The sequence below is a fragment of the Pleurodeles waltl genome, chromosome 3_1, assembly GCF_031143425.1.
Source record: "Pleurodeles waltl isolate 20211129_DDA chromosome 3_1, aPleWal1.hap1.20221129, whole genome shotgun sequence".
NCBI lineage: Eukaryota > Metazoa > Chordata > Amphibia > Caudata > Salamandridae > Pleurodeles > Pleurodeles waltl.
The window spans coordinates 86014834-86086922 of NC_090440.1; the positions used below are offsets into that span (position 1 = coordinate 86014834).

Genomic DNA, 72089 nt, shown 5'->3' on the forward strand with positions numbered 1-72089 from the left:
GAGCGTTGTTTTCTAGGACCTAATAGGAAATCTTGTAGGTCTATACTGTCAGAAAGAGTATTCAGGTGTTGTTTCACCGCTGTTAAGGTGTTCGTTTGTACCCATTGTTGGCACAGCTTGCCCACACTGTATGTTGTAATTATACCAGCATGCTGACCTGACAAAAAGCGAGGGTCTGGTCTATGAATGGAAAAAACCCCTGAAGAGTTCAAAAAACGTCTTTGACACTCATCAGTATCGGTGGGCCATACCAACCATCCCCTGGGACTGGAAAGTGAAGAATTATAGTCACCAGCCTTAACCAATGCATCTAGCCTTTCCTCAGAAACATTTAGAAAGTGTTGCCAATCTGTAAATTTTGTCGGTGTAGGGATACTGGGCGTGTTTAGATCCTTTATTTTAGCTAATCCCAGACATGATGTCTGCTCAACAGTGTCATTTAAAAAAATCAATTGCACAGGAATTAAGCAAGCTCGAAACAAAGCCTCCCTACCCTGTATCTGCCAATCTTGCGTCCCCCATACACTCTTCAAATCGATAGTGTTCTTCCAATATTCATAACCCTCAATCGAAAGTCGGGAAACAAAGGGATCTGAATAAATCCGTTTTGTATCTGTTAGCAACAGTTTTCTAATGTGTGTCTTAGGTAATTTAAAATAATAAGATTCAGCTTTCGTTGTATCATGCCCAGAAAAGTATGTGAATTTGTCACTGTAATACTTTGGACTCCCCACCCGTGGTGTTGAACAATGTTCCTTTTGTGTGTAGTTAAAAAGAGGCCTATATCTAGTTGCACGGTGCAGGTAGTGATGTCCCCAATTATTATAGCAGAACATTTCACCATAATTCATTGTAAAATCATATACATCATCACTTCCAAAAGCGGAGTAGTCCTTCATTTCAGTTAGCATGGAATCCACTGTTTGGACATCCCAATCATCAGAGACAACATTAGGTGTAATAACATCAGACATAGAAATTTTTAACACGTATGGTATTTGAATTATCTCTGTAGGCCCGTATATATCGAACGGAACTTTGTCCCAAACAATCCCATCAGAAATTGGAATAGCTGTAATATTGACAGGGGACAAATCACGTCGGACCTTATGTGATGAAAGATGCGGTGTTAAAATTACATCAACAGGCTCCACTGAGGAGCGATCAGCAATATAGTGACCATTAATTAGTAAAAAGAAAACAGTCACAAAACCAATCCATAAAAATAATGCAATAATTGTCAAACAGAACCAGAGATAGTTCCATGGATATATCAAATAGTTCTTTTTAAGCCATTGATAGAACTTGCTACCTCTGGAAAGTTTGTCAGTCTCAGTTGAGGATGAATCTGAAGAAAAATCATCAATGTCCACAAAATAGCCAGAGGAAGTCTCCGCAAACACAGGACTCATCGAATTCCCATCCACTGTTCGTGGAGGTTCATGATAGATGACGTTACCAGTCGTGGAAGTGTTCGTGTAAAATACAGCCAATCCTGTAGCGGTGTGGTCTCCGAAGTTGTTACAGGAACCAACAAAAGTTAATTTTCTGCCCTCCCCATGGTCGAGGAAGTGTCTGGAACAGCAGCTGACATAGTTGCATAGTCAGTAGTAGCGATGGTCATCCTACTATGTAGAGGGATGTCCTGTTGGGTAGTGAGAGGGGATCGGGAACCACCCAAGGGACCTCCAGGTCTACTGTGAAGAATCGGCCACATGGTGTAATTTGATGTCATCAATGGAGATGAATCTGTTTGATTTGGAACCAGACAATGGCGGAAGGATGACAGTCCTGGTGCCTTTTATCCCCAAGACCGGTACAGGTGCTCTGTATGCTGGACCAAACTCTTTTTTCACAGCGATCTTCTCACGAACCAGATCCCCAACGTTAGGAATCCAGCCAGTCGAAGTTTTCGCCAAATCCCTTATTCCCAAGGTGGCAGCGCTTGCAGATGATTTATCATCACGGAATTGTTGAAGCTCCTGTAAAACAGCGAGACGTTCTTTTATGTCAAATGGTGTTTCTGCTGCCACCATACCAGGGGCATCAAGATCGGGAACATACATAGTTGTCCCAAAGAGAACCTCATATGGAGACTTCCCCCTCAAGGACCGTCTTGGCAGATTATTCAGTGCTCTCTGGACCCCATATAGGTGATGTAACCAACTGCGGCCTGAACCTAATACTCGAGCTGTTAAGGACTGCTTTAGATCACGATTCCGCCTCTCCACGACCGAATTTCCCTCGGGATGGTATGGTGAGGAGTAATGGAGTTCAACACCCATCGTCCTCATGGTGTCCCTGAAAGCCTTAGAGGCAAATGCAGGGCCCTGGTCCGAATGGAATGCTGCAACCGCATATGTACCGATAAAGATCAGCAAATCTTTTATAACAGTCCGGGCGTCAGCCGACCGCTGTGGCCATACCCACAGGAATCTAGAACAGGAATCTACAGCCACTAAAATGTATTTGTATGCACCATCAGGTTGCAAAGGACCACAATGGTCCAGGTACACACAATGAAGTGGTTTGTCTGATACTAAGAGAGATGTCTGCGGAGGGCGTCTGATATTCGAGCCCTTAATCTGCTGACAAATGTCACAGCAAAGGACATACTGTTTAGTCCGTCTGCATAGACCAGGCCACCAGTACCGTTGTTGTAGAATGGTGATAGTGGCCTGAATACCAGCATGTGCAGAAGCGACACCCTCATGTGCAGCTGTAATCAGTTCCAATCTTTGATCTTCATTTGGGATCACTCGATCACCAACATCTGGAATTGTTGCAAAAGCAACATTCTGTGCACTGATATGATATGTATAGTTCGTAGGGTATCCTTTCGGAAGGGGCTTGCCTGCAGCCGAGGCTTTAACGGCAATCAGTATTTCATTATCCAACCTCGTTCGAGAACGAGTCACTGCAGCCACAGAAGCCGTAGCTACTGAAGCTTTGGCTGCTTCGTCAGCCAATGTATTACCGGCAACATGTATTCCTACACGTTGGTGCCCCAATGTATGAACTACATGGACACATGGCAGCTTATCCTTAAGATCAGCCACCCTTCCCCACAATATTTTGTGTTTAATGGTGTTCCCTTTAGAATCTCTAAACACGTTCAGTATCCAATGATTGAGATATTCATTGTATGACTGGACGCAATAATACGAATCACAGACAATCAAAGTCTGTGTTCCTGGCTCTGAATGTTCGAGCGCTAGAAGAAGAGCCTTAAGCTCGGCCAACTGGGCTGTGCAGTCCCCTAAGGTCTAAGGCCCATATTTATACTTTTTGACGCTAAACTGCGCTAACGCAGTTTAGCGTCAAAAAGTTTTGCGCCGTCTAACGCCATTCTGAAGCGCCATGCGGGCGCCGTATTTATGGAATGGCGTTAGACGGCGCAATCAGACCGGCGCTGCCTGGTTTGCGTGGGAAAAAACCACGTAGACCAGACAGCGCCGGCGTAGGGGGAAAATGGCGCATGGGCGTCTTAAAATGGGGCAAGTCAGGTTACGTCGAAAAAATCGTCTTAACCCGACTTGCGCCATTTTTTAACGACGCCCATCCCCCATCAACATGACTCCTATCATTGTAAAGATAGGAGTCATGCCCCCTTGCCCAATGGCCATGCCCAGGGGACTTCTGTCCCCTGGGCATGGTCATTGGGCATAGTGGCATGTAGGGGGGCACAAATCAGGCCCCCCTATGCCACAAAATATTATTAAAAAAAAATAAAAAAATACTTACCTGAACTTACCTGAATGTCCCTGGGGTGGGTCCCTCCAGCCTTGGGTGTCCTCCTGGGGTGGGCAAGGGTGGCAGGGGGGGTCCCTGGGGGCAGGGGAGGGCACTCTGGGCTCATTTTGAGCCCACTTGTCCCTTAACGCCATGCCTGACCCAGGCGTTAAAAAGCGGCGCAAATGTGCCGTTTTTAGCCACGCCAACTCCCGGGCGTCTCTTTTGCCCGGGAGTATAAATACCACGTAAAGGCCTGGGAGTCATTTTTTAGACGGGAACGCCTCCCTTGCATATCATTAACGCAAGGAAGGGGTTCACGCTAAAAAATGACGCACATTCCGGGAACTTTGGCGCTATTCGCCTCTAACGCCATAGTATAAATATGGCGTTAGTTGGCGTTAGTTTTGCGTCGAAATTGCGTCAAAAAAAACGACGCAATTTCGGCGCAAACGGAGTATAAATATGGCCCTAAGTGTACGTGTTATGAGGATGAAAAACGCCGTCTTCCATTACCCCGCACACGGCTGCGCAAGCTGCCGAGTATTGATGTTTAGTACCCACAGACGGTTGTGCCGATCCGTCAGTGTAAATGATGGTATCATAACTGTCTATTGGCAATATGTGTAAGGGAGCGGGGTACTCCTGTTCATACTGGAGAAATTCTTGTGTCTGTAGTCTTGGGTCAAACACATAATCAACATCAGTGGCGGTCAGAGATGTTGCCCATTGAATCCAGCGTGGATGCAATGCCTTAGCGTTAGGAACGCTCGCTTTAGTGACAGCCTCTAAGGCCGGAACCGGGGAGACAACAACAATGCGTTTCCCCTGGGCAAGCGGTCTCTCCTTTATGACGGCAATCTGAACTGCCGTCAGAATTTTTTCAGTAGGAGCAAAACGTTTTTCTGCATTGGAGTACAAATGTGATTTGTATGCTATTGGCACCGTGTCACCCTCATTAAAGGTGACATAGGTAAATCCTAGGGCACCAGCTATTATTCTGATGACCAAATTCGTTTTATTGTCCCGTGTGTACAAGTGTCTAGCTTCTAGCATGTCTCGTTGTATGTCCCTTAGGATATGTGTGTGTGTTCAATTGTCCATTGCCTGCCAGAATAATTGGGCTGAATTAAGTCATATAATGGTTTTACGCGTTCAGCATAATCTGGAATATATGTTCTGCCAAAATTATAGAAACCCAGTAATGACTGTAATTTCTTAAGCGTGTTCGGAGGCTGTAGCTGAGCACACTTCTCTAGGAAGTGCGGGGCCAGGCTCTTCCCCTCGTTTGATAGTTCATATCCTAGGAACAATACACTAAGAAAGGCTATCTTGCTTTTCTTAAAATTAAATTTATAACCGAAGGCGGCAAATCCCAAAATTATCCGATCGACCATGGCAAGATGAATGTCGAGGGTGTCATCAGTGAGATAGATATCATCCACATATGATAATGCCTCGGAATCAAGCTCCTGTAAGATTGATGTAACACGGGCTGAAAACAGTCCTGGGCTGTTTTTATAGCCTTGTGGTAAACGACAAAAGCGTTTCTGAGAACCATAGGAAAATGCACTTAGGCCTCTACTTTCATGTGCTAAATTCTGGCAGAAAAAACCATTAGATATATCCAATGTAGTTTTGTATTTTTTACGCACTATATTATTAATTAGCGCTGTGCTGTGTGAATTTTGTATAGCATAAGTGCGTGCATGACTATTCAAGTGCCTATAATCAACCACTATTCTATATGAATGATCAGGTTTCGCAACGGGAAATAGCGGATTATTCATTGCCGATGTACAGGGCTCAATTACTCCCTGGTATTCAAGTTGTGACAGTATCTCCGTCACTGGAGCTTTTGCTTCATGTTTAACAGGGTATTGTGGCTGCGCGTGTGGTGTAGACCGAACGGGAATAACATGACAAGGAGAGTCCTTGTCCCATCCTACATGATTACGGTATAATGCAGGTGCCTGTGCTAAAGCCCATTCAGCAGCATATGCTTGTTTGTCTGCCTCCAGAACAAGATCGGAGAAAGAAGGCAAAATGACATCTTCCCCATGTGGGAGCATGCGGACATGTTCAGGTGGCCAGTCTCTCTCGGCCAACAGGATATCACTAGTAAGTTCATCCCAAAATATTACACTAATAATGCGTTCCACGTCTCCCTCTATCTGAATTGTAAAATCAAAAACCCGATCGGGTGGGAGTACGCGGCCATCCGCCGTTTCAACTGCGATGTAATCGCTAGTTGCTGTCGCATCCAGATGATCTTTCAGATCCTGGCGACATATCGTGACCTCTGCCGCGCTGTCCAACAGAGTCACCGCCCACCTCTTGTTCCTCAACAGCGTTCTCAATACTACCGGCATTTTTAACTGTCAGTGCTGCCACTTTTTTCTTTTTAAATTGTGGCTTTTGTTGAGGAGTCTTTTCTTCTTTTTTAACAGTAGACTGTGGCGAGACTTTCTTTTCTTTCACGTATTCCGGACGTCGATCTTGACGGCCCCCTCTCTCGCTACGTCTATCCGGTGCGTCCTGAAAGGAACGAGAAGGACGTGAATCAGTATATCTGTCTGGAGTTCTAATGTTATCCCTATTTCTGAGATTATATCTCCTTTCGGAGTACTCCGGATGAGGAGAATCAGCTCTTTTGTTTCTCCTATCCTTGAAATCCTTTTGTTTGTCTCAGCGCTTTTTAGACCCCTCTAGTGCTTGCCTCGCACCTTCCTTATGGGTGGTACTCGGTATGTCCAATTTTTTAGGTTTGGCTCCCAGCCCATCCCGTCCTATACTAGTATAGGTATCAGAAATTATTTTCGGTAGCTGTCTCTCTTGTTCCTGGTGTGGAGTTTCCCGGAGACGCTGGCGTATCGCCAGTGCTACTGCTTCCCCTTTAATATTACTTAATATTATCGAGGAGACGGCGTCAAAGTTACGCATCAATTTCATCCCCAGATCTAGGGCCGGTGCAGCCCCATGCTCATTTTGTATTTGTTTCAACACTTCCGGCAAATTGGCCAGTGTAGGGGTACCATGCGTGGTAGTATAACCGGCAGCGAAGACTGTACCCCAAGTGGCACATTCATCAACCGAGGGAACCATCCCGAATGGCAAGCACATAGTGAGCAGTCTATGTTTCTCCTGTGGCCCCGTATGGGGGAACACAGCTTCCAGCTGATTTGTTTTCTGAGCAATCCAGAACGGTATTTTTTCTCGATCCGAGGGCACTTTACCCATAATGGTATGCACCGTTTGTGGATTAATCCCAGTAGCCAATTGATATCCACCAGCTACTGGCGGTGCTGGACGCGCTGGTGTAGTGTTCAATGTTCGCATTACGAACTGGACCAATCGTCTATATAATGCCACTAATTCATTATATAATATCCTTAAATCCACAAGCGGCATAGTCTGTATGCCTGGGTGAGGTGTATATGTGGCAAACATGGGCCACGTAGGCCCCTCATTACTTAAAGGACGTAGCCTCACCCGCCGCAGTATATGTGGTAGGGCGCCTTCAAACCAGTTTTGATGCTCCTGATATGTGAGCGATATTTCATGATACTGGTATGCTTCGTACCTTACGGGTACGTCCGCAATGTCATAAGTGTGAAACGTGTGCGTTCGTTGGTCAGCCTCAGGAAAGGCAACCCAAAAGTAAAATGTTTCCGTTTGGTATGCTTCAGTTGCTTCTATAATCAAAGTAACTTCCCCGCCCTCTTCTGTAAGGCCATGTGCTAACAAATGTTGTGTAAGTGCATGTCTAGCATTCGCAGGAATGTCTATGGTATTAGCCATAGTTGTTTAGAGAAACGGAACACCAAAATAGGGGAAGTTTCTTCCTTTTGTGAGTTCGAGCTCGAACAACCTACAGTCTATTTAGGAGTTACCTGTTGGGCTGAGGAGGATTCTCCCAAAGACCACGGACGTCTCCGTATGATGGTACTGAGGGTACCTGTTGTCTGTGAGACAGCAATAATCAGGGTAACCATAAATTAGTGCCTAAACACCATCGTAGGGGGCGCCATGTCGTAGTTTGGACTCTTGCTCTGAGCAAGACTGCTGGTCTCAGGATGACAGTACTTTCGTTTGTAGGTGACTAAGGGGGTGATTCTAACATTGGCGGGCGGTGGAGGCCGCCTGCCAATGTTCCCCCGACAAAATACCGCTCCGCGGTCACAAGACCGCTGAGGGTATTTTGAGATTTGCCCTGGGCTGGCGGGCGGCCGTCAAAAGGCCGCCCGCCAGCCCAGGGCAAATCTACCTTCCCACGAGGACGCCGGCTCCGAATGGAGCCGGCGTAGTTGGAAGGTGCGACGGGTGCAGTTGCACCCGTCGCGTATTTCAGTGTCTGCTTTGCAGACACTGAAATACTTTGCGGGGCCCTCTTACGGGGGCCCCTGCAGTGCCCATGCCATTGGCATGGGCACTGCAGGGGCCCCCAGGGGCCCCGTGGCACCCCCTACCGCCATCCTGTTCCTGGCGGGAGACCCGCCAGGAACAGGATGGCGGTAGGGGGTGTCAGAATCCCCATGGCGGCGGAGCGCGCTCCGCCGCCATGGAGGATTCCCCCGAGCAGCGGAAAGTCGGCGGGAGACCGCCGACTTTCCGTTTCTGACCGCGGCTGAACCGCCGCGGTCAGAATGCTCGAGGGAGCACCGCCAGCCTGTTGGCGGTGCTCCCGTGGTCGGTGACCCTGGCGGTCACCGGCCGCCAGGGTCAGAATGACCCCCTAAGTCTCTTCCTACAACTATTTGTAACTGTTGTCCAAACCTTACCGGCTTACTAGCAGTACCTCACCAAAAACACAATAGTAAAAGGTGATTTGTAGCAGTCGCTTACGCATGGACTCAAAATACAATATCTCAGGGTTGTCGTGGTTAAACGGAAATTACCCTTTTCTCACAGATTTATTATGTCTCATACAAACAAAGGCAATAACACAGATGCAGTAAAGTTATAATAGTTTTTATTCAACATAACTGCAATTTGTGATAAGTTGCATGAACTGCAATGATTAGGATAATGAATATACCAAGCAACAGTATTGTAAAGAGGAGAGTCATTGTTATAAAGACCCCCACCATTATGCAATATATGAAAGAAATATATGTATATGTAAAAGATGGAATAAGCCCTAATACCCTAAGGAGAGTAGGTCTAACCTCCTACCTAAAAAGGAAGAGCTGGGTTCGTTAAACCTAATCTGCCAAAACCGTATCCATGAGAGGAGCCCCCAACCCTCGTTACCTTGGTATGAGGTCTCTATCTCAGACTCCGCAGGGACAAGAAGACGGGATCAGTGTCAAGATGACTGCAGCATCGGTATCAGCGATGGTGGCGATGCCCTCTGGTCGGACTCCCTCTGATTATCTGTCTAAAAGTGTGTTGTATTTATACAGATCTACAAGGTCCCCTGACATAAGTGTTATTCATAACAATAGATAACAGGCATGCCTGGGACGGCAATTAATATCAACAATCCCTCGAAAGTATAGAGAGGGAAAATCCCTAAGTGTGAATGCCTACTGTATGTTTGTCTTTCGTGCTTGATCTTGACGCCTTGGCGCAATGACACTGATAATAGAACCCATAACAAGTGGCCTAACTATAAACAAGGCCGCCATTTTAAAGGAAATAAATAATTAAATGGACTATGACAGAGCAAGCTAAGTAGGTTAAAAGTCACTGGGTGACGGGATCACGAGTTTACAAGCCTACGGCTAAGCTAACTCCTGTTATCCCGCTAAAACAAACTAGGATTCACTACACCTTGATGATTGTCAAGAACGTTGACTAGTACCAACATCTAAACCCCAAGCCATCGCTGTCGCTGATGAACATGAAGATTTACGCAAATAGGGGCCAAAAGTCTCTCCCGCTGGCATGTGTATTCAGCATAATCAAATGCCATGGTGACATTGATGTACAAGCTAAGTTGTATGTATACATTGAAGAGAGGGGACACTGCTGGGGCGGCGTAAAACAGAAGATCTAGGACTGGTGTTCTTCACGTGAAAAGTACACAACCTACAAGTAGACATCGTCCTTGGCCAGTTTCTTCACTCATTCCAAGGGCAGAGGTGTCTCAAAAGAGCTCCCGGCAAGTTGAAATTGACAAGACATTGACAACGATGCTCCGGCAATAGATGGTGCTGTTTCACCTACACATAGTAATCGCGCAGGAGCTGAAAAAGCTGAAATAAATGGATGTCATTGAGAGCCCATCTGGCTCCAAACCATGATTGTCATTCATGGTCACCCTGGCAAAGCCCAAACAGCCTGACGCCACCAGGTTATGTGCCCTCTCAACAAGGCATTCTGACGAGAGAGCCATATAAAGTCCCAGATGGATGATATCATTGCAGACTCAAATGGAGCTCAGTGGTTTATCAAGCTAGATATCAATGTGGGATACTGCCAAATAATGCTTGACCTGCCAAGCCGCTACATTACAACATTTTCAACACACATTGGGCTGAGGAGGTACAAGAGACTGAACTTCAGAATTTCATCCACAGCTAAGGTGTTTCAAAACACATTCCAAGATAGCCTTCATATCATTGACAATATTTGCATCTATTTGACCACTGTGGCCAATCACCATGGGTGCAAGCTACTGTGCAGTGGATCATGGATCATGGGCTCACCTTACACAAGGAAAAATACTCATTCTTTGAGTATCAAATAGAATTCCTTGGGTTTGTATTCTCAAAAAGTGGTCTGAAAGTGGAACTCAACTAGTCTGAGGAATTCAGGAATGCCCCAGGCAATGCAACAGAAGAACTGACCTTCTTGGACATGGCCATGTACTGTGGTTAATTTTTGCCAAACCTGGCAAATCTATCCAAGCCATCGAGAGCCCTCACAAAGATGACCACTAAGTGGGAATGAGACACCCAGGAAGAGGCAGCTTTAGAAGGAATTTAACAGGCCCTGCTACACAACACCACAGTAGATTAACTGGACCCACGGAAAGCCATGGAATTGATTGTGGATGCCAGCCCTGTGGCGCTGGGAGCTGTCCTCACCCAAGATCAAGAACCGGGGGGGTAGGCCCCAATTAATTAATCAATCAATCAATCAGTAGATTTGTAGAGTGCTTCTTGTCACCAGTGAGGTATTCTGGTGCTGGCAGGGTCCAGTTAATTAGCTGAATAGCCAGGTCTTCAGGGACTTTTGGAAGTCAGGAAGAGATGGGGAAGACCGATGAAAAAAGGGTAGCTCACTCCATGCTAGGTAGGAGAAGGAGCAACCTCTGCATCTGCTACGTCGGAAGCGGGGGTGAGGGTTAGAGGGCTAGAGTGGAGCAGAGGTGTCTAGTGGGCTGAAGGAATTTCAGGGGGTGGTTCAAGTAAGTGGGTCCGCAGTTGTATTGGACCTTATGTACATGGAACAGAAGCTTGAGCTGGCATCTTTTCTGTACAAGGAGCCAGTGGAGTCGGGGGTGATATGGATGCATCTAGGAAGATCCAAGACAAGTCTGACTGCAGCATTCTGTATGGTCTATAGCCATCGGAGGAGGTGAGCTGTGATCCCTATGTGGAGAGCGTTGCCGTAGTCCAGTTGGCTGGACATGAGAGCTAGGGTTTTGGTGTGTCTTGAGCTTTAGAGTAGCCATTAGAATATCTTAGGATGCATGTGGAGGGTAAAGAAGCAGGAGGAGGAGACAGAGTTGACCTGAGGCATCATGGTTAGCTTCTTGTCCAGAATGATGCCTATGTTCCTAGTATGGTCAGTGAGTTTAGTAGAAGGTCCGATTTTTTAGGGCCAACCAGGATGTATTCCACTGGGAGATTTTGTTTCCAAAGATCAGTGCCTCTGTCTTATCTATGTTGAGCTTCAGGCAGTTACCCTTCATCCAGTTGTGCTTCAGACAGCCGTCCTTCATCCACTCATCCTTACTGCCACAGAAACCCCGTATGCCTAGATTGAGAGGTAGGCTTTCACAATATGTGGGGGTGCCACCACTTCCACCTATACCTCCACAGCTGCAAGGTCAATATCATCGTCGGACCACAAGCCACTAGCCAGCTTATTTGGGGGCATGGCCAGCCACTTGCTGCCGCAGTTCGAAAGATGGACAGTCAATCAATCAATCAGGATTTATAAAGCACTGCAGATCACCTATGAGGGTCTCAAGGTGCTGGAGTTGCTAGCTGCTTCAGTGAAGCTGCAACAGTCCTCATTCATTGTTACCTACAGGCTGGGAGCAAGAACTCCAGCTGGTTTCCTGTTGTGACACCCCCACGGGTATGGGGAAAGAACAAACAGATGTTGAGCAGGGCACCAAAGAGTACATATGTACGGTGGTCCAGAGTGCCTCAAGGCGATTACTCTTGAGGAGATCAGGGCGGCCACCCATGGCGACGCTGACTTTTAGAAGGTCCTTGCAGCATTGTATCAAAAACCGTGGAAGATATTCTCCAAACCATTGGATGCCTGCTGACAATGTCATGCTGTTCTGGCTATTGAACGTGACTCCTGACAGCATCCTCCTGAGAGGCAACAAGATAGTGGTGCCGCATGCACTGCAGACAACAGTTAAGCTGGCCCACAAAGGACACCAAGGAGGGGTAAAGAGCAAGAAGTGGTTTGTGAGAAGGTGTAATTACTTGGACTTGATGAGGCCAACGAAGAACCACAAAATGTTGCCCCGTGTGTCAGCTCATGGGAGGAGCAATCACACCTATCCCTATGGCCACAGAAAACCTGGGCAACACAGCATGTACCAAGGTCAGTCTGATCTTTGGAAGCTTCCTGATGATTGGCTTACCATGGTGCTGATCAACGGAAAGTGGCTTGAAATATGTTGTGGTGGAGGTAACAGCCCCCACAGAGTTTCAGAAAGTACCCTCCTTTCTGGAAAATGTCTGTGTCATTTTGGGGTTCATCTGGGAGGCTAAACATGGCAAAGGGTCCATGTTCCAAGGGACAGAATTTAGTGAGAACCTAGAATGCCTCTGAATCAGCCTGCAGTGGTAACAGGCAAATGAGGACATTGAGCATTTCATGTGCACCTTAAACAGAGCCCTTTGCATTATATTAAATCAGAGTTTTGATCTTCAATGGAACCTGCACTATTTCCTCAGCACCTATGGAAAACACCCCACTGCATGACGCAATGCTCCCCCATGATCATGATGTTGGGTTGGCCTGTACGCAACAGCATCCCAACCAGCCCGGGGTGGCAACCAAAGACATTCAACCTGATGGGTACCTGGCCTGGAGGCAAAGAACAAATGAACGGTCCAGCCGTTGGCAACGAACCAAAAACATAGATATCATTCCAGTTGACCAGGTATTGATCTGGGATCACCACCCAGGGTTGAAATTGTGAAATTCATATGAAAACAGGCCTTAGATAGTGACCGATGTCAAAAGCACATTCATATCTTCCCGTTACAGAGGTGAGTCCATGACTTGCAACATCTCATTGTTCAAGAGAATCGAAGCCCAGTATCAGGAGCACGGAGGGGAAGAACTTGAAGTGGTCCCATTGAGGGATGGGGTCCAGTCAAGCTTCCTGTAAAAACAAGGCGACATAACCACCACCGTCACCCCTACGCATCGGCCCAATCCATCATCAGCAGGAGAGCCAGGACCTGCACCATCCCAGGGACAAGGAGAATTTAAAAGCTCATCATGGAGTCACCCTTGAGGCCCGAATCTGCCCTGAGGCAAAGATTCAGAGACTTTGGCCCATATTTATACTTTTTGACGCAAAACTGCACCGGCGCAGTTTTGCATCAAAAATATTACCGCTGGCTAACGCAATTTTGGTGCGCCGTGCGGGCGTCATATTTATGACGCACTGCAGCGCAAACCACAGGTGGGAGTAATTATTTTTGATGCACACCGCAGCACCAAGTCGTAAAGCAAAACGACGTTAACGCGCCGGAAATGACTGTGGGTCGATTTACGACCCTGCAAACCGGATATGTGCAGTTTTTTTACGCAATAGCGTAAAAAAAAAACGCAAACACTGCCATTTCACCAGAGGAGAGCCAAAATGGATCCCAGATACCACTACAGACCCCAGGAAGATGACAGCAGACCAGGAACCCGCCAGGAGGACCTACACAAGAACCAGGACACTTGTAAGAAGAAAAGAAAGTGTTGCTTTAGTGCAGAGGAACAGGAAATTCTGGTTAAAGAGGTGACGGAACACCAGCACCAACTGTTTGTCACCTCAAAGTTGCCAATCAGTAGGAGAGAAGCTATATGGCAACAAATTGTCGACAAGATTAACAGTGTGGCTGAAGTACGCTGAACTGTCATCGAGTGCAAGAAAGCTGGCATGACTGCAAGTGCAGGACCAAGGAAAAGATGGCCAGGAACAGGAAGGCAGCACTGCAGACTGGAGGGGGAGTCCAGCACACCAGGAGGCCCTGGACCACATGGAGGAGATGGTCGCAGCCGTCATCCCTGAGGAGATCGTCACAGGGATTCAAGGACAGGACAGCGCAGACTACCAGGAGACAACACACATGCAGGGTAAGTCGCATGGGGAATTAAAATGCAATAATGTAATCTACAACCAGGGGGGATACCGACCACAAAATGCATGGAAGTCATCCTATACATGGAGTGGCATGGGTAAAGGGGCACAGCAGGGGGGCAAGGCCCGTTCTGAGAAAACCTGGGGCACACCATTACACAACACCAACAACAGTCCCATAGGGGCATGCTGTCATGCCAACGATGGAGCAAAGGGAAAGCCACGCCAGGAGGGAAGGCCACAACGTCAAACTGACATTCCGGCACATGTCAGCCACCATACCCCTACATTAACTAGGGCCCTCTTAACAACCTCTAGCCATACCGACAACTGGAATGTAACTGCGACAACAGTTGCCACTACCACCTCCGCTCTGTGTGCAGCTCAAGTAGCCAATGGCAGTAACCTCCCCATGGATCATACACACCTAAATTAGGGGGTGAGGATGACAACTTCAACAATCCCCAGAAACAAGACAAATGCCCCAGTACTCTCAAATGTCAATGCCCATAGTTGTCGCAAACATCAGCCAATGTAAACAACAATAGGAGCTACACAACACTAAGGACACACCCATGCTGCATATGTCAGGGTCCATCCTGTGCCTGGGTAACAATGCAACATCCCAAATGTCATACTGCTCAGACAACAGCATTGAGGGGGACACACATGTAACTGGTCACTGAAATACACCCAGGAGGTGTGGTCAGAGGAGGAAATAGGACACTGATACGATTATCAGGGCAATCCAATGTAACACACATTCCCCAACATCAGCAGTACACATTACCAATTTCAACATCCATATCAGATCATAACATTGCCATGCATAGGATATGCCACATGTCAAATACATTTAAGTGGATGTGAAAGATCAGAGATTGGGGCAGGTCCAGATTGTTAAGTGTTCTGCCAGGGCCATCAGAACACCCACAGCCAGTGAAAGGTCTCACCATGAGAATGGATGTAGACGGAGGCTTGAGTAGGACAAGACGGTGGCAATTCTCTATTTGGCCGAAACCAACACCTAGAGGCGATGATGCTGACAAGTCTAATAACTCAATAACATACATGTGACATGCAGGTGGGCCATAGGCTTGGAAGAATGCCCATCTGAAGGACTGGAGCAATTAACACGAAACAAGATCACAAAGTGAATTCATCTAAAGGCAGGCACGTCACATCAAAATTGCCACAACACAGACACACTAATTGTACCCTGTTTCATTGCAGAGGACGATGGATCTCCTGCCGATATGCCTGTCCCAGATTTACCTGATGACATGGATGACGAGCCGATAAACATTCCCCTGGAGACTATCCAAAAGGTCCTTGAAACCCTCCAGACCCCACCTTCAGTCACAAGGAGGAGCACAAAACAAGCAGCCATCGCAGAACATCCACCCACCACCCCAATTGTAAGACCTGCCAGCTCCAATACAGCTGAGGACTCAGACGACACTGGCACCAGCTTTGAGAGAACTGTAGTTGGAGTACACGCGGGAGCTGGCCAAGGAGGTGCGGGTGGGGATGCAAAATATGGCAGCCAGCCTTGAGGGGATATGTTCGTGCATGATGTCATCTGCAGATCAGGCAGCAGCTATGCAAGCCCTAACATCTAACTTGCAGGAATTGCAGAAAACCCAGAAGGAAATCAGCGCAGCTGTAATACAGTTGACCCAACACCTACAACAGCAATCCTGTCAACGCGTGCATGAATGCAACATTGAACCCCTCAGGGCCGACCTGGCTGCCTACCATCACGATGTGGCTGCTATTCTCAAGAACAAGCAGATCCTCCTTGCTGCAGTACTGCCCTTAAGACCTTCACAGGGATCAGCAACCGGGATGTCTGACTCCACGTCTTCTAACACTGAGGTGTGTGTTGCCCTTTCACAACCAACAACAAGTACAGAGGAGGCAACACACACCTCAGAAGAAGAAGACATGGAACAGATCACATTCACAAGGAAAATGACCCGGAAGCACTAGTCCCTGCCACATGGCCAACATTTACCAAGGTCCTGCGCTTTGTAACTTGCCAGTCTTGCAACAACTGTACTCAAGCACTGTTCTGCAAACCACTGTATATCTTGTCACCCAGCCCAGTGATTGTCTCTCTCCTACTCATTGGCAAATTCTGTCCCTCTGCACTGTCTGAAACAGCAACCCCAGCATGTCAAAAGCATTTTGGTAACCCCTTGTGTTGGATCACAATGTAAGATGTCACTATAATGGACTCACAATCATGGACAATGTACAGATAGCACTACAGCACTTTTCAATAAATAGCACTTACACAACAAATCTGTCTTTGGGTAATGTGACATATCAACTGTGCAGTAGATAACTGAAATGTGCCTACTGTCAAATTACGTAGCTTGTCAATACAAATGTCCTGATAATATGTAGTCAGAGAAATCTGCAGAGTGCCCATGATTGCATCATACTCTGCCCATCCTGAGGGGCAAATCGGATGAAGTAAGAAACCATACACCATCATGCTGTGTTGGACAGAAGAATGCTTCCTCAGGGGATAACTAAGGGGGTCATTCCGACCCCGGCGGTCATGGACCGCCGGGGCCGGGGTCGGCAGGAGCATTCTGACCGCGGCGGTATGGCCGCGGTCAGAACAGGAAAACCGGCGGTGTCCCGCCGGTTTTCCGCTGCTCTGAGGAATCCCCCATGGCGGCGCAGCTTGCTGCGCCGCCATGGGGGATTCCGACCCCCTCACCGCCATCCTGTTCCTGGCGGTTCCGACCGCCAGGAACAGGATGGCGGTGAGGGGTGTCGTGGGGCCCCCGTAAGAGGAACCCACTTTGAATTTCAGTGTCTGCTTAGCAGACACTGAAATTCGCGACGGGTGCTACTGCACCCGTCGTACCCTTCCCACTCCGCCGGCTCCATTCGGAGCCGGCTTCCTCATGGGAAGGGGTTTCCCGCTGGGCTGGCGGGCGGCCTTCTGGCGGTCGCCCGCCAGCCCAGCGGGAAAGCCAGAATGGCCTCCGCGGTCTTTCGACCGCGGGTGGCCATATGGCGGTTCCCGCCAAGCGGGCGGCAACCGCCGCCCGCCGGCCTCAGAATGAGGCCCTAAGTCATCAAATAGTGGCCGCAAAATGTTGTCAACATGCAAATATAACACAAATAACATAGCACACTAATCTAAGCAAACACTACAAAAACTGCATAAATGAAGGTGTCTGAGTTTACATACAAATAGGTAATCATGCTGAACTGTGTCACAATTGATGTATGAGAGTCATGAAGACAAGAATACAAGAGTGCCAATGAGAACTCATCTTATAAGGTGTCCTTGATCATCACACTGCAGTCAGACCTAAAACTGTTTCCCCAATACCAAGTCTGGAAGCACTGTTTGTGACTTTCAAAACACACTTATCAACAGAAACACATTGTCATCCATATTAACTGTGATTGGTGGTTGCAACGAAGGGTCGACACTTTGCAAGGTAGCTCTGGGCTAGCTGCCAATCGTACAGCTCAGTTGGAATTTGTTTGTAGCATAGGACACAAATGTAATAGTACAAAATGTATGTACACCTACAAGTCCTACCGACAGGACAGAACCTGTGAGAGGTCCCTAGTGAAGAAGAGAAACAGTCTTATGAACAGGATACGACCAGGGCGGTCCCTATGAAGAGAACATATCACATGGGGCCTGGTCAGAGAGTGAATGAGCGTGGCATGACACCAAATCGCAGAGGAGTCGAGAATAGAGTGGCTTGACACCACATTGCAAGAAAACATTTGGTGAGAGGAAGAGTGTAGCACTATGCCACATCGCAAAGAAGAAGAAGAAAGAAGAGGAGAGAAAGGTGTGTGACAGACCTGTCACACATGAGATCCCAACAACCACAGGAGAAAGAAAGAAGAGCAACAAGACCAAGGACTTGTGCCACTATTGGAGAGTGTATTAATCAACACACGCCAGCCACCGGGTAGCAGCGACGTCATTGGAGACAGCATAGAGGGACTACAAAAGTAAGCCGCCGGAGTGCGTGAACTACATAACTACATAGCTGCCCCATGCTTCACAGTGTGACCATCCAGACACCATCACTGGCTGCATGAGATAGATTGCATTCCCTGCTAGCGACCTCACATGCCGTAAAAGAAGTAGAAGAACAACAAGTGGCCGCAAAGTCTCTCCAGTCATCCTCACTCCAAGCAGGACATTGCCACCTGTAGACCAAAACTGTCATCTTTACCATGTGCATCACCAGAACCACATATGGTGCATTGCACCACCAGAGTCCAACAAGGCATTCCTGGCACCATGAGAGACTCATACCCCAGAGACTATCTGTTAGACCCCACGTGCACCTGAGTCCTGCTGGAGAGAGCACACCCGACCACTGTATCACCTACCCTTGTGGTTGTATGAGTAATTTTGACATGGACCAGTTGGGAGTTCCGCAGAAATCCCTTTGAGTGGCCTACCAGAGGCCGCAAACAGTCCACGCAGTCCCATGACAACTGAGCGCAAAGGGCCTCAAGGGAATTCTGGTGTGAGAGATTCCTGGCACAAGAGATGAGTCTGAAGCTGCTCCAATGCACAGGTACCGGGAGGTACCAAGGCTTCAGGGGGAGATGTCCTACCACCTCACCATTGTACCCATCTTTGAAGGATTGCCTTTTCGGGGAGCCAGGGTGCCTCCAACGAAATCTCTTCTGTGGACTCCACCACTGCTCCTGATGCATCCCCAAATTGAACTAATTAATAGACTCCAACACCATGAGACCAAGCGGGACCAAACAACATCGCCCATGTGGACTGAAACTTCCACAGATGTGATTGAAAGATTTGGACTCCTTCCACACTGCATTTCATGCCCAGAGTCACCTGGTTAAACTGCGAATGCAAGTCACGATACGGGATGCTCCCAGCAGCACCTGCCCACTCATCATGTCCTGCGGACTGCTTGAAGAGACACAGTGGTGTTTTACTTTATTGTTCATTGTTTCCTACAGGTTGGAATCTTTTGTTTTCATTCAAAAAAGTTTGAGAGGGATGTAGCGTCCTGCTACATGGGGCATGTTCTAGGGTTTGGCCCTATACCAGTTTGCCAGTCACTCCCCAAGGGATGGCCTGTCATACTCACCCCACACCCATCCATCACAGCATCACTGGTCAGGTGACACTACCAATAAAAGGGGCTGGGGGGACATTCCCTGTTCCAGACCCACAGTTGTCGTTGCTAGTACTGGCTTCGGACACGTGCGCCCAGACCCTTTTATTAGCAGGGTCACCTGACCTGATGGATGGGTGTGGGGTGAGTGTGGAAACCAGCCCCAAGGAGTGGCTGGTGGAAGCACGTCATCTCAGAACACTAGTCTGAGTTCAGCCGGACTCTACACCATATACTATAATCATGTGTACATGTCATCTTTGTGCCTGCACACAGGCCTGGGGCCCAAGTCACCACACATTGTGCCCTGACTCCTACTGTTCTGCGCAATTCCCATAGCTGCCAAGGTTTCAGATTGCTATGTGTGACATTTTCAGAATTTCAGTGTAATTATGAGTGAAATTTCAACAAGTATGAATGACACTTACTTGCAAGCAAAATTAAGCGATGAAGACGAGGGAACCATATAAATATTGTAATATATTGAGAATCCTATAGCTCCCCTTGTACACCAGTACCACCTTGTGGCCTTTGATAAACACTAATCGGAGCTTACTTAGCAAAGTGAGAAACAAGGACAAGAAGGTTTTACCACACTTCAGGACTTGGTGACAATATCAAGCATTGCGGTAATGAGGGGCGAAATGGGCGGAAATGCGTTAGTCTAACGCGAGATGCGGGACACTTGGCAGGGATGAATTCCGGCCACACCGCCCTCTAGTCTAGACCCTCACGCCTCCCATCTGCTTTTCTTGCCAAATATTGATTTTCTCAAAGGAGAAATGAGAGGATGTATAACTGATTGCTTCAAGAGTGCAAACTGAGAGGGCCAGTGAAACTAAATGCACCGGTTCTCTATTTTTGTGAGGACAACGGCATAGCCTTACCTCTGTACCAATAAATCTACATTAAAAAACGTACAAAGGACTCCTGGTGACTCACCTGCTAACCTTATCAATATTGCTAATATTTTGCGCTTGATCTGGAGTCCCGTTTCAAGTCAAAATTGGAGATTGTAGGCGAAACAGTTCATGGCATGGATCATCTTTTTGGCCCGATAGTGGGGAAAAAATCGCGAAACTGCGACGCGCCAAAAGTTATGATGTGCTGCCATCTGCTGTCTGCACAAGAGAACAGTAACTTGGGAAGGGTATAAAAAATAACTTCGCTGACGTCTCTACTTCCTGGTATAGCGCCTTCCGTAGTTGGATATAGAACAGTCACTTACGGCAATATGCATCTCTGTTGTGTCCCCTTCACGGGGTAACCCTGTGCCTAATCGCCCCGCTTTTCAGTGAGTTCTTTCAAGAAGCTGTTTTACTTAAGCTATATACTTTGGATGTTTGCCAGCATTGTGAAAGTGAAACTAAGTCAGAACTTCAGGGGGCTGCATAGCAAGCGTGTTTATATATTTCTTCGCCGTTTGGGTCGTTGTTGAGAAACACACGCAAGAAAGGGGGAGTTCTGCCTGGATTCTGGTGTTTGCTGAGCCGTTCAGAAGATACTTTAGGAAACACGTTTTGTAGATTTCAGATTGAACTTTCTCTTACATCATGGATAAGCTGTTATCTTTACTGCATAAGTTCTCAGTAAATTTATCTCAGAAAGAGCTTGACGAACTGAAATTCCTGTGCCGGGAAAAGATCGGCAAAAGGAAGTTGGAAAGCGTGAAGAGTGGGGTGGATCTCTTCACGATTCTGCTGGAGATGAAGGAGATCTCGCTCGATCAACTGGACTGGCTTCGACGATTGCTGAGTGACATCAAAAGGGAAGACTTGGTGGAACAACTGGACTCGTTTGCAGAGAACGGGATAGACGATACCGGCGACCAGCCTGAACCACGGGAGAGAGGTAGGCTGCCTTTTATGTTTACATATTTATTCCCATATTTATGAAAAAGTGACGCATCAGAGCTGAGGCACCATTTCTTCTGCGCCTCCTACCCACATCATTGTTGCGCCGTATTTATAATACAGCGCACTATGGCGGTCGGTAGCACAATAGTGTCAACATTTTTGATGCTATTGTGGCGCTTTGCTTCACTAGCGTAAAAAATTTTGACGCTAGTGTAGCAAGTGCAAGGAGGCCCATAGGTTTCTATGGGTGCGTCATTTTTAACGCCAGCTCCGAGCAGGCATTAAATATTATGCCAAAAAATGACGCAGTTAAATCTGTTAAATTTCACTGCACCATTTTGTGGGCCTCCTGGTACCAGAACGCCCCCCTTGCATACATTATGCATGGCACAGGCATAGTGTCGCTCAAGGGGTTACAAAGTGACGCAATTAATACATAAATATGTCGCGAAGGTGGTGCAACGGGCTCCTAAATATGCCCTTTAGTGTCTTTTGCTTTTTCTGTTTAGACAGAATATCGAAAACAAAAATATCTTGAGGCACAGTATCATGTCAGGAATATTCAATCAATCAAACAATTTATAAAGTGCGCTACTCACTCGTTAGGGTCTCAAGGCGCGGGGGGAGCTATTGGTCGAATAGCCATGTCTTGAGGCTTTTTCTGAAGGCCAGGAGATCTTGGGTCTGGCGCAGTTGGAGCAGTAGGGAGTTCCAGGTCTTGGCTGCGAGGTAAGAGAAGGATCTTCCTGTGAATGCGGGGGACGGAGGCTAGGGCGAGGCTGGCGGATCGAAGCTGGCGGGCGGGGGTGTGGAATGTGAGTCTGTCATTGAGGAAGGCTGGACCTGTGTTGTGGAGGGCTTTGTGTGCGTAGGTGAGTAGTTTGAAGGTGATCCTCTTCGATACGGGTAGCCAGTGCAGCTCTCTGAGATGGGCTGAGATGTGGTTGCGGTGTGGGACGTCAAGGATGAGTCGGGCGGAGGCGTTCTGGATGCGTTGCATTTTCTTTTGTAGTTTGGCTGTGGTTCCTGCATGGAGTGCGTTGCCGAAGTCCAGTCGGCTGCTGACTAGGGCGTGGGTGACTGTTTTTCTGGTTTCAATGGGAATCCACTTGAATATCTTGCTGAGCTTGCGGAGGGTGTTATAGCAGGAAGAGGAGACTGTGTTGACCTGTTGAGACATGCTGAGTGCTGAGTCAAGGATGATTCCCAGGTTCCGTACTTGGGTGGTGGGGGTGGGGGCGGCCCAATGGAGGTAGGCCACCAGGAGTCGTTCCAGGCAGAGAGGTTGCTGCCGAGGATGAGGACCTCTGTTTTGTCTGTGTTTAGCTTGAGGTGGCTTGATTCCATCCAGTCGGCGATAGTGTGAAGTCCCTTGTGGAGGTTGTTTCTTGCTGTTGTGGGGTCTTTTGTGAGGGAGATTACCAGCTGGATGTCGTCTGCGTAGGATACTATGTTGATGTTGTGGGATCGGGCGATGTTTGCGAGGGGAGCCATGTAAACGTTGAAAAGTGTTGGCTGAGGGAGGATCCTTGAGGGACGCCACATGCGATTTTGGATTCGGACAGGTAGGGTGGAAGGCGGACTCTCTGGGTTCTGTCGGAGAGGAAAGAGGAGATCCAGTTGAGGGCCTTGTCATGGATCCCGGTGTTGTGGAGGCGTGTTCGAAGGGTGTGGTGACAGATGGTGTCGAAAGCGGCGGAAAGGTCCAGGAGGATGAGCGCTGCGGTTTCGCCTTTGTCAAGCATGGTTCTGATGTCATCTGTGGCAGCAATGAGTGCGGTCTCCGTGCTGTGGTTCTTGTGAAATCCGGATTGGGTGGTATCGAGCACTTTGCTGTCTTCCAGGTAGCGGGACAGTTGGCTGTTCACGATTTTTTCGATGACCTTCGCTGGGAAGGGGAGAAGGGAGATAGGTCGGTAGTTAATGGGGTTCTCTGGATCTGCTTTGGCTTTCTTCAACAGGGCGTTGACGTCGGCGTGTTTCCATCTCTCTGGGAAAGTGGCTGTCTCGAAGGAGCTGTTGATGATTGCACAGAGGTGGGGTGCAATGAGGTCGCTGGCTTTGTTGAAGATCTGGTGCGGGCAGGAGTCTGAGGGGGAGCTGGAGTGGAAGGAGGCCATGGTGTTGATGGTGTCTTCAATGTTGACGTGGGTCCAGGAGTATAGAGGGTTGGTGTTGTAGGATGCGTTGGGTTCTTGATTGTTAGTGGTTGGCTGGGGTTCGAAGCTGTTGTGCATATCTCCGATCTTTCGCCGGAAGTGAGTGGCAAGGGAGTTGCAGAGTTCCTTTTCGTGGGAGCAGGTCCTGGGGTTGGAGAGTTCTTTGATGATGCTGAAGAGCTCTTTGTTGTTGTGGGCGTTGGTGTCTATTCGGCTTTTGTAGTGGGTTCTTTTGGTAGTGCGGATCAGCTGGTGATGATTGTGGATGGCAGTCTTGAGGGCGGAGTGGTTGGATTCGGTGGGTGCAAGGCGCCAAGTCTTCTCTATTTTTCGACATTCCCGTTTGGAGGCCTGCAGGTCGGGGTGAACCAGCTGGCGTTGGGTCTGTGGTGGGAGTCTGAGGGTTGTTTGAGTGGTGCGAGGGTGTTGGTGCAGTCTTCTAGCCATTTGTGCAGGAAGGTGGCGGCTGTGCTGGGGTCCTGGGAGGGGGTGCCAGGGTGAGGGTGGAGATCAGCTGTTCTGTTGAGATTCTGTTCCAGTAGTGGCGGGGGGTTTCGTGGTGAGGTGGTGAGTGAACGGCTTCTGAAAGGAGAAATGGATGCAGTGATCGTCGGTCCATAGGAGTTCGGTGGTGTGGCTGAAGGAGACGTGGTCGCTGGCTGAGAAGATGGGGTCGAGTGTGTGCCCTGCGGTGTGGGTGGGTGACGTGACGAGTTGCTTGAGGCCGAGGTTGTCGATTAGGTTGGTGGTGTTGATATCGTTGTTGTTTTCTAGATGGAAATTCAGGTCGCCGAGGAGGATGTAGTCCGTTGAGGCGAGGGCTTGGGAGCTGATGGTGTCGGCGATGTCGTCTCAGAACTGCGGTCTGGGTCCAGGGGGTCTGTAGACCAGTGTTCCTCTGAGTGTGTTGTTGGCGTTGATGTGAATTTTGAAGTGGAGGTGCTCGGCGGAGTTGATGGTGTCGTGGGAGTTGGTGGAGACTCTTATGGTGTTTTTGTGGACTAAGGCGATTCCTCCTCCTGGTCTGTTGATTCGGTCTCTTTTGGTGATCTTGTAGTTTTCTGGTATGGCTATGGCTATGTCTGGTTCTGAGGCCGAATTCATCCAGGTTTCGGTGAGGAATGCAACGTCGGGCTAGTATGTGGTCAGTAGGTCCCAGAGTTCAATTGCATGTTTGTGGACGGAGCGGGTGTTAAGTAGGATGCATCTTAGGCAGCTGTCTGTTTTGATTTGGAGTTTGGAGGTTAGGTTGCAGGTGAATTTGCAGGCTTTTAGGAGAAGGGTCCTTTGGTGCGCGTCGGGGTGGACTGGAAGCAGATGGCGGAGCGTCCTGGATTGAGGGTGTGGAGGTCATATGTGGTGTAGTGGCGATTGGTGGTGCAGGGGCGTGTTGGCCGGGGGTCTAGCGCTGGGTGCGGTCTTGGTGCGGACAGGTGCAGACGGGCTTGCCTTTGGTGTTCCAGTGGCGCGTCTGCACTGCGGCTGGAATAAGAGGGGAGGTGGGAGGGAGTGGCAGCTGGGAGGAGGGGGGGCTCGACCAATGGAAGGGCAGGGGGCGGGGCAGCAGGGCTCAGAGTGACCGAGACTCGTAGTGGAGGGAGCAGGGCGGGGCCGCGGGGACGCAACGGCAATGTAGAAACAAAATACACGGGGAAAATGGAAAAATAGAGTTTCCAAATCAAGAAGGCAGCTGGGTGTAGCGGAGGTGATGAGGAAGCGACCTACCTGCCAGAAGCAGGGTCAGAGGTTGCTGCCTTCACCGTGCTGCGGCTGGCATAAGAGGGGAGGTGGAAGGGAGTGGCAGCTGGGAGGAGGAGGGGCTCGATCAATGGAAGGGCAGTGGGGTGGGGCAGCAGGGCTCAGAGGCGGGAAACAACAGGGAGAGTGAGAAAAACAGAACAAGACTCGGTGTGGAGGGAGGGGGTTGGGGCCGCGGGGACGCAGTGGCGATGTAGAAACAGAATACACGGGGGAAAATGGAAAAATAGAGTTTCCAAATCAAGAAGGCAGCTGGATGTAGCGGAGGTGATGAGGAAGCGACCTATCTGCCAGAAGCAGGGTCAGAGGTCGCTGCCTTCACCGCGCTGTGGCCGACATAAGAGGGGAGGTGGGAGGGAGTGGCAGCTGGGAGGAGGGGGGGCTCGACCAATGGAAGGGCAGGGGGGCGGGGCGGCAGTGCTCTGAGGCGGGAAACAACAGGGAGAGTGAGAAAAATGGAACAAGACTCAGGGTGGAGGGAGGGGGGTGGGGCCGCGGGGACGCAGCGGCGATGTAGAAACAAAATACACGGGGGAAAATGGAAAAATAGAGTTTCCAAATCAAGAAGGCAGCTGGGTGTAGCGGAGGTGATGAGGAAGCGACCTACCTGCCAGAAGCCGGGTCAGTGGTCCCTCAAAGTTTTACTATACATAACTCCACATATATCTACCTTCACTATATATCTTCAAGGTACGCAGATGTGGATTTATGAATAGTAAATCTGTACTTACCCATTTGCACTTACGCTCCCAATATTTTGGTATTGTTTCCGTGTGATATTTCTGTTTCCGATATTCTGTCAGTGATTTTTACTGTAGCACAGACATTATCCCAGAAAGGGTTAATCCCATTACTCTGACTTTGTAACCCTTATCCTATGACTTACATTAGAGGTGACCCGGCCTCCTTTAGCAACACTTAAAGAGATACACAAAAGTATATCACCCCTTCCTCTGTTGCCCTGTATGAGGGCCCTAATGCCATCAAACCTCCTGGTGCAACTGCTCCACTCTAAACCCAAAACAGCTATCAGTAGTGAAGAAATGAGTACGACGAGGGAGGGTCGAGGAAGAAAAAATTTAAGTAATATGATTACCACAGGGGCAGAGGGTAACATTTGAATGTTGTGGGGAAAGCAAAGCACCCTACCAACACTGACAAGCACTGTGAGAAACCAGCAATAAGCTAGCTATACTGAAAAAAAAAAGAATCAAACATACTGGAAATAGATAGCTCTCTTAGGGATAGCAATATTACATAAAACATGCATGCATTATATAAACATTTCTGAAAGGAGGACCAGTTCTGGAATCATGACCCACGACTTCAGGTAATCCCATATTATGTAAGCCTATCATTCAGCTTCTACAGAGATGAGCAAATTCTCAGGGGAGACAACGGCGATGGGGGAGATCGACGAGGGAATGGGCACACCAGCAGTATCCACTCTGCACAGCTGGTGAAGGTTTGGGAGCAAGACTTCCTAGGCCAGAATTGTGCACGGATAATCCTGTGGCACCTCAAGAGACAGGAAGGAAGATTCAGCTCTACCAGGATGGCCGAAAAGGCAAAGAGATGACCCCTTGACCACAGACAAATCAGGGCATTCATGTCCTGCCACTATTCTCCCCAAACCCTGAACAGTACGCAGGGAGAAGAGTATTGACCTAGGGAGTGAAGATATTCGACATAGGATTGTCAAACCATGTGCACATCAGAAGTAACATAATACACTTGCCCTAAACCCCATTGATGTAAGCTCCTTCAAGTTGGAGAAATTGCCCAGCTCCTCCTTCTTCCACATGTCCTGAGCTGAAAGAGACTCCATTATTTCTCCCCAGCCACATTCCGTGGGGATCAGAATTACTGGGTGAAGAGATGCAGAGAGAAATCCCTTTTCTAAGGTAGCTGGGAATATACACGAGTGAGGTACCTGGGCAATTTCCTGTGTCACAGAAATCCTGTTCTGGTAAAGGCAAAAGGCTGTATTCCACCAATTTAGAATGTGTCTCAACACCCAACCCTAGTGGAGATATGCACACCGCGTGACAAGGACAGTGGAGGCCTAGAAGGGATGCACAGAGCAAGAAAGGGAAGAACGATACAGAATATTCAGAAGGAAAGAACAATTATATAGCTTCTGAAGATGTTTGGCTTCCCTTGGCTCCATATCCATCTCTAAGCAGGAGCTAATTGGACAGACAGCACGGACATCAAGTGTGAATAGACTCAACAGTCACAGTCTGAGGGCAAGGATACCATTCCAGTATCTGGGACTGAGCCCCGATAAATTGGTGATCTTTGGTAGGTTCCAGCCTGGATTTTTTGATGCTATCAGGACGTCTTGGGAGGCCAGAAGCTTGCAAACGTGTGCCCTATTCACTAAAGTCTGGTCTTTTTAATAATCGTGAATAGTCATCTAAATATAGCTGAACAGCTAGTCTTTGTGAAGGACAGTGACCATTGGAGGCAGAAGCATGGAAGGCACTTTTCAGCCAATTTGAGAATGAAAGGAAGGACCTCGAACTGAAAGTGAAGAGACCTGGCCAGCAACACGTAGTAACCTGTGCTGAGGTTTATGGCAACATGAAGATGGGTATCATCCAAGTCATGAACTTCTAGAAATTCTCCTGGCTAAAATAGAGATTTGATTGATTGCCTGGAGGGTGCCCATATTGAAGTGAATGGTCTTCACAAACAAATTTATCCATTTATGGAAGATGTTAAGACAGACACTCCCAGACACATTTGGGACATGCAAATAAACTCTCTTTTGCTGGTCAACCTTGAGAACAGGAGGGATGGCCCACTTTTTCAAGAGAGCTTGAATTCTTAACATTAGGCCTTCTGCTTCACTGGTGATGTGAGCCAAGGACTGACTAAGAGACCAGAATCTGGAGGCAGCTTGAAGAATGTGATTTTGTACTCATCTTGAACAATAGCCACGTCCCAAACATTTAAATTATTTGTTTCCAATTGTCTAAAACATAACTGCGCCTTGCGAAAAGGATTGTGGTAGTCAAGATCAATTATGTTTAGTTGAAGAATCAGAAGAACCTTTAGATGAAGATCCCCACTTTTTTCCTCTAAAGGATAGATACTCAAAGTAAGTCCTGCAGGCCTCATGCCTGAACTTTACATGCGGCCCCTTGGGCAACAGGAGCACGAGGCAGCTGTTTGCTCAACTCCGCACTAACAATAAAAATATTAAATACACACACAATAATTTATTTCAAACTTAATTGGTGTTAAAGAAAGGAAGTAACTAGGGACTCCTGCACTTAACCTTAGAAACGCCTTAATTTTTAAAGAGATTTTGCAGCACAAGTGTAAATCTAAGACAGTCTCTTCAAAATTAAAAAAGTGTATTTAGTTAACATGCAGAACCCTTTCGCCTTAGTACAATTTATTTTATCAGTGCATTGAGATGTATTCATTTAAAAGTGATAGTTTTCAAACATAAATTTGGAAACATTAATTATTTACCTTACCCTGAGAACACCATCAATAGTAAATTAAAGAGACAAGTCACTTGGTATGTGCACTGTATTGGTGGCCTGGATTCCTATCATACATGAACAACATTATAGTTTAATAAATCAAACATAGAAGCAGGTTTTGTGCAGCGCACACAATGAATCATATATTTCGAGGTCATCTTAAATGTGATAATACAGAAAAAGGAGGGAAACTGAGACTAAACAATTGCCTAGGATCACACAATTTTGAAAAGTGGGTAAGCCGGGATTAGTTCCAGGTTTTCTGGTTTCCCATTGTTTTTTTCAGCCACTAGATGTATATCATTTGCTTCTCCTACACCTACCTTGCCACCAATCCCCCCAGCCACCCCACCCGACCGCCACTGCCTTGGCATCAATGCGGCCCCTAGGCACATCACAGACCAAACTTTTTGGCCCCTGGGAAAATGTTTGCGAGTACCCATGCTCTAAAGTGACTGGCCCTACCTCTGAACTGAACTTGAAAAGATCATTCTCTCAAATGGAAATAAGCTTGGAAATAAAGGAAGATTTAGAATAGTCAGAACCTTTACTACCCAAAGTAAAATGTAAGGCATGTTTTGTATTTTTAAATGACATCATCTATTTGATGGCCAGACAGAGAGTAGACAAAGAAAGGAAGAAGAACAACAACAGACTTCTGATGATCTTCCACCTTCCATTCCCAGATCCACACATGACATCTAGCAGCAGTGACCACTCCAGAAGAAATTGCTGTGGCTCTCAGTATGTCAAAAGAAGGTGCGCCAAAAATCTTTCCTGTAATGACATCATAGCAAGGAGATCTGTAGTCTTTACCCTCTATAGTAGAAGTAGAAAGAGTCTGTAAATTGCTAACCAGACTCTGGGAGGATTAGGAAGAATAAGTAGAAGACTTCATGCACTGGTTAAGTCGTGGATAGGCTTTTCATAAACACCTATTCACCTTCCTGTCCAATATGTCGAAAATGGCAGAATCCTCTGTGATCACCATTAATCTACTGGCAAAGTTAGGAAACATTAGTGAAACCACAGACAGAAAGAGGGAGGCCTGAATCGTCCATGGGATTCTGGTTAAGGAACAAGCAACAGTGGTTTTCTTTATCTTCCTCCACGCTTTTAAAATGGTATCCTTAAAAACAGGACTCAAAAGCAAGGATATAGGAGAAGGTTATGTGGCCTGGCAAGCTGAGAAGTCCAAATCCTCCCACTCACCATGAGAAGATGAGGATAATGGAACAGGAAACTCTAGTAGGTCCTGGAAGAGCACTTGCCTCCGCAATCAGAACACCCTCTGTAGCAAAGCATACCAATAAATACCAGTGGAAGCAGCACTAACTTAAAAGATTGAGCTTCCTAAAATGAATTGCACTCCTTCGCCACTTGCTGTTTTGGTCTAAAACCTGGAATAAAACAAGATCATCATGCTCATTTAGGGCCAACCTATGCGCTGGTAGCCCAAACCAAAATGGATACCGCACATGATCAGGTAGAGGAGGAAGTGTGTGACCACCCTGTGAACAGGGAAGCCTCTTTACAATTTGTAATCCGCTTCGACCCCAACTCAACAGGTAACCTGTGGTAGAGTCGCACTCGTGCTGTACTGAGTCTCCCAACTTACAGACAGCCAACGCAACTCCGCCGTCTAGGGAAGAATACCATTATGGTATAAAATAAGAGTGCAAGACAAAAAAAACAACAACATGAGGTTGGATGGGATATGGGCCCTTGTATCTGGTAGAATGGGAGGAGGAAAGTGGCATTCTTTTGTGTTGGTATCCCTTCAAGGATATCTTCAGGAAGGCTTGGTCTCCTCTAATGTAAGACCTGGGACAAGGAAGAGAAATAAGGAGGTAATGATAAAGTTTCATGTCTTTTTTAGGGTGTTTGAAGAGCAGATGGATTTCACACGTGCTAATTCACACATTTCCACGCTGGCATGGAGAATAGTAGCTGCATGGCAGGTCATCCGAGTCTTTGCAATGCACTCTAAGCTTATTTTTAGCAAGGAGCAAATGGGCAACACTTGGCTCCACATTCTGTAATTACCAAGAGCAACAGGGTTCACACAGGTGCATACAAGAGGTGTTCCACAAGCTGGAGAGAAACTCCAGATTTAGGGGGTCATTATGACCCTGGTGGTCTTCAGACCTCCAGGGTAAAGGTAGCAGTTTTATCGCCAATAGCCTGGCTGTGAAGAGGCCAACCCGCCATGTCTCCACTTATACCGCCAGGGTGGTCGGAGCCGCTGGTAGACAACTCCCCCACCCCACCCCCAGCAATCCCAACATCACCAGCCCTCCCCCCTCTAGACACAGCACCTCCTCCAGACACAGCACCCACCACCCCCCTCCAGACACAGCGCAATCCCCCCAGCCCCCTCCCTGCATACATGAACACACACAGACACCTACAAACACCACGCATACACTCAATCACCTACACTTACACTTACATACACACATCCATACTCGCATTCATCTCAGCATACATACACACATTCAACCATGCATACTCACGCCCATCCAAACACACATACTCACACCCATCCAAACACGCACACTCACACGCAGACAAACATGCATTCACCACAACACTCATACTCGCATACACACACGCATACACACTTACATGCATACACGCACTCACTTCTACATTCAGACATGCATACAACCACGCATACACACATTCATGCACACACGCAGACACCTCAAACTCACACACACCACCCCCCTCCCTTGTCGGACGATCAACTTACCTGGTCTGGGGAGGAGGTCGTCCGGCAGGGAACGGGAAGGGGCGCTTCCACCGCCGGCAGGGCCCCGCCAGCAGGACACCGCCAGGCAGTATTATTGCACACAGTACAGCGGGCAGTGTCCTACTGGTGGGGCTGAGCCGGTGGTGGAACTGCCCAAGCTCCTCCGCCCGCCAGCACGACTACTGCTGGATTTATGCCCAAAGTGTGGCGGAAATCCAGCAGTACCCGTGATTCAGTGGGCGGAAGACCGTCAGCACTGGCGGTCTTCTCACCCCTGGCTTTGGCGGTCTTCATGGAAGACTAAAATATAAAGTACAAGAGGCACTCATTATAACATGAAAAATAATAGTACTCATAAGTCAGTATACATAGGTAATGTTTTGTCATATATTTCTGAAAATTAATAGGATTATTTCCAACATAATCCCCAATTACAGTATCACTGTCCAAATCCAAATAGTAGAATTAATTGATCTGTTGTTCCAAGATTGCTATGATCCAAAGTCCAAGTCCAGATTTCTCTAATCAAAGTTCAATCATATTCTTCAAAAGATGATATAGCTTATTATTTAAACTTTAGCAGCTGCATCCAAATTGATAGCCAGTCCATATTTTCTCAAATCAAGGTTCAATCATATTCTTCAAAGGATGATATAGCTTATTATTTAAATTTTAGCAGCCGCATCCAAATTGATAGCCATAAGCTGCTTGTGGTATCCCCTTTGTTCAAAGCGCTTACACATATCTTCAATGCATGTCTCAAACTCTTCGTCCTTACTACAATTGCGCCTAGCTCTGACCATTTCACCATATGGTATTGCAGAAATCTGATGGTAGGGGTGGGCACTTGCTGCATGTAAGATAGAATTACAGGCAGTGGACTTCCTATACAACCTGCTTTGAATACTATTGTGTTCAATATATAGTTGTACATCCAAAAAGTCAATGCTAGTATTGCTGTGCTGGTAAGTAAATTGAACATTCATATCATTTGCATTAAGGTATTTGCAAAATTCAGTAAGTTGTTCCACACCTCCTGTCCAAATCATAAGACAATCGTTGATATAACGACCCCAGTACAATATGTCCGAGTGCCACTTGGCGGCCTCTGGGCCCCAGACCCACCTCTCCTCAAACCAACCCATAAATAGGTTCGCGTAAGAGGGGGAGAATCTCGAGCCCATTGCCACACCTTGTTTCTGTCTGTACCAGTCTCTCTTGAACAGAAAAAAGTTGTTATTCAAAATTAACTCTATCATATCTAGTATCATTCTTGTGTGTTGCCACAACGTGATCGATTTTCTATTAAGAAATGCCTAAACGGCCTTCAAACCTAAATCATGTTTTATACACGTGTATAAAGCAACCACATCTAAGGTGACAAGTGTCATGTTAGTATCCCATTCAAAATCACTTAGAATACTCAGGATGTGTGTAGTATTCTTAATGAATGATGGTAAATTATTGACCATGGGTTGGAGGAAAACATCTACAAATTCATATATTGCTTCTGTAGGTCCTGAGATCCCCGAAATAATAGGTCTTCCTGGGGGGAATGGTAATGCTTTATGTATTTTCTTCATGGAAGACTAAACAGTGTCTGATAAGGAAATGAATAAAGCCAATTTAGTTAAATTGACATCATTTGTGTAGAATAAATTACAAGGTCAAAATGAACTTGGACAAATATGAATGCTCCAAGATTATGTATTAGTGCATTCATTAATACCTTGATCATCATCGGTTGTGAACATTTTATGAGTGCGATTGAAAACTATCATCTTGGGTGCTTAGTGTTTCGTGACAGGTTATGACGATAGCTACGAAACCTGGTTTGAAGGCTTAATGAGTAAGAATACCTGAGCAGGCGTAGGGTGCACAGTGTTCTCTGCCCACTAGAACCTAACTGAAATACAATAATTAATTGTCATTTTATGATAGGAATGTCAATATTTCGGCCTATCAATGCCCAATCCGTGCTGGACCAGCACCAGGGTCATCCATTCATTAGTATGCAGTTGGTCTCATATTTAAAAGTAAATGTCTAAAATAATATTAGAGCAGTGGTTAGACACGTGTAGTTTGTTGGACATCTGTTAGCAATAATTTATGATACAAGTTGTACTGTAAGAAATATTGAAAGTATCAAGTGGCAGGTTGGTGCCACTTACTCCAAGTCCTGCTCTATGCTTGCTTTGAGTGGCATTATATGCAATTGGAAGGATACCTTTCACACATAAACATCATGTCGGTTCCTGTGCAGAACTATTTAGTCAATCAATTGATCAAGATTTTTAAAGCGTGGCTAATTAGCCTACATGATATCCAGGCGCTTGCAGGTCCTGGAGGCTCATTCAAACAGCTAGGTCTTCACGGCCCTTAGGAATTCCAATAGAGCGGTGATGGTCTGGAGTTGCATGGGGAGGCTGCACAATAAAGGGGAAAAAAACAAGGCGAACACAGTGAAAAAGAGGGAAAAGCAAGGCGAAGGCACTCAAAAAATGGGGAAAAAGCCAATGAGAAGACAGGTGTAAGAGCGATGCAGCAGCATGGGAAAAGCTGGGCCTGGGACAAATGTGGCTTATCCCAAGGTGCTGCTGATCGCTGGCTTGGTGGCAGTGTGGTAAAGTCGAAGGTGACTAGCCTGTGGATTTGTTTGGTCAAGTGAGGAAGGGAGAATAAGGGGTTGTAGACATGAATGTGAGCATGGCAGCAGCAGCCGAAGGAGGAGACCAGAGAGGCATCGGTGGTAAAGAAAAAGAGCTAGTGTGTGTTGGGGAGGGTGTGGGTTATAGAATAGCTGATAGTCGGTGAGGCTTGGGGCATTGAGGTGGGTTAGGCTACAGATTGTCTACTCATAAGGGAAAGTAGGATGTTCCAAGTGATGTCTGTGATGTTCAGCACTAAGGGCCAGATGTATGAAAAGTTTTTGCACTCGCAAACGGTGCGAATTGCAAAATTCGGCTGTTTGCGAGTGCAAAAACGTGGTCTGCGATGCATGAAAGGCATTCGCAGACCAAAAATAAGAAATCGCAAAATTTGCGATTTCTTGCGTTGCGACCTCGTTTCGCGAGTCGCATTTTGCGATTCGGTATTTCCAGTAGGAAATTGCGAGGTGCAAAATGCGATTCGCAAAATCCGAATCGCAAAGAGATGCATCAAAAAATCGCAATTAGCGATTTTTCGCAGAATGGCATTTTGCACATGCAAAATACCACTAAGTGAAAGCAGGTGGTAACCAGGTGCAACCTATATGAAGTGGCCCAGAATGCCCCAGACCCCCCACCACAATGGCTGCACTCTACGTCATGACGAGGAGGATGAGGATCCTGGCAGGTTTGAGGAGAGGGAGGAGGAGACAGGAGCGCATATCAAGAGTGCGCATTACATTATTTGACCTGACAGAGGAGGACATATTTGAGAGGTATAGGGTGAACTCAGCCATGATTCATGATCTCATAGCTGAGCTACAACCCATACTGCAGCGCAGAACACGAAGGACACATAGCATACCCACCCATGTGCAGGTATCATGCACCCTCCACCTACTTACCTCAGGGAGCTATCAAGTGGTCATAGCAGCGGCTGGGGGGGTCACACAGAGCACCCTCTCTTGATTTGTCAATGCATGTATCAACGCCATACTAAGCAAACTCCAAGAGTACATCCGATTCCCCCACACCCCACAGGAAATACAGCAGACAAAAATTTACTTTTATCAAATTGCACACTTCCCCCACGTCCTAGGTGCCATAGATGGCACACATGTGGCAAAATGTCCACCATCAGTCACAGAGTATGTGTACCGAAACCGTAAACACCAACATTCCATGAATAAACAGGAGATATGCAATGCCACCTACATCATAACTGATCTCGTGGCCAGGTAGAATAGTGGCTACTTGTGCAATCTTGCACAATATAGCTACAACCAGGGGCATACCTATAGATATCAGTGACACCAAATCAGTTGAGGATGACGATCCCATACCACCTCTACAGCCAGCAGACAGGACCAGTGCAGGAGAGGGACGGCAAAGGCCTGCTGACATCACACACAACCATTCCAGACGTGACTATGTACAATCAAACTCTACTGACTACTGTAGCTATAGTGAGAAATAAAATGTATTCCTTTACGGCAGGTTCAGAATTGTGATGTGTAAAATAAAAGGGGTATTGTCAAAACGAAAATGAACAAATGAACAGGGTCCCACACTATTACTCCATAGTGGGGACACCAGAGTCAATGAGGCAGAAGTCACTTCCTCCTCCCTCGCACACCACTGGGGTGCCCAGTTGCATCACTGGCACCCTGAATGTCAGGCTCTGTGGCAGTGCTGCGCCTGGCACTGCGCCGTCTGTGGTCTGGAGCTGGTAGGTGCACACTGCTGAGGCTTGAGGTATCCTCTGTGTCACCCAAGGCAACCTCACTCGGAGTGGCCGACCTCTGTCCCAATACCTGTTCGATCACAGTGGTGATCTACACAAGGGCCTGGACCACATCCCTACTGGTGTGTGAAGCCTCAACCTGGGCCGCCACAGCACGACGGGCAATGAGGGCGGTGGAGTTGGCCATGCGATTGGATGACCGGCAGTATGTCGCAAACATGGTGCGGAATCGGTGCTCATGTCTGCGTCTACTCAGGCGTTCTTGTCGCAGCTCCTCGCACAGGTCACGCACAGCAGTTGTCAACTCACGAGTGTCCTGGGAGGCCTGTACCTGTCCCTCACGCAGCTGGTTTATGTTCTCATTGAGGGTGTCCAGTCTCCGATGCAGTCTGTTAGAAATGGGGTCTTTGGTTGACAGTCAGGTTACCCCCTGTTCAAGCAAGGACCCTCACTCTAGTTAGGATAAAAGAGAATCACCCTCAGCTAACCCCTGCTTACCCCCTTGGTAGCTTGGCAGAGCAGTAGGCTTAACCTCAGAGTGCTGGGCGTAAAGTATTTGTACCAACACACACAGCAACTTAATGAAAACACTACAAAATGACACAACACCAGTTTAGAAAAATAGGAAATATTTATCTAGACAAAACAAGACCAAAACGACAAAAATCCAACATACACAAGTCAAGTTATGATTTTTTAAAGGTTTAAAATAAAAAGAGTCTTTAGGTAGTTGTAACAACACACTAGCGCTGCTAGCGTGTAAATGTACCTGGTTTGCGTCAAAAATAACCCCGCACGGGCGGTGTGCGTCGAAAATAACCCTGCACGGTTATATGCGTCGAAAACAGCTCGGCACGGCGATGCGCGTCGAAAAAGCCAGCCCCGCGACGGTCCGAAAGTCCCGCGGCGCAGGTTGCGATCTCTCAGCCTTCGTCAGCGATGCTGCGCGTCGTTTCTCCTGCTCCGGTCGTCGATTCTTCGGTCGCGTTTCCTGCGGCGTCGTTTCTCAGCTGCGGAGCCGGCGTCGCGTCGTTTTCTCAGCCGCGATCGGATTCGCGTCGATCTTTTCTCCGCACGGCGCTCGGTGCGTGTATTTTTGTCCTTAGGCTGCCAGCCTCTCCTTTCAGGGTCCCAGGAACTGGAAGGGCACCACAGAGCAGAGTAGGGGTCTCTCCAGAGACTCCAGGTGCTGGCAGGAAGAAGTCTTTGCTATCCCTGAGACTTCAACAACAGGAGGCAAGCTCTACATCAAGCCCTTGGAGATTTCTTCTTCAAGATGGAAGGCACACAAAGTCCAGTCTTTGCCCTCTTACTCTGGCAGAAGCAGCACTGCAGGAAAGCTCCACAAAGCACAGTCACAGGCAGGGCAGCACTTGTTCCTCAGCGATCAGCTCTTCTCCAGGCAGAGGTTCCCCTTGATTCCAGAAGTGTTTCTAAAGTTTGTAAGTTTGGATGCCCTTCTTATACCCATTTTAGTCTTTGAAGTCACCTTCCTTCAAAGGGGACTCACACCTTCTTGTGAAATCCTGCCTTGCCCAGGCAAGGCCTCAGACACACACCAGGGGGCTGGAGACAGCATTGTCAGAGGCAGGCACAGTCCTTTCAGATGAGAGTGACCACTCCACCCCTCCCTCCTAGCAGGGATGGCTAATCAGGAAATGCAGATCACACCCCAGCTCCCTTTGTGTCACTGTCTGGTGTGAGGTGAAAAACAACCCAACTGTCAACTGACCCAGACAGGGAATCCACAAACAAGGCAGAGTCACAGAATGGTTTAAGCAAGAAAATGCTCACTTTCTAAAAGTGGCATTTCCAAACTCACAATCTCAAAATCAACTTTACTAAAAGATGCATTTTTAAATTGTGAGTTCAGGGATCCCAAACTCCACCTGTCCATCTCTTCTCTAGGGGAATCTACACTTTAATCATATTTAAAGGTAGCCCCCATATTATCCTATGAGAGAGAGACAGACCTTGCAACAGTGAAAACGAAATTGGCAGTATTTCACTGTCAGGACATATAAACCACATTACTATATGTCCTACCTTATCCATACACTGCACCCTGCCCTTGGGGCTACCTAGGGCATACCTTAGGGGTGCCTTACATGTAAGGAAAGGGAAGGTTTAGGCCTGGCAAGTGGGTACACTTGCCAAGTCGAATTTATAGTGTAAGAATACACACACAGACACTGCAGTGGCAGGTCTGAGACATGATTACAGAGCTACTTATGTGGGTGGCACAACCAGTGCTGCAGGCCCACTAGTAGCATTTGATTTACAGGCCCTGGCACCTCTAGTGCACCTTACTAGGGACTTACTAGTAAATCAAATATGCCAATCATGGATAAACCACTTACATACAATTTAAACAGGAGAGCATATGCACTTTAGCACTGGTTAGCAGTGGTAAAGTGCTCAGAGTTGAAAAGCCAACAGCAACATGTCAGAAAAATATAGGAGGCAGGAGGCAAAAAAGTCTGGGGATGACCCTGCAAAAGCAAAAGTCCAACACAGTCCAACTGTGTTCCGATTGTGGACTCTGAGGCTCCTGTCCAAACTTTGGATCCTTCGATTTTGGTGCCGTTGTTGCTGCAACATTGCAGCCTCCAGTCCACCGAACAGGGATGTACCCTCAGCTGCCTCCTGCAATTGCTGTAGTGACACTGGGGCACGTGGACGACGTGCTGCAGGACCCCTGTCCTCCGGTACCTGGCTGCGCATCCCAGATGCAGATGGTGTGCCGGAACTCTCCTGCTGCACATCTGAGTCACCACTGAGGTCCGGTAGTGGTAACGGCCTAAGCCTGCGGCGCACAGTAGGAAGATTGCTGGACCCACTGGTGTTGTTGTCTGAGGGCAGCTGCGTGTCCGTGTCCGCTACACCCGTCTCTGCTGTGGCTGCTGTGCCAGGCCCACCTGCAACAACAATATGCAGCATGTCAGTTCTGTATGTTAAATTATCTGTCCAGAAATGGCAATAATACTATACATACTGCTGTACATGGTGTAGTGTGTGTTGTGTTACCTTGGGTGTCCCTATGCTTGCTAACATTATCATGCCACTGTCTGTTCTAGTTTGTGGACCGCGACTCCCATAATGCATGTTTTTGCTACTAATGAGATGTGGAGTGGACTACTTCACACACTACTTCACATTACATGCTAATTCCTAAGTGGCTTTTATGCATGCACATACAGTGTTCACACAACAGATTTGGCACTTACCTTGGCTGGTAATTGGGTGGGCCGAGGTGTCTATGTAAGTGACCCCTGTCACTGCTTCTGGTAGGAGGGTTGATTCCACCACGTCCTCCAGTGGTGTGGCAGGTGGCTCTGTTGGTGGTCCACCTCCTGTGCTCCTGGCCTCTGCAAGTCGCCTTGCCACCCTCTCCTTAGCCCGGGACCGCAGGTCATACCAGCGCTTCTTGATTTCATCTATGGAGTGCTGGGCCACTCCAATGGCGCAAATCTTCGTTTGGATGTCCAGCCAGAGTCTCCTCTTCTCGCTCTCTGGCACCTGGAGGGAGGATTTGCCAAACAGGCGGTCATGGCTCCTCACCACCTCCTCTGTGAGGATCTCCAGCTCCTGCTCACTAAATTTGAGCTTGCGCTTCCTCTCCTGCTTCTCTGCTCCAGGACCTTGGGGCTCCATGGTGGCTCAGATGCTGCTGCTCCTTCCAAGTGCTCCTCACAGTGGCTGGGCTGCTCTCACTCTGGATGCTGGCTTGGGTGTGGCTTTTATACCTGCCTGGGATGACTCATTTCCTGCTGATGAGTCATCAATCACCTCCAGGTGTGCATTCTCGAACTTTCTCGCATTTTGCAATTTTTTACCGAATCGCAAAAAAATCGCAAATTGCGAGAATGCAAATTGCGATTCGGAAAATGGGCCTAGCAAACCACAAATAGCGATTTTTAAGAAATCGCTAATTCCGAATCGCAATTTTGTTACATGGCCAATTGCGACTCGGAAATTGCGATTTCTTAAAAATCGCATTTGGCGATTCGCAGACCCCAGTTTCATACATCTGGCCCTAAGTCCTTGGGAAGAAAGTTTTAAACAATGCTTTACGAGATGGCAGAAAGTAGACTTTTGTTTGCCTTCCTGCAAGCCTTTTCGATCCTTATGATCTTTTCAAACCCCACTGAACCATACAGAAGCCCTTTAAATATATTCTCCTACATCCTTCATCATTTGCTCGACTATGGACTCCTCACTTTTGACTCATGTCATTCCAGAGGATTTTAAGCAGTAAATGTAAATTAAATACCAATACAATCAAGACTGTACAGGAAACCTACTGCCTGTAACTCTGTTCTACATGCTCGTAGCGCCCATCCCCTTTCACAGATTAGAGCCATCCCATACGGTGAAATGGTCAGAATTCGACGCAACTGCACTGACAATGATGTTTTCAAACAGGAGCTCAAAAACCTGACTCATCGCTTTCAAGCTAGGGGGTATTCCAACAGACTCATCTCGGTTGCCAGTAAACGCATACTAAACAAAAACCAACACGATTTACTGATCAAGAGCCGCAGAGAACCAATGACCAAGGTTGTTTCTAACACCAGACCGGTCTCCTTCATTACTCAATACGGCCCTGCTAGTAAGGATGTGCTACGTATTCTCAAAAAACACTGGCATCTGTTAATGTTGGACACATGCCTCAAGGACTCGGTAGGCGTGTCTCCAACCATCGTACATAGCAGGGGGCGGACCCTTAGGAACATTCTGTGCCCGAGCTTTCTCTGTCCCTCACCTCTGACATCATCTACAGGGGGGATGCCTGCAAAACCGAATGGCTTTTACAAATGTGGCTGTTGCATTTCCTGCCAACTAGCCCTTAATAAAACCATTTCCTTTTCCTACAACACCGTTACCACGCACCACATCAAGACTTTCATGAATTGCAACACTAAGTTTACTGTCTACTGCCTGATATGTGTATGTGGTCTGATCTATGTTGGCAGTTCGATTCGCCCACTTAAGGAACGCATTCAGGAACATGTCAGGGCCATCAGAAACGCTAACACCAACTATCCTATGGCTGTCCATTTCAACACCTCACATGGGGAACAGGATCTCCTGAGCCTTAAATTCCATGGCATCACTCAGGTCCCTAATTCACCGAGATGGGGAGACCGAACCAAGGATCTCCGTAGATGTGAATCCAAATGGATCATTAAACTGCGCGCAGTGGAACTAGGCCTGAACACGGACCGTGAACTTCACTTCTTTCTCGCATAAGTCGCCATTTCCGCTTTCTGCAACATTGTACATACTAATATTGTCTAACCTCAATAAGACTGTGAACCATTGTTTATCCCAGTAATGCACGTTGACCTGTATACTAATGTATTAACGTTTGCACCTAACCCAATGTTGCCTAATTCTACTAATACTTTGAACTACTTTATATCCCATTAATGCGCTTATGTCCATTTACAAATGTGTCAACTGTTGCTCCTTTTGCTGCACGTCACGGTCTTCACCTGTATATGTTTTACTTGCCATCACTATGTTACAGTGCACCCACATATATTACGGTGATTGTTGTATCTTCTCAATTTAACACATGCTAATGATTTATACATATCTCTCCTAACGCCTCCTTTTGTCCCTGTATTGCACTATTTGTAGACACCCTTACGCTATCACGTTCCATAAGTCTTAATTCTACCTTTCCTAATGGCCATCTAGGCACTCTCTCGGTACCTAGCACTAACTTAGTCTTTGTGGCATCCTTACTCATTACTTTACTGCCTTTGCTTTTTCCCATTATCATTATTTCACGTCATCTCGGAGTCCCACTCAAGATGGCCGCCGTCTTTACCTTCATAGCCCTGCTACACCCACGTTGGTCGCCGTCTTAGCCTTTTAGACTAGTCCCTCGTTTATATCCACTACACGGCCACCCTCTACTTAACCAGGTGGCTACTCTTCTCGCAGAACAATACACGTTCGTGCGAGTACCGGACTGCTCAACGCTACGCTTCTTACTGGTAAGTTTCAAACGACACCGCCAGCAATCCAGCTATTGTTATTATGATTGTTCCAAATCAATACTCGCCTTTTTAAGTATGTACACAGCGGTTTTCACACCGCTTTTACCTTCTCGTACGTTCGTTTTCTTGACCACTATTCGATTTCTGATCCCTTAACTGCCGCCCACCACGATACGGATTTTCTCTATTTTTTCTCAACTTGATGTATCTATTTTGGGGCCACATGCCCAGTATAGTTTCACCCCGCGCCCCGACTCGGTTGTTTTCATACTGCTCGGAAAGTTTACCTTTGGCGCACTTTTCCCTCAACATAATTACCTTTATTTAACCATTCGAGCATCCGCTTTTTACCTATATACATGTCGGCTTCATAAGGCCTTTACTCCATATTCAATGTACACCTACGTTAGCATTCCGCTTTCCCCATTACCTTCTCTCCTATGGTTATCTCCATTTCTAGTCTTCCGGTGCCATTCATCCTGCCCTTTCATTATACTCTTCTTTTGTTTCCCTGCTAAAACTTTAGGTTACTTTTTAGGCTTATCAGGGCCTCCACGATCTTTATTACCAAACAAGCTTCTTGCCTACGCACCTGTTGCTGCTTGGCGCAGCCATTCTAATTACAACTCTGTACCATCCAACTCAGGTATGTTCTCACTAACCATTTTTAATGTCATATCTATTTATATAGTTTCTTTCTTTTCTCTCCAATCTAACTTTTTCCACTATTTCCTCCTCCGGACTTGCTTAATTTTACTTTTTCATCTTTTCCTTTTATCTTTTCTTTTTCTTTTTCTACGCTTTTGTCCAACTATTCTGCTACACACTATTACCTATCCCCTCCGTCTATTCCATTACTTCTTCTCTCTTTGTCTCATCACATTCACTTTTTTACAGCCCAATTCATTCAGTACAGAGATACTTCGCCAATATACGCCACCACTTACTTACTCTAAAACCAGCGACCCCAGGTAATTACTTTACCCTTCTACTACGTCCTTCGGGACACACCTACCTCATTACTCCTTCTAGCTCTTTTATGCACCTAGCCGTATCTCCCCCCTTATGTGTTGTCTATACTTACCTTATCTCCCTGCTTTCTCTCATCCTTGCATTATTCTCCCACGCTGTATACTTATTGCGTGCTCACATCACTACATAGTGCCTACAATTTATACTTTCCAACACTTATGTCTTTTAGACAATTTTCACATGACCACGGGGTTTTACCTAGTATTTTCATGTTGCCTAATTGGGTTCCCATCACTACTCACCCTTATAGCCATGTTTTTCTATTGCTCACCTACACAAACTCACACCTAACAGTTACGTTCTCTGGTTTATACACTAGAGTACAATACACAGATATGTATCCAATATTTGTTGTCATTACTGTATTACAGCCTTGATGAAGTCACCTGTGTGACGAAACACGTGTTGGCTGTTTCTCCACGATATCTAATGCTTTCTGAGCATCTACAAATAAAGACACCATCTACAAACCGGATTTGAGACTCATTTCAACACAATTCTTCTCCGAACCTACGGAACCATACCAGCAACATCTTTGCCTGTGTCATTGTTGGACATTACTCTCTGTGTGCTGTGGCCGTTCTGTCCCATTTTGTTCTAGGGTACTACATAGTACCCATTTGGTGCCTACCGGGCGGTAAGGCACCTGGCCGATTTGCACCAGACTTTACTCATATTCAATTTATCTGAACTATTTGTTTACTGCCTAGAAGTGCGGCGCCTCTCACCCTTACTGCCCTTTTTTCTCTTCTACCAATACAACCAAGTGTATACCAATAACTCATCTTAACAGAACATTGGAAAGAAAGTGAGGATAGACGTGCAATGAGGGAAAGTGAATGAACGATTGAAGATACAGGATGAATTTGTAAAATCTGTGATCTGAAGGTGCAAGAATATTAAGGGCTCTAACTTTGCAAAAATCACACTGTATACAAATAGCATTTGCAGCACGACCCGGTATCCTTTTGGCCCTAATTTGTAGTTATGTGATGAATAAGCTGCGTAAACATTTTTAGACCCATATTGCATGCATTATTACTACATTTCCAAGTACTGGTTGAAAGTACCTTGTCTAAAACTCAAGCTAGCCCAATTTATGCTAGAGAGACTCTATTGCTAACATGGGTGCAAATTCTAAACTCTTTTGTTTTGTTTATTAAATAATAAAATGAGTCCCACACTAATATAAATATAAACAAAAAAAGATGAGCATTGTCAATATAGGGATTATTATTATCCTTTGCATTTCGATTTTGGGAGACACTGCTAACGTACTTATATGTTTTTGTTCATTTCAGAAAAATTGACTGCTGCTTTTCAGGTTATATGTGAGAATGTTGGAAAAGACTGGAGAACTCTGATTCGCCGACTTAGAGTCCCTGAGGCCAGAGTTGATGGGATCGTCGCTGCCTATCCCCTGCAAATGCGTGAACAATTGATGCAGTCTCTAAAGGAGTGGCAGAAAAGAAATGGTGCTAATGCCAATGTGGCAGAACTCCTGGCAGCCCTTCGGGGTTCTAAGATGAAACTAGTAGCAGATATTGTAGAAGAGGAGTTGAGTAAACTTTAGATCACGTGTTAGCACATTTGCAGATTTAAATTTAGAGTCTGTGCCTGGCAGTGCTGACATACCAAATTTATACAGTAAATAAATGATTTTCTATGATAAAAGAATTTAGTGAGGTGTCATAAAAGTGTAGCTTTGGAAAGCTGTCTTGAAGTTAGAAGTGAAACATACATGCACAGTCTTAAACGTGTGGCATTTCGCTAAACCTAAATCTTCTATGGCTCATCCAGTGCATTATGTCACAAGTAGTCTCAGATCCTAAGCATATATTATCAGTCTAAAGACTTTCAGGAGTGTATACCTGTTGTTGACAACTGTTAGCAGTACAGGAGTAGGTAAAGAGAACTGTTTTTGTGTACACCAAATGCCCCCTGTAATGTGCAGGTTCAGAATCTGGCCCTACACGGTGAGTGTATTTCTATGTGAAAGGAGTTTTGAGAAGCCTACCTTAACTAACATAAAAATGTGCATATTGGATTATAGCATCTCTGATTTTAGTGGTATGGTGCATGTGCTTGTGAGTGCCGAACTTTTATGGTTTGCGGAGCAATTTTGGCAGAAGTTTAAAAATTCACTTCTCAAATGGAAGGGTGAAGGTTTCAGCCATGTTTAATAACATTCAGTTTGAGGAATATACCTACACAGTTACTTATGTTATGCAAAAACTATAACTTGCACACCATATACAGTGCTCATAAATTTACTCATAATCCGCAAATGCTTCTACTACTCCCACAGATCACATTACCCTTACCACTTTGAAAGAGATGACGATGAATCCTTCTTGTTGGTTTGAGTAAGTGTTGCGTGGCTGTTGTGGGAGTTACTATGATCCTAATGATAACTTTTGAATTTCAGTGTTTCTTCATATTTAATGTATAAGTACAACTGCACTTTAATTGTGATTTTAAAGTGAGTTTCTGAGATTTTATTTAACCTTACAATGGGGTGTTATAATCAAAGCTACCTATAACTTCACTTCAATCTTTGTTTTTTCCAGTGAATTGTTGCCTTTTTTTGATTATATGCTGCATATAACCGCATCCTGCAGCCAACCCCTGCTGGACAGGGGAATGGCCATAGTCTGGCCTAAGGCCAGACCATTGTCTGTGCCTAACATGCTGTGGGTGACCTGCCTTTGACTGCGCACAGGGTGGCTTGCCTGCATTGCCTGGCCCAGTGCCCAAGCCAGATGTAGTGCAGCAAATTCTGTTCAAAATATTTGTCTTTGGAATTAACAAATCTGGAGACCCCACAAAGAGCCCTGTATTCATGAATCCAGCACAGGGTTCATGAACCCCAACAAATATATTTTTTAACTATTGATTTTAACGCTGAATGGCCCATCTGAGCACTCTGCAAGGGCATGGGGGACATGTTAGGCTCACCCTGTCCCCTTATACCCTATTGGTGTTTAGGTTTTCCATCACTGAATGCTGCAACAGAAGTTTTTCAGTGATGGCTAGCCAATCGAAGAGTGGCTTGTGTGCAAATCTGCAGTGGACAAAGGGAGAAAATTCTCCATTTCATATGAATTTTTATGTAGATCCCATCCAAGGGCAGGGACGGTGAAAAAAGTGAAGGAGAAAAATAATCATTAATCATTTAACTCCCATAGAAAATGTTGCTCTCTTTTGCAGAAAATACTACTGCATAGAATTACAATAGGCCATGAAGTTGAGGTGTTACTTTGAGGAGTTTCTTTGTTTGATTTTCTTTAAAGCTGTTCAATACTTTTTGAGAAATGAGTGTTACAAAAAGGTGTTGGGTGGACTTCAAAGTATTACGTTATAGTAATCATCAGTGAACCTGGGTTAGTGAAATGCCAGTGGATCCAAATTTAAGAAATAAACAAATCCCATTGAATGAGGTATAATTTTCTCTTGTCTGCTTCTGGTTCACAAATTCAGACCAGCTCCCTGAATCTGAAGGTTTTGATTTGTTGGCCGTGCCAAGAACATTTTTGTGTAGGTCTAATAAGGGGGCAGTGTGAGCACATTCTGCCTCCCAAGCATAAGTGGGGCTGACTCCCACCGCATGAATATTAAAAAAAAAATCAGATGATATTGCACTGATCATAGGTGCCCATATCCAAGTCCACAAACTCTGAATGTGCTCAAGGAGTTTGCAAACATTTCTTTTGATTCTTGGACCTTGCTGGAACAACCTCATAAAAGTTTGCATCTGATGAGGCAGTGCACACCGGACGTTGTCCCTCCATGCCAACTATAGCTGCGAACACTCAAAGGTTATGTGCAGCAGGGAAAGGCCTCACACACCCGAGCTGCAGCTGATGTTGATGTTTACTATGATGTTTATTTCAATGAACATCATGGTATTTAGTGTTTGCAGACTTGCATTTTTAACACTGCCAGACAGATAGTGTGTAGTAATTAGGAATAATGGCTCCAAGGTGTATACCCCTGTGGCAGTTAATGTCCTGTTGGTGACTGTCGTTGATCAGTGTGAGGCGGGTGAAAGGACCAGTCTAGCCAAAGGCTAGGCCCTTTGGAAATACTCTTTGCACATCATTAAAGACTGCTCGCAATATGGGTTGGTCCGCACAGTGGGTTAGAGTGCAAGACATTCGAATGTGGTATATGTCATCAGAAACCCCCCGAATAAACTGACAAAAACAGTTTAAGTTGTTTGATAGTTAGGTTTGGTCACAGCACATAAACGTTTGTTTTAAAAGGTAGTGTGATGGTTAGATTTAGTCATAACACATCAACATATCTTTAAAACATTTCTGAAATTTTCTTAAAAGCAAAATGTTAAAGTTCAGTTATGGTTACAAATTATAGTGGAAAAATATTCCTGAAATTTACTAGTTATGATTAGACACACACTAAGCATAAATTGCACCCACCCCATGCACTGCCCATTGGCTTCACACATTACATTACTAATGACATAATTGATGACATCACTAATGGTATCTCAAGTCACATCATGAATGACCTCATGTGTGACATTACTATTATAATCACCTTATATTAAGTATACTATAGTACATTAACTTGGACACAGTATTGCCCATGTATATTACATAACTCAACTTGGAACCATTACACTACTATACCCACTTTTTTTCCCTGCTTTGCCGACCAATAAATGAACTGGCATTTCCACCAAGCAACTATAATAATCTTTAAGTACCATAATGCACTGGGATAGATGCTAGAAGAAGAACTATGCACTGGGGAAAAAGTGATGGGTGACATTTTTTAATTATTCTCAGCCACTGGTAAATACTCGGGTCACATCCTAGTAGATTTTTTGGCAATCATAACACTTTAGACAGGAACCAGCAATATGCAAATCAGCATTGATCCATCTGCCGTAGGAACAGTTCAGTGTGAACTGCTAGGACACGTCCCCTATGAATGACAGCAAGCGACCCCAGACCATTTTCAGCTTGTTTGTGCCTCATCAATAGGGTGCACGATGAGTCCTAGTACATATTGAGCATGGGACCCATATCTGGAAATACCCAGCATGCTTAGAGCACCACATTGAGGAAAACAGCTTGCATTAGTCTCATGCATTTGTAATCATTCAAGGCTGCTCCGCAGTCCATTATGTTTTTTGCAGACCATGTTACTGCAGACAGGAGCCTGCCAGATGCAAATCAGCCTGCATCCTGCCCCAGTAGGAACAGTGCAACCCAAACCTCCAGGCCAAGCCCCCTCTCGACATAGTAGACACCCTAATGCAACAGATATGCCCAAACAGGGGTCTTATGCTCACTCTGCAAACAATTATGCCCCTCATTGTGATTTTGGCAGGCTGAAAAGGCCGCCCTCCCATGCTCCAGCTGTCGGGTTACGGCCAGTGTGGTCCCCTTCCCCCAGCCCCTATTAAGAGTTTCCCACTGGCCCAGCGGGAAACAGCCCACTATATTGACTGTTGAAGTGCGTAGGGTGTACCAGCACCCGTTGCGCTTTTCACTGATTGCAAAAAGCACGATAGGGCTGGCCATGGGGGCCCCTGCACTGCCCATGCCAAGTGCATGGGCAGTGCAGATGCCCCCATGGGGCCCCCTGCACCCCGTCTCCGCCATCCTTTACATTCCGGGGCAACCGCCATGTAAACGTCGGCAGAGAGGGCGGAGGGTCGTAATCCCCGGGGCAGCGTTGCCCTGGCAGATTGGAACCACCAGCACCGCCAGACCGTTGGGTGGCCGAAAAGTGGTGCTGGTGGTCCGACCATGGAGGTAAAGCCACGGTCATAATGTGGCTGCCGGACCACCAAATTGGCGGCGGTCCACGGCCACCAGGGTCATAATGAAGGCCTCTATCTCCCTCTCGAGGCCTAATTAGACCAAAACTGTTTTTGGTTGCGTGTGTTCCCATCTGGAGGGGACCTAGTTTGCCAGTTTTGGCTGGACTGTTCTTGTAGGAACACAACCAAGGTTGATCTGCTTCCACCGAAGCAGAAGTGGAGGATGCTCCTTTTCCCACGTCGCAGCAAAAACCTGGAAAAGCCTCCCGACGCACCTCCGGACCATCACCTCACTTCTGGAATTCTGAATGGCCCTCAGAAGCTGGCTGTCCGAATAAGCCTCTGGGACCTGCAAGTGCCTGGATACCCTATCGGGTGATTAGCCACGCTTTATAAATCCTGCTTGATTGATTGATTGATATGGGAAGGCTCTTCTTTGAAAGCATTGCGGGTGAAAAACAGTGGACAGGGATGTAACCTGTGTGATAGCCAGGGTCTGCAAATAATTCAAGCGTTTCTTCTATCTCTTTTTTATTTTTGGTCTATGCATTGATGCATGATATAAAAAGAAATTCTCAGTGCAGCCTACTCCATCATTGTGTTGCATCTGGAACACTTGTTGTGATGTCCAAAACCTATTCCTTCTTGAAAAAGCTGAAACCAGCAAATGTATGTATGGATGTAAGTATTCAGTTTTTCCATAGTGCAAACCTAGCCAGAAGTCTGCTGAGTGCTGTACAGGGTCATGCACAACAAGTAACAGGAGAGGTGGTGTGGTGTTAATGCATTGTGAGGTAGTGTTCTTTAAAGAGATGCATCTTCAACTCTTTCCTTTTCTACACTTTTTAGTCTACAGCCTGATGGTGTCTTTGCTGCAGGTGTGCCTAGAGACCCCAGAGATGGCGAGCAAGTCTGTACGATGGCTGTGGTGCTGGTTGTGATGGCTTTGCAAATTATAAAGTTGGTTTTGAAGGTTGTGCATTCGTTCAAGGGAAGTCATTAGAGTTCCATCTGGATGGGAGTGATATGATCATATTTCTTTTGGCCATAGATGAGATATGCTGCAGTACATAGGATGCCCTTCAGTGGTGCCAGTGTGGAGTCTGGAAGGCCCGGAGAAGAGTGTTACCACCATCCAGATGCAAGAGTACAAAGACTATCTGTGAAGTGTGGCATCTAGCTTGTCTAGAATTCACCTTTCTGACCGCTCCCAACATGGCCGAACCCTACTTTTTGTGTTTGGAGATTCCTAGCCCACCCCAGAGGTTTGGCTACCTGGAGGCTACAGGCCCATGGAAAAAATGGTTTGGCTGTAGCTTACTCCTCTTTGTCCTCAATGCCAATTTGTCTACAGGACCCAAAGAGAAGCCCTTCTTGTGTATGTCCCTTGTTTACCATTCAATGGTAGCATTGCCTTTGAAGCTAGCCTTTGGGCTCACATCCTGTTTGGCCTTCCTATCAGGGGCTTGCACCCCTATAGAACCCTGGGGGACTCTGAAATTAATAGGGATCTTTTGGTCCTGGAGGTCTAAATGTGGACTAGCTGGTGTCGGTTGAAAGGTATAAGGAGAACCAGTGAATGACACTTCTGGATATTCCCATTCGAGACTCCAGGTGTGTATGAGGATGAGATGGTTGACTGTAGTAAAGCCACCTTAGAGGCTCAGCAGTATCGGGAAGCAGAAGTAATCTAAATCTGTTAATAAGATGCGTAAGGTAGCAGTTTCTGTGCTGCCGATTGACCTGAAGCCACACTGGTAGGTATGCAGGAGATTGTTAGCATTAATTTAATCTTGGAGTTGAACATAGATTGCTTTTTCAGTGATCATGTCAATAAATGTATGTATGTGACAGGCTGGTAGTTGCTCAAGTTCTTCATAGTCAGTTATAGGTTTCTTTAGAAATGGGAGGATCAAGCCTGTTTTGAAAGCTTCTGGGAGGACCCATTGAATGAGGGAGACATTGACAATGGTGAGTACGGTGCAAGAGTGTTACTAGAGAGAGGTATTGTGAGGATTGTGGTGCATTATATGGTGTGGGTATGAGGCCTCACAGTGTAATTCACTCACGAAAGCATCTTGTGTCCAGTCAGGCTCATTTGTAAAACCTCCAGCTCAACCCTGGGTGGTTGTAGCTTGAACATGTAAGAAATCTGACACCAAATTATAAAAATATATTTTTTTAAAGAATTCTTAGACACCAAGATTAGCAAAACTCTCTAGAGGATTTCTGGAGATATAGTTTTTCTGAATAAAACGTAAATCTCAACTTTATAGTCCAAAGAGCAAACAAGCATTGGCACTGTAAGATTTATAAACTTTTGCAAAGTTTGGAAGAGATTGGGCAACCAGTTCTGACAGGGAGAAGGTCAGGGGGCCAGTAAGGAGTATTTGGACAGTTACCTGGTCACCAGAGCAGTCTTGAGTCCAGTTCCACACGGTATGCAGGATCTCCATAGACTTCAATGGAATGGGCCTGGTGCTGAGCATACAGGATGCTGAAAGATGCTTTAGGTGCTGTGCGGTTGACCGAGATCTTCCTGGAGTTGTTCCTCAGTCCACGGTTGAGGGGGCTCAACTTTGTCCACACTAGTCACTGTCCCTCGAAGTCCTCTTTGAGCCAGCAGATGTCCAGCGTAGATTGGCTACCAGTCTCTGGTCACACCAGGACTAGTGGTTTCCTTTGGTGAGGGCTAGTGTCCATCTTTGGTGACCAATCCACACTCTGACGACTCTCCCAGGTCGGGAGACATGGTGCAGCTTTTAAAAATTGAGGGGTCTTGGCCTCACATCGGAGGTCAGCAGCAATTCCTTGAAGATGGCTACTGATTAGCCAGAACAAAATCCCCCAGCTTTTATGGTCCTGGTGCTAGACTGGTATTGGGACACAATATGGAGTTGTGAATATCGGTGAAAAATTATTGTGATAGAAAAATATTGTGATGCAGAAACACCATCAAGAGTATCATTTTTTTCACGTAACTAAAATTGTTGTTAAGAATATTGTTGCTTTTAATATAATTTTCTTTACTATAGTTGTAAAAATATTGTTTTTTCAAATTATGTTAATGTATTTTAGTTCATATATTAATTTTATGAGTTACTGTTTGTATATTTGCTATTCATTTTTTTAAATATAGTTTGTAATTTTAAGTGATTCAGAATGTTCAGTTTCATTTCTAATACTAGTGAATAGTGTTGTAGCGGGTTGTTGGGCTTGTTGGAGGATATGGCAGGAAGTTAGTTAAGTAATAATTAATTATTGATCAATTAATTTTGAAGGAAGTATGTGATTGATATTAATTATATATATTATGTAAAACTGATTTATTTCACTTATATTTAAGGTTTGGGTTGCTACTTTTATAGGGGTCTAGGGTGAGAAGTCAATTCGGTAATAATTAGCATTTTTTAATTTACCATTAATTATTTACTTGATTATTAATTATGTAACTTGTGTGATAAAAATATATTTTAGTTATCATTTAGGTGCAGGCTTCTGGGTTTGTATGGGTATAGAGTGGGAAGTTAAATAATAATAACCAATTAATTTTAAATTTAGTATTAATTGTTGAATTGATTATTAATTATGTGCATTATTAATACTGATTTATTATAGTTATATTTTGTTGTAGGTTGCTAGGTTTTTAGGGGTATAGGATGGGAAGTTAATTAAGTGATAATTAAATAATTATTAATGTATAGTTAAATATTTAATTGATTAATAATTATGTAAATTGTGTACTCATATATTTTATTAATATTTTAGGTGTGGGCTGCTGGGTTTGTAGGGATATAGGGTAGTTAGTTAAGTAATATTTAATTATTATTAGTTATGTAATTGATTAGCAATTATATAAATAGTATTATACGTATTTTAATTATATTTTAGATGTGGGTTGCTTTGTTGGGTTGTAGGCTGGAAAGTTAAGCACTTATTAAATAACCATTATTTTTTAATTGAAAATTAATTCTTACATTGTTTACGAACTTTGTAAATTTGTTATTTTTTTTAAGTATATATTTTATGTAAAGTAATAATGTTTATATTAAGCGTTTTATATTTTTTTCTAAATGAAAAGGGGTATTTAAATATGCAACGTCTTTGAAGTGAAGTAGTTAACCAACCCTTGCTTAGGCTGGAGTGCATATAGTAAATGTAACCCCTCCAAAGTCCAACGCTTTCCTTACTGTTGCACAGACTAGAGTGGGAGTAGTAAATTTAACCCCTCCGATGTCCAAAACCTCCCCTGCTTTTTCACAGATTGGAGTGGGAATAGCAAATGTAACCCCGCCAAAGTGCAACAGCTTCCCTACTGTTGTGCAGTTCGGAGTGGGAATAATATATTTAACCCCTCCAAAGTCCTACATTTTCTCTACTGTTGCATAAACTGGAGTGGAAGTAGTAAGTTATGTAGAGATCCTAGAGATCGTACAAAATGGCTGCCATTTTGCAAGTTCTTTGTACTCTATCTAGTAGTCTTTTCATATTGTTTATTATGATATGGTGGTTTTTGCACTTATATTTTTATTAAAATGGAAATTCTTTCTGAAGAAGAAGAGGCTCAATTCTTTAAAGATAATTTGGATTATTTATCAAAGATTCTGTACACAAGGCTGTGTCAAATTCTATGACTGATTTTTCTAAGATATTAGAGAATTCCATGAAAAAATTATTGGCCAATGATACCTCAGTTACTAGTTCAAAAAAGGCCAAAAAACAGGTGGCAGACAATTCGGTTTCACCTAATGACTCTCCTTCGCTACAATCTTTTTCTGAGCCTGGCACTTCTGTTAAACAAAGGTTTCCTATTGAAATAACCCAGTTATGAGACACAGAGGATGATATGGGTGATTCCAGCAAGGATAATGATGATCCAGACATATTGATCTGGTCAGAGCCTGTGGAGAAGAGGCATAAAACATCTCTTATTGAATTGGGAATAATACTGACACAATTCTGGATTTTTCAGGTCAACCGGTGTTTGATCCTACGCTTATCTGTCTCCCGCACTCCACAGAGTGGTCTCCTTGTGAGCATGTAGCCACGCATTTCTCAAATATGTCTCTAATAAATTAAAACAACCTCTTGACAAATTTTCACGCAGCAGACTACGTTCCGAGTGTCCTAGACCTGCCTTGCCTAATAACATCACTGCCACCTCATCAACAGATCTTAAAATGCCTTTGTTCTTTACCAAATTTGGGAAAGATCCCAGACCATGGACCAATTGCCAGGACAGATTATTAGACCTTTCTGGTCCTCTGACAAGAATTTTAGATTTAGCTGAAGAAGCTAAGATTGAGGGCATCAAAGTCGATCCAGTAGTTTTATCTAAGTGGGCTCAGAGAGCGATATGCCTTTTAGGTAATGCCAACTCGGCCATAGCACAAGATAGACGCAAAAGTATGCTTCTAAAGATCGATCCCAAGTTGAGCAATTAGGCTACAAAGGAAGCTGGCCAAGAAGCTAATAGCTTGATTTTTTGAGACTCATTTATAAAAGAACTCAGCAAGTATGTAGCCACATATGTGTCCATTGACAAGGCTCGTGGGTTCTGCAAACTGTAACCAGTTATTGTATACAGCTCTATGTGACCCCAGTTCAAGAGTCTCTTCCAAAAACCCTCTCATTTTCAAAGGAGCAGAAAACTCTTTTAACACAAGAGATCCAAACCCTCCTTCACAAACAGGCAATAGAAGTATGTCCCCTCATCCTTCAGGTTTTATAAGTATTTTGTTTTTAGTCCGAAACCCCCCCCCCCCCCAAAATTCCGTCCTGTCATAAATCTGAAGTCATTCAACAACTACATTGTGTATCACCATTTCAAGATGGAGAATATTCTACATCTCAGAGTTTCCTTGTTAGAGAAAGATTTGATGTTACGCCTAGATCTCCAGAACGCATATCTTTCGATCCTGATCCACCATTCCTTCAGGAAGTTTTTTCAGTTTCAGTGGGAAGACACTTTTTAATGGTTCAAAAGCCTTCCCTTTGGACTCTCTTCCGCTCCTTGGTGCTTCACCAAGGTACTGAAACCAGTCATAACTCATATCAGAGCACAAGTGTTCAGATTATTGGCTTATTTAGATGACTTTCTCTTACTACACCAAGACAGGCTGGTTTTGATCAATCATCTGTCATACTTCGTATCCCTCCTTCAGAATTTGGGTTTTATCATCAACAAAGAAAAGTAAAATTTGAATCCCTATCGTCAGATAGAGTTTCTAGGATTCATAATAGACTCAGACAATTCGATTCTTCAGCTTCCAAAAGAAAAAGTTTTTCATATAAAGAAAGAGATTGTCCAGGTTTTGAACCAATCAGCTCTAACTCTCAGGAAGTTAGCTCACATAATAGGTCTAATAGCTTCTATTCAGGTTATTTTTCCTGGCCCTCTTCATTATCGAGCTCTTCAATGACTAAAAATCCAACATCTTTGAAAGGGTCTTGGTTATGGAGACCTCATCATGCTAGATCAAGATTCTCAAGTGGAACTCCTGTGGTAGCTAGACCATCTAAAAGCATGGAACAGGAAAGCAGTTTCCTCTACAGCACCAGATGTTGTCTTAGAATCCGATGCAAGTTGGAGTGGTTGTGGCGCAAGATGTGGTCAGTTCTCGACTGGCGACGTATGGTCAAAGGAGGAGTTATTGTTGCACATCAACTATTTAGAGATTCTTGCAGGTTCCTTTGCGATCTGAACTTTTGCCAAGGACAGAGTAAGTTGTTCCACACTCCTTCGAATGGACAACCTATCAGTGGTTCGATATATAAATCATCTAGGAGGCAGAAAATCCAAACCTTCGGCCGAACTGGCCAAAAGTCTTTGGGAGTTTTGTCTCCAGAAACAGATATCTGTTCAAGTGGAATATCATCCGGAAAACATAAACACTATAGCCGATTTGCGTTCCGGGTATCTTCGAGACTCCAGCGATTGGTATCTTCACACTTCAATTTTCAAAAAGCTTTCTTCTAGATTTGGTCCTTTCTCAGTGGACCTTTTTGCTTCACGTTTGAACAGCCAACTTCCTGCTTTTTACAGTTGGAGACCAGACCCACAAGCCTTAGCTACAGATGCCTTTCTTCAGGATTGGTCCAACCAGGAAGGTTATGCATTTCCTCTCTTCATTATGATATCCGAGTCCTGGCATCGATTTGACGCCAACGAGCGAAGGTTTTATTGATCACCCCTTTTTGGTAAGGTCAGCCTTGGTTCCCTTCAGCTCTGGAGTTATCAATAGAATACCCAGTTCTTCTACCTCAGTTCCCTTCACTACTTCAGAACACCCAGGGTGTACCTCACAATCTAAACACCAGTCAATTCTTATGGTTATTGGCATGGATGGTTTCGGGTCTTCCTGGAGAACCTCAGGAATTACGCAAGAAGCTGCTCAGTTCACCCAGCAGGCTTGGGCTCCTGGTACATCCAAAGCATACAAAGCAGCCTAGAGAGTGCGGGATAATTGGTCCATGGACAGGGGTGCTGATTCCTTTTTAGCAGAAATAACTTTAATTGTTAATTTTCTAGCTTCCTTAGCCTCTCAAGGGAGAGCTTATAGAACACTTAATACATATAGATGTGCAATTTTAGCTGAACACAATAGAGTGAATGGCTAACCTGTCAGGGAACAGCCATTGAAATGTCGTCTTTTAAAGGGAGTATGATTTTCTAAACCTTTACCAAAGTATAATTCTATGTAGGATGTAAATGTTATTCTACAATTTTTCCTTAATCTACCTGTTAATTCCGGTTTATCGCTAAAATTTCTTTCTGCGAAACTCACTGTACTTTTATGTTTAGTTTCTTTAAAACTCATTTCAGATGTCAAAGCTTTAGATGTTTCATCGGTACAGTATACTTCTTCTGGTGTTTTCTTTCGGGTTCGCAGAAGAACTAAAACAAATGCAATGTAGGTGTTCTATCCTTATTTCCTGACAATCCAAAACTGTCTGTTGGAAGTTGTTAGAGAGAGTATATTTCAAAGACAAAAAGATTTGAGAAAGCCATCGGAAACTCAACTCCTCATCTCTTTTAAAAATCCTCATAACCCTGCCTCTTCCACTACTCTAGCCCGTTGGGTTAAATGTATCATGAATTTGGCGGGCATTAATACCTCTGTTTTCGGAGCCCATTCTACCAGAGGTGCAATGGCATCTAAAGCCTTTTGGGCTGGATTGAGTCTAGATGACATTCTCAAATCGGCTAATAGGTCAAACTTTTAGAACTTTTTATTGTAAACCTGTTTCTCATGTTGCCAATTCCATAGTTGCTATGCTTTAAACTAGCATAACAGGAGCCTTCAGGTATTGTAATAAAATGGAGATTTTCTTAGCTTCTAGGGAAAGAAAGTCTTGATTTTATTAAAGACACGGAGGCGAGTATTATCCCCCCCATGCATATGTTTTAACCCTCCCTCTATTTTACTTAGATACAGTTGTCGCTTCTAACCAGACGTCGTAGGAAGGAGGTTCACGCATTCAACATTCCCGTCTTTTTTCTCCTATTTCCACCGTCATGCATATGAACGATCACAAAGCTGGTATCAATGACCTGGACCTCAACCTTAAGACTCTACAAGTTATAAGCTGTTTCAAAAACCTTTTTACCATTCTTTTGGCATTTTCTATTGTTATGCTCATATATCCTTTGTTTTGAGTCTATTAACTGCTCAAGCAAGAAAAGAGGAATTGTTACTTCCAGTCAAGTCATTTATAGTAGTACCTTCATGTGATTGGTAGTTTTTCCTTTATGACAACGTTTTGTAGTTCTCCAGCCTGGAATGCTGGGAGTTGTAGTTTTATCTTGGCTGCTATTAAAGTAAATGCAAAAAAGATAGCATAATACTCGCCTCCGTGTCTTTAATAAAATCAAGACTTTCTTTCCCTTGTGTTCTACTACAGCATCCCAGAGTGTTCGTAAGAACAACTAGAGCACTTACAGACTTAGCTATGACAAAATTGTGGCAGACCTGAAGCCATCTTGATTGAATCAAACTGGTAAAACCTAAATCATTTAATTTAGGAAGGAAGAAAATGAGGGGGTTCATTTTGTCATAGAAATAATACCCAGGGGCATATTTATACTCCGTTGGCGCCGGATTTGCGTCGTTTTTTTTTACGCAAATCCAACGCAAAACTAACTCCATATTTATACTCTGGCGTTAGACGCGTCTAGCGCCAAAGTCCATGGAGTTTGCGACACTTTTTAGCGCGGACACCTACTTTGCGTTAATGATATGCAAGGTAGGCGTTCCCGTCTAAAAAATTGACTCCGAGGCATGTGCGCCGTATTTACACTCCCGGGCAAAAATCACGCCCGGGAGTGGGCGGGTCAAAAAAAATGACGTCCAGCCGCTTTTGCGTCGTTTTTTTAGTGTCTGGTCAGGGCAGGCGTTAAGGGACCTGTGGGCTCGGAAGGAGCCCAGAGGTGCCCTCCCATGCCCCCAGGGACCCCCCCTGTCACCCTTGCCCACCCCAGGAGGACGCCTAAGGATGGAGGGACCCATCCCAGGGAACATAAGGTAAGTTCAGGTAAGTATTATTATTATTATTTTTTTTTGTGGCATAGGGGGGCCTGATTTGTGCCCCCCTACATGCCACTATGCCCAATGACCATGCCCAGGGGACAGAAGTCCCCTGGGCATGGCCATTGGGCAAGGGGGCATGACTCCTGTCTTTGCTAAGACAGGAGTCATTTCAATGGGGGTTGGGAGTCGAAAAAAATGGCGCAAATCGGGTTGAGGCGATAATTTTGCCTCAGCCTGACTTGCCCCATTTTTTGGCGCCCAAGCTCCATATTCCCCTACGCCGGCGCTGCCTGGTGTACGTCATTTTTTTTGACGCACACCAGGCAGCGCCGCCGGCTAACGTCATTGAATAAATACGGCGCCCGCATGCCGCTTCAGAATGGCGTTAGCCGGCGTTAGATTTTTTTACGCACAACTGCGTTGGCGCAGTTGTGCGTCGAAAAGTATAAATATGGCCCTTAGTGCTGTAGAAAGAAAAATTAGGACATGTTTTAAGTGAGTTCTAAAATATCTTCCTGTTGTACTTCCTACAGGAGCAGCCTGTCGGCTGATTCCCTTGTGTTCTACTGCAGCCTCCCAGAGAGTTCTAAAGAACAACTAGAGCACTAACATCTAGCTTATGCCAAAGGTGTGACACATCTGACCACCATCCTGATGGAATCGAAGTGGTAAACTGAAAGCATTTTCTACTGAGGATACTGCAGTAAATGAGGAGATTAGGGAACTTCATACCAAATAAGTCTCGCAAGATGGTCACCAGAGAACAAAAGAGCCCAAATGTAGCACAAATATAATCCAAATATAGCCCACTTATAGGCCAATGATGGAAGTGTGCAAAACACTTAGGTGCTCATTCCGAGTTTGGCGATAACCAAACCTCCACGCCGATGGCGGTCTTGTGACCAAATAACGAGTAAGGCGGTGAATCCAACGCAATACAGACAACTCACCGCCAGCCCCACCTCTGCCGACGAGCAGCATCCACCGGTGGAAGACAACTTCAGGCAGGAGGCAGCCAACGCCCCGCCGTCCATATTCCGAGTAACCACTTCGCCAGGATATCCAGTGGGGCCATACCACCATGAAAAACCTGGCGGAAACAGAACGTATAAATAGAAAAACACCCACCTCCAGGCACAGAGATGCCGCTGCGGCCACCATGGCAAATAAACTGCAGTCTTCCCAGCGTTGTATCTCACCATACACCTTCAGGACCACCGACGATGACGACGAAGATGACCACCGTAAGCAAACCTAGCACAGAGGGGAGGGAAATGGCAGTGATACACTCCCACAAAGACCACACATACCCCACACACAGTGAAGGCCACACACACACACACAACATACGCCAATGCCAAATACCAAATACACACACAAAGCCATGCAGGTGCATGCTAAACATACAGCACAACGCACAACAACACCACCAACACACCCCATAACCATACAATGACAAATACCCCACAAACACCTCAACAATGGCATAGACGGGCACATTGTGTGACACCACATACACACACACACCATGAACTCCATGTAGCAATGACACACAATCAATAGCTGTAAACACACATACAAACAATCATACAGGTGACACAACATGTACAACCAACAATCAAGGAAATACACACATCCAGCACTAGACACACGGACGTACACAACACCCCATACAAACACACAAGCAAGCAGACACACACATCACAACATCCCGTGCCCAAACCATCTACCAAGCGCATGCAACAACACAGACACAATCCACACACAGACCCCACACACCTATGCACACAGATGTCACAGCACCATGTAGAAGGAAACCAGGAGAAGCATCTTATCTTGTCAACCACAGCAATGTGGGCAGTTGTATTCAAACAATAAACTATATACAAAAAGTGCCAACGGCAAGTCCAAATGTCTCATTCAGGAGGACACATTGTCCATCAATAATGGCCCAACTTGACTCCTGATTGAAGCTAGGCCTCCACTTCATAGGGGCAGCAATGGGGCAGGCAGGCATCTCAGGGGTGTGGGTGTGGTGGGGAGGCTTGGATGTGGAAGGGGCACTTTTTGGCTTGGGCTTGGGAGGGGTGACCTTGGCACTGGGAAGGGGGGATTCTTTGCTGGGTGGAGGAGCAGAGGGGGAACCCAAGGAATGGGAGGTGGAAGGGCCTCAGAGGGGCAGGGGGACACGCTGTTTATGGGGAAGACTGGGTGGGGGAGGAGTAGGGAAGAGGTCAAGGGCGGCAAGGAAAACTCTCTTAGGTACACGGGGCGGTCACATGATCGAGGGTGAGGAGTGGAGGTAGAGGGAGTGCTCGTCTGGCGTGTCTGTGTGCTGTACGTGGATGCTGGTGTGTGCAGTGTCTGGATGTGTGTGGTGGCTGAATGTTGGGTGGGTGAGTGGCTACGTATGAATTTCTGATTGACTGGGGCAGGGATAGAGCTGCCTGCGGTGAAGGAGATGCCCACCCTCCTGGGTGAGCAGGCACGGGCAACTGGGTGGGGTGCTACAGGGAGGGCGGTGCTGGAAAGGGGGGTGATGGTGTGGTACCAGAAGGGTCCACCACTGCCAGGCAGCTGCCATCGGAGGAGGAATATTAGTCAGATGTTGTGGTAGCTCCAGTCTCTGCCGTGGTGCTCCCCTCGCCCTCCATCCCACTGGTCCCCTCGGCTTCACTGCTGGCGCCTCCTGGGTCCCGTGCGCTGCAGCATCCCCACTCGCCGGTGTCCTTCATCCCTCGCCAGATGATGCTAATGCACACATAGACAGAGGAGGAGAGAGAAAAGGATGGTGGCAGAAACAGAAAGGGAGGAAGATATTAGAACCCACACATCCACTTCACATACAAACAATGCAGATAACAGTCCCTGCTTGTGAAACAATAGACCATTTAGCAGTCTTTCCCAAAAAGAGCCATGCAAGCTATGTCCAAACCCATAACAACCCTGCAGACCAAACTCCCGCATGAAGACACCTACATGCCCATCAATGCCAAAAGGACTACTCCTAGAATCAAGCCCAGGACTATACCCAATCACATGTCATCCACTACAGGATGATACTAATCTCAGGATACTAACTAACTGATAGGAATGTGAGGAGTACATGTGGTACAGAGGATCCATTGATGTAGGAAGTGATGCAACTGCAACCTTCACGTAACATGCCTATCATTACCCATATACAGTGCCATCATGACCACTTCAAACTACTACAGTACACGCAGAGGTGGAGGATGCAGCCATTGACATGATAGCAGACTTGACAGACCCACACCTACAGCTGAACTTGTGTCACTGTACCACCACTACCCATCCTACATGGCTCAACATAGCTTCCATCACACATTCCTACTTGATGGGTGTGGCAACTAGGACTGTACATTCCCTAAATCACATCTGGCTACATTAATTCCAAGTCCAAGGAGGGTGACAGTGCACAACCATGCAGTAGTGACCTGACAGTCAACACTTAACCCCTTGTGGCTGCTGTGCTGCCTTTAAGCGCCCATCCAAATCAGGGTATGCCACCGCCAGTATGCGGGCCATTAGGGGGGTCAGGGTCCGACGTGCATCCCTCCCATGTTGGGAGTCTATCCCCAGCTGGGCCTCTGCGGTCTTCCGGACCCAGCGACGCAGGTCCTCCCACCGCTTCCTGCAGTGGGTGCTCTGCCGGCAATGGACCCCCAGCGTCCGCACTTCCTTGGCGATGGCTCGCCACAACCCTTTCTTCTGGTGGGCACTGACCTGATTGGGAAACAATGAGAAAAGGGGGGACAAAATGTAAATGATACCAATCCAGCAGTGAGCTTAGGTGACACACAACAAACACTGCTCATGCACACTGGCAATATCCCACACATATCACGTGCATGCTACACACCTGATCAGTCATGACATGTCAATATGCACACACATACATCGTCAAACAGCACCCAACTTGTGGGACCAAGGACGTTGTACTGACCTGTTGTCCTGGAGCTCCGTACAACCGCCCACACAGGGGTAGGACCCCTTCCACCAGTTTTTCCAGCTCCTCGGTTGAGAAGCCTGGGGCCCTTTCCCCTGCAGTGCGTGCCATCGTTGCTCCAAGAGACAGGACACAGCAGCACACAAAGTGGAGGTCTGTCTCGCCCAAATGCCAGGAGTCAAGTGAGCTGTCTCGCACAAAATGGCGATTACGACTGTAGTGGTCATGACCGTCACCACTGGCTGTGATCGTCATTGGTCCCAGTCTTCCATTGACTTCAATGTTATCCAATGAGGAGTTGCACGGTGATTCTGACCACCCTCCGCTATGATGACTTCCGCTGGCGGAACGAGGTCACTTCCAGCAGTCCAATGCATGCCGGACATGCGGATGCCATTTTAGTTTGTGACATTGCTGTCCTGAGTTTACACAGCGTAACTACCTGCCTGTCCTCACAAATACATACTTCAGGTCTGACATGGTGAATTTAGACACATGTAGTGTGTGTCCAGTGAAATTTACAGACTTGTCACAACAATTGTCAGCATATTTGATCAGTATTGTAAAACACAGGGAAGGTGTAGGTGCACATGTCCTGTATACGTCCTTTCACACAGGAATCATGTGCCATCGTCTGGTTAGGTACGGAGGGTAGAGTAATGTGTACTCACACATTACAGGCAACTTGCATGACTATTACATAATGACTGTTGTGTGTCATACTGTATAGCCTACATTGTGACAGATATCCTGATTGGTGTTTGTATCCCCGCAAAGATTTGGCCACAATGGAGTTATGAGGAATGCACCAATTTACGGGCCACTGGTAGATCTTGAAACCATGGAAGAGCCCCACATCATCCTGACCTATTGACTGAACCGTTTGTGCATCAGGGAACTGGTCGCCCAGTTGAAGGCAGACCTCCTGCCGGGTTTGAGGAATCCCCATGCCATCCCTTCAACAGTCCAGGTGTTGTCAGTCCTGCATTTCCTGGCGAGTGGCTCATTTCAGAACACTGTGGGACTGGCTGCAGGCTTTTTGGAGTCCATGTTCTGTAAGGTGTTGCAGGATGTGCTGGATGCCCTACACAAGAATGTGCACAGGTACATTAGGTTCCCACTACCTCAAGATTTTCCCACTGTGAAAGCAGCCTTTTACAACATCTCAAATGTCCCACATGTAATTGGGGCCATTGATTGGACTCACATTGCCCTGGTACCTCTGAGGATCAATGAACAGGTCTACAGGAACAGGAAGAGAGTACATATTCACTCAGTGTACAAGTGATGTGTCTTGCAGATCAATACATTACACATGTGAACGCTAAATTTTCAGGATCAGTACATGATTCCTACATCCTGAGGAACAGCAGTGTCCCTGCAATTATGTCACAGCTACAGGGAGAAAGCGTCTGACTGCTCTTCATGTCAGACGTCTATACCCCTCATGACACAGTCAGCACTCCGCCTAGCAATGTTACCCATGGCCATGTTTCCTTTTCCACACAGGTGACACCGGATACCCCAACGTGCCCTGGCTTCTGACACCTGTGAGAAATCCAACTCCATTAGAGGAGAACAGGTACAATGAGGCACATGGCCGGATGAGGTGTGTGATTGAACGTACTGTCGGTCTCTTGAAAGCCAGATTTCGTTGTCTCCATGTGTCTGGTGGGTCACTACAGTACAATCCAGGGAAAGTCTGCAAGATCGTTGTTGCATGCTACAAGCTCCATAATCTGTCCCTCAGAAGACACATCCCATAGTTGGAGGAGGAGGACGTTAATGCTGGAGCTGTGTTTGTGGCCGGTGACTCTGATGCTGAGGGGGAGGCTGATGAGGATGAGGCACATGACAACAGGACTGACATGATTCGTCACTATTTTCCTTGATGTACAGGTATGTCTGCATTACATATCATCTGCGCATGGGAGATGTATTGTTGAAGGCAATCTGTAGCCAGTATTTGCATGCATCAATGTATGTGTGGGGACTGGAGCCTTAGACACTGGGTAACAACCTTGAAGGCTAGGTGACTCACCATGGGAGGTAGTGGAAATGCACAGCTGCTAAGTTCATTTGTGGAATGCTGGTGCAGTTGCGGTACAGCCTTCAAGTTGTAAAGGTTTAGGGTCCTCAGGCTGCCTATTTGGGGATATGTTAGGGGGGCGTATCAGTCTTGTCCTGCTGCGTAGGCATATCATGCTTTGACATCTGCTGGGTGTCAGGTACCTGTTCATGACTACTTAGGGAGTTGTGCAATTGAGGATGCTACCTCTGTATCATCTTTCCTGTCCCACACGTGTGTGAATGCCAATGCAGTCCCTTACGTATGGTGTAACATAGCTGCTGGGACACTCATCCTGTGTTTGTGTTCAACTGCTATTGATGTATGACTGTGGATTACATACCATACCACCTTGTACCTCATTCCATTTATTTGTCCCTCTTCAGGTGGCATCTCTGTTTGCAGTCTGCTTGCTGATTTGCCTTTTGGTATAGTTGGCAATGAATGTTAAAACAAAATGGATGTACTTACCCACCTGCTGGAGTATCCCACAACATATGTAACTTGGACATTTAGGTTGTATAGACCTGTGTATTCTTTTGTTGTTCTTCAACATATTAGCATTACTAACAATAAAGAGACATGCACCATGACTTGTGATAATAGGTGTCTATTTAGTGTAGAATTTCACAGTCCAGGGGAGTGGGGTAGTGCTCTAGGTGATGAACAGAGTGGGCGGTCCAGCTGTTCGGTTTATAGGTCCTGTGTCCATTTGCCTTGGAATGATGTGACCTTGATATTGGACAGCCAACAGGGTTTTACAGTGGCACACAAGGGTAACATTTCAGAAGAGGGTTCACTTCCTGGTGGGGGGATTGGTCTTGGCCTGGGGCCCTGCAGGATGTCTTGATGGGTGACCTATTTTGCAGGGGGGGGTCCTCAGCTGCAGGGGTAGGGGTGCTGGTGTCCTGTGGGTCCTCCTGCTGTGCCTCCATTCCAGTAGCAGGTGCTGATGTTGAGGGCAGTAGGTGTTGACTGACTACTGGATGGCCCCTGCTGTTGGGTGGAGCATGTCCGCAGGATGCAGTTGAGTTCCTTGACCTCCCCTAATATGGAGGCCATGGTGGCATTGTGTGCCTGCCACTGCTGCCTGGCCTCCTGGTGGTATTCCTCCTGCAGCCTTTGTGTGTCTTGCAAGGTCGGAAGTATCTGGCCCAACTGGTCCTGGGTTTGCTGGTAGGCTCCCAGGACTCTGGAGACGGCCTTCTGGCCAGTTGTGTCCTGTACCTGCCTCATCCTTTGTCCCACAATTGTCCTCCTACTGGCCCTTGCCCCGTGTGCCTGTGCCCCTGGTGCAGTATGCCCCCTCCGACTGACACCAGGACCGTCATTGTTTTGGGTTTGCACCGTTGACTCCTGTCCCTGTCCCTGATGATTGTTGTGACCCCAGGACACAGGTATGGGAAGGTGGGCTCTGCTGGCTGCCACAGGGGAGGTGGTTTGAGTTATGGGCATGGTGAGGCTGGTGGTGGTGGACTGACCACTCATGCCTGATGGGCCAGGTTCATTGTCCGAATCCAGACTTGCATGTGAATCCTCCCCTATTGGTGCCGCATCCAGTTCTGGGCTTCCTTGTCTCTGGGCTTCTCTGCTGTGTGTCAGTACTTGGGAGGCCTGTGAGATGATAGGTATTGTGTCAGATGATGTTATTTTTGCGATGACACACATGGTTGTATTCCCTCATTCACTGTATTTGCAGGGCAGTAATGGCATTGACAGTTTCCAGTCAACTGTTTGTGTTCCCATCAGTGGAAGGTTTCAATGGCCCTAATTTGTAGTTCAGTTTACATTTGTCTTGCTACTGTCATTGCCATGTACTGATGTGCATTCCTACCACATATTGGTGATGGGGTGTGACATGGTTTAATGTGCAATTGCAGAGATGTGATATGGACGTAGCAGTCAGGCAAGAGTAGGTACTGTTGCATTATGGTAGTTGTGGTACTTTCTGCTGTGTGAGGCATATATACACTAGGTTGGGCTGTGAGGGAATGGCGTCAGTGGGGAGATGTGGCATGCAAGTGTGGGTATAGGGTGAATTATGGGATTGTGCACGTTCGGGTGGTTTGAGGAGTGAGGAGGTGGTGGGGGTACATGCTGTGCACAGGGACATGGTGGCCAGTGAGTACAGTGGACTTACCAGTGTCCAGTCCAGTAGAAATTCCCGTCAGCCCTTCCGGATGTAGTATGGCCAGGACCATCTCCTCCCACAGTGCCATTTCTGGGGGAGGTGGTTGGGGTTCGCCACCAGTCCTCATGATGGCCACTTGGTGCCTGGAAGCCATGGCCCGTACCTTCCCCCTAAGGTCGTTCCACCTCTTCCTAATGTCCTCCCTTGTGCGTGCATGGTTCATCACTGCATTCACAATGTTGACTATCCTCTGCCATTAGTCGTTCTTCCGGGCTATGGATGTCTGCTGGACGAGTGCTCCAAACAGTCTCAGCTCCAGTTTGACTTTTTCTTCGACATTACCCTGAGCTCCTCTTCTGTGAATCTGTTTTTTTTTGTGGTGCCATGGTGGTTTTGTTGTGGGTGGGTGTGTATGGTGTGCAGGGGTTCTGTGTGTGCTGTTTGCAGTTGTGCATATGTGTAATGCTATGTGCATGTGCTCTGTGGTGTTTGTGCCGTGGTGTGTTGTGTGATGCGTGCTTAGTATGATGGTGCCTGTGGTATCTAGGTGCAGTGCCTCCTTTCAGTGTGCTCTTCTCTCGCTCTATCAGGGTTTCTATTTGCAAAGAGTTCTGGGTATGTGTGGGGGGGTGTTTTGTAGTGCTGTGGACAGGTGTGTGTATGTGTTTCAGGTGTTGCTATTGGTGTTATCATACCTGGTGCAGTGTTGCGGCGGTGGTGGCTACTTATTTACCCGCTGCGGTTTCGACCGCCAATGGATTACTGCCATGTTGGTTTCCACGTTGCTGATTTGTGTATTGGAAATTTGGCGGGCGGCATTTTCTCGGCGTGGCGGTGCTGGTGGTGCAACCGCCTCCTTCATTCCGTCGTTTGGGCCGACGGTGTTGTTTTTTTTGGTCAGAATTTGGCGGTGTTGTGTTGGTCACTCGTAATGCGGTGGGCTTCACTCCGCCATTGCTGGCTGTGTATCGGCTGCCTTTTGCATGGTGGTCTTCGGGAATGACCGCCAAACTTGGAATGAGCACCTCAATATTTATTTTTTGCAGTTTTATACAGTGCAGATTTGACCCAAAGGTATTGGAATGCTTTACATGAGCATCAGTTTCATTACACAAGGACACATTCTTTTTGGGCTACAGGTATGTGAGGATTAAGTGATTTGCCCAGAATCCCAGGATGTCGAGCTGATACCAAAACTTGAACCTGGTTCCCCATATGCAGTCTGCAGCTCTGGCTGGAAAGCCACATTCTCTCCCTTAAGTGTAACAGATAATCAAGTGAGCAACTGGATAAAAAAAAATCAAGATAGCAAATAATTTAAAAGTGCTTTGTCCCTACTTGAGAAATCAGAAAATATATCCTCATTTTGCTTTTGAGAGCACTAACCATAATTTCTATGGGAAGAAGACCCTCTAATTTTTATAATTTCTAAAGGAAATGCTCCAGGTATTACAGTTTTGATTACATCAAGATGACGTCAGGTGTGCCAAAAATATAGAATGTTAGCAATCTAGTTGTTCATTAGAATACTGTGGGGAAGCAGATGTCAGGGGCACAGACTTGGATAATTGAGGGCAGCGAGGAGTGTGCAGAGGCAACAAGTTGACCACGCTAGGCAAACGGGAAGGGAAGTGACAGCACAATTGACCATGAAGGGCAGGGGAAAAGGAGGAGGGGCAACAAACCAACCATGCAGGACAGGCAAAATAGGCTATGGCAGTATAACAGACCATTGAGGACAGAAGGAGGAGGCAGTGGCAGTACAACCATACATGATTTAGGTCTAGAGCTCGCCCCCCACGTCCGCAGCACCACCTTGCTGTCTCGTGCCCCTGACCCCCGCCCACGCTGCTGCTAGCGTGTTCGAGGCCCTGGTAAGCCTCTTTAGACCCGTGTGCCGCTTTCGTCGTTCTGTAAGTGTTTTTTTCCACTGTTTCAGTGCCTTGCCTCCTTGCGCTTCTGCCCCCTTTGTGCCCCTTCTGATTGCTGTATCCCGATTGTAACTTGTGCCATCATTGTATTTTGTGACTGTTTTTGAAGTTTTTGCCTTTCTGCTTCTGCTTTGTTTTTTTCGTGCTTTTTCGCCCCTTGGGCGCTCCCCCTTGCCGATCTCTTCCTTGCCGCTGCCTCCCTGTGGCCCTGCCCTCCTCGCGCCCCCATTCGCCGCTCCCTCCCGCCTCCCAGCTGCTCCTCCCTCCCTGCTTAATGGCTGGTGCTGCGCGCTGCGCGTCGCGAGTGAGCGACCTCTGACCTGTTTTAGGTCTAGAGCTCACCCCCCACGTCCGCAGCACCACCTTGCTGTCTCGTGCCCCTGACCCCCGCCCACGCTGCTGCTAGCGTGTTCGAGGCCCTGGTAAGCCTCTTTAGACCCGTGTGCCGCTTTCGCCGTTCTGTAAGTGTTTTTTTCCACTGTTTCAGCGCCTTGCCTCCTTGCGCTTCTGCCCCCTTTGTGCCCCTTCTGATTGCTGTATCCCGATTGTAACTTGTGCCATCATTGTATTTTGTGACTGTTTTTGAAGTTTTTGCCTTTCTGCTTGTGCCTTGTTTTTTTCCTGCTTTTTCGCCCCTTGGGCTCTCCCCCTTGCCGATCTCTTCCTTGCCGCTGCCTCCCTGCGGCCCCGCCCCCCTCGCGCCCCCATTCGCCGCTCCCTCCCGCCTCCCAGCTGCTCCTCCTTCCCCCCTTCCTTCTTACTGGCTGGTGCTGCGCATCGCGAGTGAGCGACCTCTGACCTGTTTTAGGTCTAGAGCTCGCCCCCCACGTCCGCAGCACCACCTTGCTGTCTCGAGCCCCTGACCCCCGCCCACGCTGCTGCTAGCGTGTTCGAGGCCCTGGTAAGCCTCTTTAGACCTGTGTGCCGCTTTCGCCGTTCTGTAAGTGTTTTTTTCCACTGTTTCAGCGCCTTGCCTCCTTGCACTTCTGCCCCATTTGTGCCCCTTCTGATTGCTGTATCCCGATTGTAACTTGTGCCATCATTGTATTTTGTGACTGCTTTTGAAGTTTTTGCCTTTCTGCTTGTGCCTTGTTTTTTTCCTGCTTTTTCGCCCCTTGGGCGCTCCCCCTTGCCGATCTCTTCCTTGCCGCTGCCTCCCTGCGGCCCGCCCCCCTAGCACCTCCATTCGCCGCTCCCTCCCGCCTCCCAGCTGCTCCTCCCTCCCCCCTCCCTTCTTAATGGCTGGCGCTGCGAGTCGCGAGTGAGCGACCTCTGACCTGTTTTAGGTCTAGAGCTCGCCCCCCACGTCCGCAGCACCACCTTGCTGTCTCGTGCCCCTGACCCCCGCCCACGCTGCTGCTAGCGTGTTCGAGGCCCTGGTAAGCCTCTTTAGACCTGTGTGCCGCTTTCGCCGTTCTGTAAGTGTTTTTTTTTTGCACTGTTTCAGCACCTTGCCTCCTTGCGCTTCTGCCCCCTTTGTGCCCCTTCTGATTGCTGTATCCCAATTGTAACTTGTGCCATCATTGTATTTTGTGACTATTTTTGAAGTTTTTGCCTTTCTGCTTGTGCCTTGTTTTTTTCCCGCTTTTTCGCCCCTTGGGCGCTCCCCCTTGCCGATCTCTTCCTTGCCGCTGCCTCCCTGCGGCCCTGCCCCCCTCGCGCCCCCATTCGCCGCTCCCTCCGCCTCCCGCCTTTCAGCTGCTCCTCCCTCCCCCCTCCCTTCTTAATGGCTGGTGCTGCGCGTCGCGAGTGAGCGACCTCTGACCTGTTTTAGGTCTAGAGCTCGCCCCCCATGTCCGCAGCACCACCTTGCTGTCTCGAGCTCCTGACCCCCGCCCACACTGCTGCTAGTGTGTTCGAGGCCCTGGTAAGCCTCTTTAGACCCGTGTGCCGCTTTCGCCGTTCTGTAAGTGTTTTTTTCCACTGTTTCAGCGCCTTGCCTCCTTGCGCTTCTGCCCCCTTTGTGCCCCTTCTGATTGCTGTATCCCGATTGTAACTTGTGCCATCATTGTATTTTGTGACTGTTTTTGAAGTTTTTGCCTTTCTGCTTGTGCCTTGTTTTTTTCCTGCTTTTTCGCCCCTTGGGCGCTCCCCCTTGCCGATCTCTTCCTTGCCGCTGCCTCCCTGCGGCCCGCCCCCCTCGCGCCCCCATTCGCCGCTCCCTCTCGCCTCCCAGCTGCTCCTCCCTCCCCCCTCCTTAATGGCTGGCACTGCGCGTCGCGAGTGAGCGACCTCTGACCTGTTTTAGGTCTAGAGCTCGCCCCCCACGTCCGCAGCACCACCTTGCTGTCTCGTGCCCCTGACCCCCACCCACGCTGCTGCTAGCGTGTTCGAGGCCCTGGTAAGCCTCTTTAGACCTGTGTGCCGCTTTCGCCGTTCTGTAAGTGTTTTTTTCCACTGTTTCAGCGCCTTGCCTCCTTGCGCTTCTGCCCCCTTTGTGCCCCTTCTGATTGCTGTATCCTGATTGTAACTTGTGCCATCATTGTATTTTGTGACTGTTTTTGAAGTGTTTGCCTTTCTGCTTGTGCCTTGTTTTTTTCCTGCTTTTTCGCCCCTTGGGTGCTCTCCCTTGCCGATCTCTTCCTTGCCGCTGCCTCCCTGCGGCCCTGCCCCCCTCGCGCCCCCATTCGCCGCTCCCTCCTGCCTCCCGCCTCCCAGCTGCTCCTCCCTCCCCCTCCCTTCTTAATGGCTGGCGCTGCGCGTCGCGAGTGAGCGACCTCTGACCTGTTTTAGGTCTAGAGCTCGCCCCCCACGTCCGCAGCACCACCTTGCTGTCTCGTGCCCCTGACCCCCGCCCACGCTGCTGCTAGCGTGTTCGAGGCCCTGGTAAGCCTCTTTAGACCCGTGTGCCGCTTTCGCCGTTCTGTAAGTGTTTTTTTCCACTGTTTCAGCGCCTTGCCTCCTTGCGCTTCTGCCCCCTTTGTGCCCCTTCTGATTGCTGTATCCCAATTGTAACTTGTGCCATCATTGTATTTTGTGACTGTTTTTGAAGTTTTTGCCTTTCTGCTTGTGCCTTGTTTTTTTCCTGCTTTTTCGCCCCTTGGGCGCTCCCCCTTGCCGATCTCTTCCTTGCCGCTGCCTCCCTGCGGCCCCGCCCCCCTCGCGCCCCCATTCGCCGCTCCCTCTCGCCTCCCAGCTGCTCCTCCCTCCCCCCTTCTTAATGGCTGGCGCTGCGCGTCGCGAGTGAGCGACCTCTGACCTGTTTTAGGTCTAGAGCTCGCCCCCCACGTCCGCAGCACCACCTTGCTGTCTCGTGCCCCTGACCCCCGCCCACGCTGCTGCTAGCGTGTTCGAGGCCCTGGTAAGCCTCTTTAGACCCGTTTGCCGCTTTCGCCATTCTGTAAGTGTTTTTTTCCACTGTTTCAGCGCCTTGCCTCCTTGCGCTTCTGCCCCCTTTGTGCCCCTTCTGATTGCTGTATCCCGATTGTAACTTGTGCCATCATTGTATTTTGTGACTGTTTTTGAAGTTTTTGCCTTTCTGCTTGTGCCTTGTTTTTTTCCTACTTTTTCGCCCCTTGGGCCCTCCCCCTTGCCGATCTCTTCCTTGCCGCTGCCTCCCTGCGGCCCGCCCCCCTTGCGCCCTCATTCGCCGCTCCCTCCCGCCTCCTCCTCCCTCCCCCTCCCTTCTTAATGGCTGGCGCTGCGCGTCGCGAGTGAGCGACCTTTGACCTGTTTTAGGTTAGAGCTCGCCCCCCACGTCCGCAGCACCACCTTGCTGTCTCGTGCCCCTGACCCCCGCCCACGCTGCTGCTAGCGTGTTCGAGGCCCTGGTAAGCCTCTTTAGACCCGTGTGCCGCTTTCGCCGTTCTGTAAGTG

At 46.9% G+C, this 72089-nt stretch overlaps 1 protein-coding gene across 1 annotated transcript; it reads left to right on the forward strand.

Annotated features, from left to right (window-relative positions):
- The first annotated feature begins 20565 nt into the window (after nucleotides 1-20565).
- FADD (Fas associated via death domain) lies at nucleotides 20566-44681 on the forward strand. The gene is made up of 2 exons (XM_069221897.1): nucleotides 20566-21237; nucleotides 44151-44681. The coding sequence occupies exons 1-2, from the start codon at nucleotides 20940-20942 to the stop codon at nucleotides 44420-44422; spliced, it is 570 nt and encodes a 189-aa protein (XP_069077998.1). The 5' UTR covers nucleotides 20566-20939; the 3' UTR covers nucleotides 44423-44681.
- The last annotated feature ends 27408 nt before the right edge of the window (nucleotides 44682-72089 follow it).

What these genes read in the sequence shown, in the direction of transcription:
- FADD (XM_069221897.1), top strand. Translation starts at nt 20,940, where the DNA reads ATGGATAAGCTGTTATCTTTACTGCATAAGTTCTCAGTAAATTTATCT. An exon ending in GCCTGAACCACGGGAGAGAG is followed by an intron (nt 21,238 to 44,150) that starts GTAGGCTGCCTT and finishes TGTTCATTTCAG; the next exon opens with AAAAATTGACTGCTGCTTTT.